Raw genomic sequence first — 65,481 nt, 5'->3', positions numbered from 1 at the left:
TCACTGTCTGGGAATTGGGGACTTGGCAGGCCCAGAAAAGTTGGTGTCTGGAGGAGGGGCCTATAACTACTATAGGCAGGAGGGGAGGGCATCTGAAGAAGGGGAGGGCAGCAGCATAAGCTTTGGCCCAGGCTGGCCTGGGGTTTGAATCCTTATGCCTTCCTTTACTGGCTGAGTTACCTTGGGCAAGCCTCCGTTTGCACATCTGTAAAATAGGCATTTATTTAACAAGTCTATTCAACAAATACTGAGTATCTAATATATGTTGGGCAGCATTCTGGTACTGAGAGTAGAATAGACCCTGTTCCCATGAAGCTTCCAGCCCAGTAGGTATAACTGTATTTACCTCAGGATTAAACCAGGTAATATGGACATAGGGCCCAGTAGCTGCTCAATAAATGGCATGATTGCTTGAGGCTCTCTCCCCAAAAACCGCTCTTCCCTCCCCAAGTTTGAAACCAATCGAGAAAGAGAAAGACATGAGTCAAATAAAGATTTGAAAATCAGTTCTCTTAGTGAAAACCAGCTTTGAGGATATAGCTGAGCTATTTCAGCCAAAATGGGCTTCTAAATACTCCCTCTGAATTAAATTGCCCCCCACCACCAGCTCTATACACATATATACACAACTACAGGCCTCTCTCCTCCCAGGACAGAGCTTCCCGTGTGAGCTTAAATCCTCAAATTGAGAATACTTGCTTTCTCTGGACAAATTATTCCAAACTAGAAGGAGGAAATTGCTATGCCGGGCACGCCCATTTTCTTCTCTAAACCCCCCACCACTCTGTTGCTTCCACTCCATCCTCTACTTACTGCAAAGTAATTATTGGAACAAAGGTGACAGGGACAGGTAATGGGTCTCTGGGAAGGCAGGAGTCACTCCATTTCCAGTGTAGCCCCAGGTGCAGGTATGTGTTTTATTAGCCTGTTTTCTCTGAGATCCATTCCTCCATCTTCCCTGCCCTGCTCTGTGTCTCAAAGGCTGCACTTTCTTTTTCCTTGGCCCCTTTGCCAACTAGCTTCTGTCTAGGTTCAGCCAATGGAAGACACTGATCGAAGATTGAGGGTGGGAGGAAGGGAGAAGCCAGGGTATTTCTCCCCCTCTCTCAAATCATGGGGCACCTCAGACAGTCGTTGTGTCTCCTCCATGGCTCTGACTCTTGCCAAATGTCCCTCCCTCCTTACTCCCTCCTGGTCGCTTCTAGGTAGCTCTGCTGTGGCTTCAGCTCCCACCTGGTGTCCCAGTTCCAAGCCTCTGGCATTATCACCTCATCCCTTGGCCTCCAGCCCTAGGGGTGATAGCAGCTTCCTGGTGTTACTCACTTTAGGGTTGGCTTCCCGGCATCCCATCCTGAGAGCAGGAGGCCGCAGGAAGGACTGCAGGGGGCAACACTGGGCACTGAATCTCTCCAGAGGGTTAGGGGTAGGATGGGGTTGCCCAAGTTTCAGCAGCTCCAATGGCTGAACCAACCCTCCAGCCCAGTGGGAGCTACAGAAAGTCCATATACAAAGATTTTAGGGGCAGCCATCTGGTTGGAAGTGAGGGCTGGAAGCTGTGCTGGTATAACACATGGCATTTGAAAAAAGGGTCAATTGTCTTCATCAAAAAATGGCGAGTGTTGATGGAGCTCGCAGGAGGGCAAGCCCAGCCCCTCCCCGGCCATTCTTCCGTGGTTACTGCCACAGTGCCACTGTTCTGCCTTAATGCCAGCTTCTGGTCTCTCTAAACCCAAACCGCCTGCCTGAAGAAGATAAACCCCCTCTATAGGGTGAACACCAGCTATGTCAGACCATGTCCGCTACATCAGACTACTCTAAGGCACCACTTCAGACCCTCCTGGCCTCACCAGCTCCAGTTGCAGTCTTGTGAGGCTCCGACCAACTTCACACACATGCTGTTTAAAAGCACCTTACCTCCTGTCCCAGGGTTTCTTTATTGACGCTGCAGCCCAAGTGTGTGCAATCCAGAAGTTCAGGGGGGTTCGTGCTTAATGGACTGAAGGTTTAACCAATGGAAGAGTGGAGTCGGTGCATAAATTCCCCCATCCTCACCACCACTCCCACCCAAGGAATGCTTCTGAGATGCCATTTATTCAGCTTCATCTGCTCTAAATTCTCCCTCCTTTCCTGCTTTACGCCCTCTTCCTAGAATTGCACCCATTAATGAAATCTGAAATCAGATCTGCTTTCTGGGGAGCCCAGGCTAAGATACCAGTCTTCCTGTCTCACATTGAAGCCCTCCCCCCATGGTTTTCCCCAAGAGAAAAAGACATTTGTGAGACAATAATGCCACAGCACTTTATTTAGGATAGATACAAAGGATTCCCCTAGTATTCATCCCCCTCCTCTTCTTCTCCCTCCCCCTCCACACTATCCATGCCTACCTCCTCGTAATCCTTCTCCAGGGCAGCCATATCCTCCCGGGCCTCAGAGAACTCACCCTCCTCCATGCCCTCGCCCACATACCAGTGCACAAACGCCCTCTTGGCATACATCAGGTCGAACTTGTGGTCCAGACGGGCCCAGGCCTCGGCAATGGCGGTCGTGTTACTCAGCATGCACACGGCACGCTGCACCTTGGCCAGGTCACCTCCGGGTACCACAGTGGGTGGCTGGTAGTTGATGCCAACCTTGAAGCCTGTGGGGCACCAGTCCACAAACTGAATACTGCGCTTGGTCTTGATGGCAGCGATGGCAGAGTTGACATCCTTGGGCACCACGTCTCCACGGTACAGCAGGCAGCAGGCCATGTACTTGCCATGACGGGGATCACACTTCACCATCTGGTTGGCAGGCTCAAAGCAGGAATTGGTGATCTCCGCCACCGACAGCTGCTCGTGGTATGCCTTCTCCGCGGAGATGACTGGCGCATAGGTGGCCAGGGGGAAGTGGATGCGTGGGTAGGGCACCAGGTTGGTCTGGAACTCTGTCAGGTCCACGTTGAGGGCCCCGTCAAAGCGCAGGGAAGCTGTGATGGAGGAGACGATCTGGCTGATGAGGCGGTTGAGGTTGGTGTAGGTGGGGCGTTCGATGTCCAGGTTGCGGCGGCAGATGTCATAGATGGCTTCGTTGTCCACCATGAAGGCGCAGTCTGAGTGCTCCAGGGTGGTGTGGGTGGTCAGGATGGAGTTGTAGGGCTCGACCACAGCTGTGGACACCTGGGGGGCTGGGTAGATGGAGAACTCCAGCTTGGATTTCTTGCCATAATCAACAGAGAGCCTCTCCATCAAGAGGGAGGTGAAGCCGGAGCCGGTGCCCCCTCCAAAGCTGTGGAAGATGAGGAACCCTTGTAGTCCTGTGCACTGGTCAGCCTAGAAAGTGAAAGTGAAGAGAAATGTGGGGTGTGAAGCACAGCTGACAAATGGGAAAGAACCAGCCTGCTCTGTTTCACATTCCCCCCATGTGTCATAAAATCCTTGGAAGACTTTTTCCAAGAGCACAAAACAGGGCCTGATAAGGTCGGCCCACTCTCTCCTCCTCATCCCTCTTCCTCTCTAAAGCCTCCTGAGGTCTAACAAACAGCTCTCTTGAATCTTGTAACATAATCATTTTTGTCATCACAATTTGCCAGCTCTACCCATACCCGTGTCTCCCTGATTTAACTTCAGATATTTCTGGAGAGTTTCTCCAACAATCCGGGAACTTATTCCCAAAGTCAGTCATGGAGCCCTGGGCCAGCATTATTTGGATCCCTGCTTTCATAAGGCCTTCTGCCCTCACCCCTACAAGACAAGGTGATATTCTAGGAATGCTTATGGACCTCCATCACTTGGCCAGGCAGCCCATGGACAGGTTTGCGCTGGTGGCCATGCTGCCCAGGATTGGGCCTGTTGCTGGAGAAGATAAAGAAGACATCCAGCTCCAGGCTGCAGCTACACTCTGCCTCCCCTGACCAGGATGCAGGGCTTAAGACTTTTCCAGGAGGCTCTCCCAAGGGCTGAAGCTGCCCTTCCCCTATCTGGCCTCCAAACCACAACAAGAATCCCCTTCTCTCACCAGCTTCCGAATTCGGTCCAGCACCAGGTCAATGAGCTCCTTTCCGATGGTGTAGTGGCCTCGGGCGTAGTTATTGGCAGCATCTTCCTTGCCTGTGATGAGCTGCTCTGGATGGAAAAGTTGGCGGTACGTGCCCGTCCGAACTTCATCTGCAATGAACAGAGTTTTAGGCCTCACTCCTCTTGTAGCCTGGCTCCCAGAGCCCCAGGGTACCCAGTAGAGGTGGGATCTCCAGGCTCCAAGTCCTACCCTGGAGGAGCCCCATTCAGGTTGCTGCTATTGCCCTTGACTTTAAGTGTTCATCAAGTAAAGGAAAGGGATGTGGGGTGACATTGAAACTCTAGAGCGGAGTGACAGTGGCTCTGCAGATCTGGAGTTCTAGTTGGCTGCAGTAACTGGGCACCACACACTCCGGTGCTCTCCAGTTATAGAGAAGGACTTGCTGTGGTACCTGGGACAAGGCCATGGAAGAGATGGATCATTACTCACCAATCACAGTGGGCTCCAGATCCACAAACACAGCCCGGGGCACATGTTTTCCAGCCCCAGTTTCACTGAAGAAGGTGTTGAAGGAGTCATCCCCTCCCCCGATGGTCTTGTCGCTGGGCATCTGCCCATCTGGTTGGATTCCATGTTCCAAGCAGTAGAGCTCCCAGCAGGCATTGCCAATCTGCACGCCGGCCTGGCCCACGTGGACTGAGATACACTCACGCTGAGCAGACAAATGGCAGAAAACACCCTTAGCAGAGAGAAACGTTCCTGCCTTCCTTCCTTGAGTGGTTCTCCGGCTGAGGGCAAAGTTTCTTGGACTCTGCTCTCCTTGCCCCACCCCCTGTGGCTAAGCATTTACAGGTGGCATTGAGGACCAACAGGCATTGGTTCTGGGGGCTGGGCCAAACCCCTCAGGGGAAGCAGAAGATGTGGGCAGTTCTCAGATTATAGAGTCTTGCTCAGGAACTAAGCATCTTGAGGAATGTTGAGGGGATCAAATGAGGGCAGAGAACCAAATTCAACCCATTGGTGTTCAGAAAGAAATTCGGGGCCACCGGTGAGGGAAACAAGATCCAAGTGAAGTTTCCAGAGTCAAGGATAAGGAAGAGGTTTATAGAAGCAGAAAGAACTCTGGATTCATGTGACAGCCAGAAATGCCAGTGAGGAAGGAAAAAAGGGGGCCTGGAATCGACATGCACATGCTACTCTTTTTTTTAAATATATTTTATTGATTTTTTTACAGAGAGGAAGAGAGAGGGATAGAGAGTTAGAAACATCGATTAGCTGCCCCTTGCACACCCCCTACTGGGGATGTGCCCGCAACCAAGGTACATGCCCTTGACCGGAATCGAACCTGGGACCCTTGAGTCCACAGGCCGACGCTCTAGCCACTGAGCCAAACCGGTTTCGGCACACATGCTACTCTTTCCTCTTGGGTGTGCATGGCTCTGGAGTAAGGTGGGACTGGAAAGAAAGGTCTTCCCTACATGATTCAAGGCTGGTGGTCAAAGAACCCTTGGCCCCTGAAACAGGACTGTTGGTCTAAGAAACGAGAAAGGTCAGTGTCCTTCCTGGGGAGTCCCATGAGAATCAAGAAGGCCTGACCCTCTTGCTTCATCAAAGATTTATTGAGCCTCTACTATGTACTGCACACTGTGCTGACACTGGGGACACATAACACCTAACACTCAGTCCCTGCCCTCAAGAAGCTCACTGTCTAAGGAAGGGAGAGTTTCACAAGTTAACCGATGTGTGGCAGTGTAGTCAGTGGGGTACCAGAGACGTCTCCCAGACCACTTTCCTGGGTACTACCAGAGTACTTCTCTGCTTGAGAAGTAATTTCCACAGACCTTTCAAATAAAATGAGCACATTCATCAAATTTCCCCAAATTAAGGCTTAACAATACAGAGGATGTGGAGAAATGTGAACTCTTACATTGCTAGTAGAAGCCTAAAGTGATGTATCTCAAATTAAGAAGAATCATATAATATGATACCATTTATATAACCAATACTATGCATCATTGACAGATAAATTTATATATTTACTATATAGTCTTGTAATGTGTATATATTGAAAAAAGAAAGCAAAGGAAAAAAAAAAAAGCAAAGAAAAATATTAACCAAATTTGGAATAATGGTTCTCTCTGGTAGAGATGAATGTAATTGGAAAAAGACCCTCTTTCTTCCTTCCTTCCTTCCTTCCTTCCTTCCTTCCTTCCTTCCTTCTTTTCTTTCTTTCTTTCTTTCTTTCTTTCTTTCTTTCTTTCTTTCTTTCTTCTTCTTTTTTTGAGATCCTATTTCTTGAAGTGGGTAACAGGTATTCATTAGATTATTCTTTATACCTTTATACATATCTAAAATAGTTCATAAATATTTTAATGAGGATACTTTCTTCATAAATTTGACATTTTTATCCTATATAATAAAACCCTAATATGCAAATTGACTGACCTGTGGAACAACCAGTCGCTATGACACGCACTGACCACCAGGGGGCAGGCGCTCAACACAGGAGCTGCCCCCTGGTGGTCAGTGCGCTACCACAAAGGGGGCACCGCTCAGCCAGAAGCCAGGCTACAGGCAGGCGGTAAGGAGCGAGGGGTCCCAGACTGTTGATTAGATCCCATATATTAAGCATTAATCAGTTCCAGAAACTATGCTAAGTGTTTCACATACATTATCTCATTTGATCTTCACAACAGCCCCCTTGAGTAGGTATTTTTATTAACCCATTTTACAGATGAGGAAACTGACTCTCAAGAGGTTAAGCAGCTGGTTCAAAGTCATGAGCAAAATGAGGAATATTCAAAGCAGGGACAGCCTGGCTCCAACTATGTTCTTATCTGTTCTTCTATCTTGCCTATGTGGGGAGACAGGTTAAAGATATCAAATGACCCCACACCCAGACAACTCTGAGTAACTGGAAGCACCCTCCCTCCTCTTCCCCCTCTCCCCCCTCCCCCCACTAATATGTAACTGCAATTGGGCAGGGCTATGAGGGTGTATCCCCACAGCTGGGAGATGAGACCACAGTGAATCTGCCATGGGGCCCAGGGTTTGTAGGGCAGTGCCTACATTTTGTGCTCCAGTCCTGCTTACCCCACACTCCCTACCCCTAAATTCAGAGTCCTTTAGCAGCCCTGCTCCTGAGTCTAGGTTCAGGAAAAACACACACACACACACACACTCACTCACACATCCTGGTTACCATCACCCTGTCCTTCTTCACCCCTGCACATACCCCCACATATCAGCACATTTGGGAAGGGGCACACACATCTGGAAGTCTCTTTCCCCCTTCCCCACCCCACCTGCCCACACACTGTAGCCCCATGAGTACCTGGTCTCCCAGAGATTCCTCACACCACCCACCTGGGCCCACTGGGACCCTCACTTGCATGCTTAGCACCCCACCTCTGCTCACCATGCTGCTTGGTTGAGTGCTGACTGGGATCGTCTGTCTGCTGCTAAATGGAAAACAGGGATGGGTTTGTGAGAGCCCCAGAGCCTCCGGCCTCCTTATGCTCTCTGGTCTGCTCTCAGTGTGGAAATGTTGTTAGAAACACCCCGGGGAGGGCAGGCCTGTTGACTTGGTTACCAGGCAGCAGGCAAGTCCTGGTCCTGGGCCCAAATAGGGGAGTGAGGCGGAGTGTAGGTGGGGCTATGAGGAGTCTGCGGTGAACTAGAACAAGGAGTCCTTGGGCAAGAGATCAACCTCAGGGCCTTTGGGTGGGAACTCTATCATAGAACACAGGGAATAAGAGCTTGGGTTTAACCTCATCTCTAGCATTTAACTTTCTTTGCCTCAATTTTCTCATCTGTAGAATGGGAAGAGGTGGTATTGTGAGGATTAAACAACATAAACTTTCTAAGTGCTCTGTCCAGAATTGCTGTTGTTCTCCATGGGGAAAACAAGCTGATGAGCAGGGCTCAGGGCTATTTGTCGGAGTCTCTCCCTATTTCAGTGCAAGTTGTTGCTGGTCTCGCCTGCCCTGATTTCTCCACAGAAGGACTCGCCCTATGGCCTTAGGCAAAGTTATGAAATAAAAATGTTAATCTCTCACATTTGTATTCTGTGTTATAGTTCTTAAGGCTGCTTCACCCCTTATCTCCTTTGAGACCCTCAACTTTGTGAGGTAGGCAAGGTGGGGCCTCCATTCCCATGATGTCTTGCCCAAGGTCACATGGGGGTTAATTAGTGGTAGAATTAAGAATCTGGGACTCAAGCCCAGTGCTTCTCCGCTTTCCACATGGCAGAGTTGTCACTGTGCCTCATCCCCGTCCTGTGTCTCTACTTTCTTCCTTCCCTTTTTCAGTTGCAGTGGTGATCATTCTCTTGCGTACCCCTCAACTCCCTGGCCTCCCTCCAGCTTCAGCAGCCTCATTTGACTAAAACACAACCCTCAATAATCCATTTCTTCACCAAGTCTGTGCCTGTACTGACCCAGCGAAATAGTGGGGAAAAACTAGAGCCAAGCTGATGAATCTGACTTTGAATTCATGACCTCAAATGGACCCTAATGCTGCCTGGAAACCACACAACATCTCGTCTGTCATTTTCCCAAATAGCAACCATGACCTGGAATAGGAATGCCAGATTTAGCAAATAAAGAAATTTTATTTACCAACCCCATCCAGGAAGTAGTTGCTACTGTGAAATTTCAGTCACGGTGGCAATTAGTGGGGGTTATTTTGAGGGAAGGGCTTTTTCAGAGTCCTTCTCATCACAGTTTACTAGGGAGTGACCCCGAATATCAATGTGGCTAACTCTGATTTGGGTTGTAGACTGAAGTCTTCTCTCTCCTACCTGGACCTAAGAGGCCAAGATGCCCAGAGAGAAGACACAGTCAACCAGCACTTCAAAGGTAAGGAAGCCCAGCCTCCTACAGGGCTGATTCATGAAGCCACAGACCTCAGGAATTGTCATCCTGGGAATTATTATTCAGATGGAGGAATTTGGGGCCTACCCACTGGGCCCCAAACTCTCTTATCTATCACTTTGTTGAACCTTATTTATTTATTTATTTATTTATTTATTTATTTATTTATTTATATTGATTTTTAGAAAGGAAGGGAGAGGGAGAGACAGAAACATCAATGATGAGAGAGAATCATTGATTGGCTGCCTCCTGCACACCCCCCACTGGGGATCGAAACTGCAACCCAGACATGTGCCCTTGGCCGGAATCGAACCTGGGACCCTTCAGGCCACGGGCTGACGCTCTATCCATTGAGCCAAACCAGCTAGAGCTGTTAAACTTTTTAAAAATATGTTTTAATTGATTTCAGAGAGTGGAAGGAAGAGAGAAACATCGATGCACTGCCTCCTGCACGCCCCCTACTGGCAATCGAGCCCAAAACCCGGGCATGTGCCCTGACTGGGAATTGAACTCTGACCTCCTGGTTCATGGATTGATGCTCAACCAATGAGCCACACCAGTCGGGTTCTTTAATTTCTCCCAACTGGACTCCCAGTTGAGCTCAGAGTCAACTGAGATATCACCAACTCTAGAGAGAGGCAGGTGAGGGAAGGAGCCTTATGTAAAACAGAATAATGAGACAGATTTTTAAAGCATATTAATGTAGCTAAGTTATAAAATAAGAGGCAGTCAATACTCTAATTCCTTCAACAAATATTTATTGAGTGTCCACTATGCGCCAAGCACTGTACCAGAGGCCAGGGTTACAGCGGTGGACAAAAGGAGTCTGTGCTCTTAAGGAGCTGACATTTTCATGGGCAAACACATAACAAATTAAGAAGACAATCTCAGCGAGCCACAAGCACGTGAGATAACAAAACCGGATAATGGCACCGAAAGAGATGGGAGGTGGGGGCTGCTGCTGAGAAGGAGCAGCTCTCTAAGAAGGTGACATTGGAGCTGAGAGGGAATGACAGGGTGTTAGCCATGGCGGGATCTGGATAGAGCGCTCCAGGCAGAGAAAATAGTGAGTGCAAAGGTCCATAGGTAGGAGTGAGCCCCATGTGTTCAAGGAAACCGAGTGAGGGAAGGGGAGATCTATGCAAGGTGAGATCACAGAGCTAAAGGGACTTGGAAGGAGAATAACTTTGATTACAAGTGCAATAGGAGGGGTTAAGCAAGTATCGTTGCCTACTTTGTGTTTTAGAGAGATTATTACAGTTGCTGGGTGGAGACTGCATTATAAGGGTTCAAGAGTAGGAGCAGAAAATTGGTTAGAAGGCTACAGTAGGCATCCAGAAATGGGGGATGGGGCTCGGACTAGAGTGGGGATGATGGGAAATGGCTGGGTTCAAAGTAATGGGGCATGTTAATGTGTGCAGCAAACCTACCCAACAGCCTTACCTGCCCCCTGCCTCCACTTCTTTGCGGGCAGGGTCCTGATTTGTTTAATTACTCCCCTTCCACTTACTCAAGGAAGATGGCTTTCCCCCAGACCTATGAGTGAGCAGAGAGCAGTTTAAACCATTCATGGTAATTCTAGTCCCTCCTTCCAGAGACTGGTCTAGGAATGGGACCAGTGAGCTAGAGGGGAAGTCTGCAAGGATGCTTTAAGGAAAGGTTTTTCTCCCCGATAAAAAGAGATGTGGGAGGAAACCCCCCTTTTCCTGCCTTAGGACAGTGTCAGTTGGAGACCTGATACTGGGAGCTGCTGCAGGCATCTTGTGATCATGAGGGAAGATGTCACCAGCTCACTGAGGATGCCAGAGCAGAAAGCTGGAAATACTGGGTTATTAGTGACATCACTGAAGCAACCCTGGAACCGCCCTACACTCAGAATTCTTGTGGGATAATAAATACCCTCATTGTTTAAGCTGCTGTTAGTTAGGCTTTTCATTATTTGCGGCCAAAAAAAAAAAAAAAAGAAATCTAACTAATAAAAGAGGAGAAGGAGAGAGGGAAAGAGGAATGCAGGATGATCCTAGGGTTTTGACTTAAGCATGTGGGCAGAAGGTGATATTGTTCACTCAGGCTCAGAAGCCTAGGACAGAGCAGGTTTGGCAGGTACTGGGGTGAGGGCATTGAGAATTCTAATTCGAATCTGTTATGTCTGAGATGTCTAATGGGCGTTCAAGTGGTGATGTCAACAATGCAAAAAGTCACATGAGTCTGAAGTTCAGAGAAGTCCAAAATGGAGATACAAATTTGAGAGTCAGCAGCATATAGATGTTATTACTTTTTATCCCATTCTTTCACTATGGTTGGGGAAGGTACAGACTGTAGTTCTGTTCCTTTTGGATAACCCTAGAAATGTTGTAACTTTTTATTAAGGACATTTAAAAATACACTTACAGGAGAGATAATATAATAAAACCCCATACACTCATACTCATCACCCCCCTTCAACAGTTGCTTTTTCAGGGGCAAAAACAAAGAAAAGAGAGAGCCCAGGACTGAGCTAGGGGAACTCCCTTTAGAAATAAACCACGAAAAACTACCAAGAAGTGGCCAGGACAAAAACCAGGAGGGGGGGGGGGGGTCATTGAAGCCAAGAAAGAGATGTTTCAAGGAGGAAGGGAGGATCAACTATGTCAAACACAGCTGAGAGGCTGAGAAAGATGAAGATAGAGACGTAAACATTGGCAAGATGGAAGTCACTAGAGAACTTGGCAGATCGTCTCAGTGGAGCATGGGAACCAAGCCTGCATAGAGAGTGGGGAGGAGAGCAGATACGGAGATATCCCTTTAGGAAGGTTGGCTGTGCGAAGGAAGACAGCTGGTAGGTGCTCCAGTCTGAAAAAAACACCAGAAGGATGTGCACTAAGGCTCAGCTCCACCTCTCCCAGAGGGAGTCAGTGGAGTCATTTGAAACTCTGAGGACCTTGTTGCTCTGCTCCAAGATGGAGGTGTAAGGCCCTAGCTGGTTTGGCTCGGTGGTTGGAGCGTACGCCTGCGGACTGAAGGGTCCTGGGTTCGGTTCCGGTCAGGGGCACGTGCCTGGGTTGGGGGCTCCATCCCCGGTGGAGGGCATGCAGGAGGCAGCCGATCAATGATTCTCTCTCATCATTGATGTTTCTGTCTCTCTCTCCCTCTCCCTTCCTCTCTGAAATCAATTTTTAAAAAATTATATTTTAAAAATAAAGATGGAGGTGTAAGATTCTGGGAAAAGGTTAAAAAAGACAGAGATAACAATGGGCAAAGGGAAAAAGTATAGCAATGCAGAGAGTGTGTTTTACTGGACACCCATGTATGGTAGATGGACTAAGCAGTGATTCAATGGGAAGAGTGAAGTGCCTGGAATCATCTTCTGGATTCTGTACATGTATGTGAATGTCTAAAAGTTTTCAGTCTGGTAATATGGACCATTACCTGCATATCCATGCAGAGCTATGGCCCTCATTCAAAAGCATCTGTATACATCCTGAGGATATACACACTCACAGTCATGCGTGTGTGCACACGTGTGCATGCACAAAATCAGAAGTAGAATCTTCATTCCACTAACATGCCTTGGATATTTCTCCCTGCACCTTTGTCTTCTCCATTTTCCCTGCCAGAGGGCCTGCTCAGGGGTTGTAAACTTCTTGCTACAGGGGCCAGGTAACATAAAAGTGTAATGTAGGCTGAGCATATGATGTTAAATGGCAACAGATACTTGTCTTCTGTGTCAGGAAGACACAGAATGGTGTGTACTGAGTGAATTGGAGCAACTTGTTGCCTATCATAAAGCTACATTTGTTGCCGTAATGGTTTCCTGTTGCTGCTGTAACAAATAGCTACAAACTTAGTAGCTTGAAACAACACAAAGTTACTATGTTACAGTTCTGGAGAGCAGCTATCCAAAATTGGTCTTATGGGGCCAAACTCAAGGTGTTGGAAGTGTTGCCTCCTTCAAAGGACTCTAGAGGAGAATCTGTTCCTTGCTTTTTCCATCTTCTAGAAGCTGCCCACATTCCTTTACTCATGACCCCCTTCCATCTTGAAAGCGAACAATCACACCTGACCTTTGCTTCTGACCTCTCCTTCCCTGACTCTGACTCTCCTGCCCCCCTCTTTCATTTGCATGAACTCTTGTAAGGGCTGATCCCACCCAGAAAACCCAGAATTATCTCCACATCTCAAGATGTTTACCTTAATCACATCTGCAAAGCCTTTGCCATGTAAGATAATGTAGTCACAGGTTTTGGGGATTAGGATGTGGATCTTTTTGCAGGGCTGTTATTCTGCCTACCACTGTTGCTAAATGGGAATGCAGGCCTGATATGGCCAGACCCACCAGTTCTTTTCAATTAAACCTAGAAATCTGAATTTTTATTTTTTTATTGACTCCCCCCCGCCAATTGATTTCAGAGAGAGGAAGGAAGAGGGAGAGAGAGAGAGAAAGAGAAACGTCAATGGCTGCCTCCTGCACACCCCCTACTGGGGATCAAGCCTGCAACCCAGGCATGTGCCCTGACTGGGAATCAAATCCCAAACCAACTTCCTGGTGCATGGGATGACTCTCAACCAACTGACCCACACTGGCTCAACTAGAAGTCTGCATTTTTATATGACTGTGTAGAAAAAAGTTAACATAAAAGGCCTGAGATTGCTATCCTTAGAAATGCCTGCTTACAAGATTGGCCCTTGGCTGGCATCTGGGAACTTGGCTTTTGAAGTGTTCCAAATCAGCAGTTAACTGACAATGATGGTTGTGCCTAGACTCTTTTTTTTTTTTTAATATATATATTTTATTGATTTTTTTTACAGAGAGGAAGGGAGAGGGATAGAGAGTCAGAAACATCGATGAGAGAGAAACATCGATTCAGCTGCCTCCTGCACACCCCGCACTGGGGATGTGCCCGCAACCAAGGTACATGCCCTTGACCGGAATCGAACCCAGGACCCTTGAGTCTGCAAGCCGACGCTCTATCCACTGAGCCAATCTGGCCAGGGCGTGCCTAGACTCTTAATCTAAATATAATTTATGCTGAACACCTGCTTTTCTTCTAGGAGTCTGGAATTGTTGTATGTGCTAGGCAAAGGTGCCTATGTGACTGACACCCAATAAAAACCTTGGGTGCTGAGTCTCTAATGGGCTTCTTTGGGCAGAAACACTGCAGAGAAATATTGCTCCATTTTTATTCTGGAGGAAGAACACACTTTGTGAGCCCTTATGGGTGGAAGAAGGCATAGATTACTCCATACACCCTTGTGTTTTTTCCCCTTACTATCAGGCTGTGTATTGTCCTATGTTGCTGTAATAAACCTTAGCTGTAAGTACAATTTTATGCTGAGTCCTTCAAGTTCTTCTAGCTAATCTCCTAACATAGGGGTGGTCTTGGAAATGCCCCAACACAAAGACAATTCCTGAATTTTTTCATATTCTAAATGTGAGGGCCAAACAAAACATTTCTGAAAGCAAATTTGGCCTCCGGGCTGCCAATTTGTAAATTCTGGCTTCTTAGATGTCTACCCTAATTTTAGTCCCATCTCTGAAGTGAAAAATTCATCCGACACACTCAGCACACGCCTGCCATGTGCTAAGCACCATGGTAGGAACGAGGAATACAAAGATGAATGAGATACAGTCCTTACCTTCAAGTTTGCTATGTAGTGAGATGGAAATGTACACAAATAAATGCAGCATGAGCCACTACACGCACTACTATAAATAAATAAGACGAATAAAATAATAATCCAGGTAGCTGCTTACAGTGCTTTGCCATGTCTATCACACATTCCTAAATTCATCTGGTCCTCACAATCTGAAGTTTTCCCACTTTTATAAATGAAGAATCCGAATCTGAAAGTCAAAGACATTTAGGGTCTTGCCTAAGCTAAACTCTCTCTTGGTATTCATTGTGCTGGGGTGGGGTTGCACCAGGGAAAAGAGCCAGGGATGGTCTGCACGAGGCCAGAGGTTCTGTTATCACCAAGGTTCTTGCTCTGTGGAGACCACACGACCCCCTTTCCCAAAGCAGCCTCGCTCTGTGCCCTTGTCGGCTCTCTTTTTTATGAATGAGTCTTGTTCTTCCAACCAGATGGCAAGTCCACTGGGAAGAGAGACCTTGTCATGTTTCACCGGATCCCTCTCCCTGCCTTGCCTAACAAGATGTCGTGTAGCCATTTTGTTGAGAGAAAGTTGCCATGCTAGTTATTTTGTCGTACCGTGTTGTGTTGTCAGAGAGTCCTGGCCCTAGGGAACACTATGGTAGGAGAGGCAGGCGAATCCTCTCCAAGGGACGAGCCGGTGGGACAGGTTCCTTAAGTGTGTGCCGAGGGGCACACGGGGCACTTCCTGATGAATTTCCCCAGTGAAGGGAGACAGCTAGGAAATGTCAGGCACGGCAAGGAAAACAGAAGTGGATTGAGACGTTCATTCTTGCAGGACGTGGAAATGAAACATAGAACGAGGGAACGGCTTCTGTGAGGCCTCCACCTGAGTGCTGCTGACGCTCTGACGATGCAGGTTGTAGATCCTGCCCACGGCTGAGGGTCAGAGGAGGATGTGAAAGTCAAAATCGGCCACGATATCAGAGTCTTCATTTCCTCTTTTCCTCTTCCGAGTCAACAAGCATTCTGATACCTCACAACAATGCTTTCAGGGTGGAGTCGTCTCCTTTTCTCCGATGAAGAAGCCAAGGGTTCAGTGACATTAAGTCACCTGCCCAAGGTCACATAGGGCATCAGGATGCGGGTCCAGGTGCTAAGGACTTCAGGCAGAGCTCCCGCGGTTCCGGCAGCAGGAAAGCGCGCAGGCGGCGGTGGCAAGGGCTCGCTAATAGCTAATAGTGACGGCACTGATGACGAGGCCACCATCCGGCGGGCACCGGCCGAGCCGGGGCAGGTTCCCCGGGTCTGCCCTCGCAGAAGGGCTGCGGGGCGTAGCTCGGCGGGGCCGTCGAAGGGATCGGCACCCTGGGGCTCAGGCGGTGCAGCTCGCGGTCCTCGGCCGCCCACAGGCGTTGACCAAAGCCAGCTGTCCCGGGCGTGCAGCCGCAAGGGGTTCCTCGAGGACCGGCCGGAGCCAGGCAGCCTGTTGGAGCCGCCAGGGAGCCAGGGCGGGAGGGCACCTGCGAAGGCCGGCTGCAGCCACCTGGAGCAGACAGCCTCTGCGGCCCCGGCCTAAGTGAGAACACCTGAGCGCCCGGCGCCCCCATGCCGCAGGTGCCGCCAAGACGCGCTCTGGCCCCGCGCCCTCCGTGCCTGCGTGTGGGCCCGAAACCCTGAGCGAGGAGTTCAGGTCCCGATTGCTACGCGTTCGACAGGTGAGGGACCAGGGCACGACTTGCGGGCGGCCGCCGCTCTGGCCCCACCCCTGGAGCCGCCTACCCCTCGCGGGGCGTGGCCTCTGCGCCCCAGCGCCTAGTGGGCGAGCGGAGCACGGCCCGCCTCCCTATATAAGGCGGGTGCCGCACTGCAGCTAGCGCACTTCTCACTGAGACCCGTCGCCCGGACTCTACGTGAGACCCACCGCCCGGACTCAACATGGTGAGTGCGGCCCCGCCAGGATCTTGCCCCCCCCCCCCTAATTGTCCCTCTCCCTCCGGGACGCTCCCTCTGGAGAGGCGCGCAGCCCTCCATCTGGCGTTCCGAGTCTCAAGGAGGCGCAAGGGTGTTTGCCTCACCCCCACCCCCACCACGTCCGACTACTGACTTGGGCCGGGCCGTGTTGTCCACTTTCAAAGGCTGGGGAAGGGGGTGGGTGGAGTGAGACTCTTCTCTAGGAGAGAGGAGCGGTCCTGGAGATCCCTTCCTGCTCCACCAAGCGTTTGCGCCCTAATCCTCCTGAGGGGAGTCACGCGGTGCGGCGCCCAGTTTCCGCGGGCGAGGGAGACCCGCTTGGCTGCCCTCCGCCGCCAGCCTCACCCCACCCAGTCCCTGGAACGGGCCGAACACGTGCTTGGCGCCCGAAGGTGGAAGGGGATCGGGTTACTGGATCCAGCATCCTCTTTTCCTTCGGCCGTGTGTGCATCCCTCCTGCCCACAGCCTCCCCCCACCGTGACTCAGCACCCCGCTTCTGAGCCCGGAATGGGGTTCGGTCTCGTGAGGCGGGCCGGCCCCTCTCCAGCGGGAGCCCGGTGGCGCGGACGGGCAGAGACAGCTGTAGCTGAGCGGGAGCTCGGGCCGAGGCCAGGTTGGGGGGAGGGGAAGAGGTGCGTGTAGGGGGGTGGTATTTATAGCCCTGGAACGGGGGCCGAAATCCAATCCTCGCTTTCCGCTGGGATGTAATTGGAAAGAGGGGGGGCGAATACAGGGCGGGGTGCAGGATGGCGTTCATTCTGCCCGGGGCAAGGCGGGGCGAGGCGGGTTACCTCTGGTGCCTCACCGCGAGTTCCGCTTCCTTTTCTGAGTATTTGGAAACCTTCACCCCGCCATTTCCGTGTCGGACTGGGAGGCCGCGCAGCCTGGTGCCGCGCCACTTTGGCGCGTCAGGGGTTACTTTCAGACCGGCCTGGGCTAGCTTAGGGCTGCGACTGCCCCGGTACTCACAACCCCCATTGCCCTCACCTGCCCTCTGCGCTCGCAGCATTATCGCTGCTGTTTTCCTGAGGCCTGTCGCCTCGGATGAAGGTGGTAAAGACTCCCAGAGTGCAGTGGGGAGAGGGAGATTAGGGAGGAGGTGGAGAAGGAGCCAGATGGGATTTAAAGGTGGGGGAGAGGGCATCCTGATGCCAGTGTGGTCAGTTGATGCCAGACTGGAAGGCTGAGATGCCTCTGCAGCCCACAGGAAAGAAAGGGGGAGAAGGTTATATGAAATTTTAGTTGTTCATCCTCAAAGCAAAGCGTTAAGCGAGTGGAGGCCTCTAGCTATAAACTGACAGATCTGGAAAACCTGTCTTTTCTCAGGCTCTTCAGAAGCTGTTTCTGTGAGGGTAGGAATCGGGAACAGCTAAAACGTTGCTTGCCCTTGTCTCAGTTACTGCAGTGGCTGCTGGGTTCATACGCACTTGCCCTCTCCATCCTCCCTGAGTATTCTCTGAGTGTGGCAGGGTCATGTGGAGCCATAGCTCTTGCTTTTTATTTAAAAAAAAAATGTTTTTATTGGTTTTTAAAGAGAGGGGAAGGGAGAAGGATACAGAAATAGAAACATTGAAGAGAAACATCATCAATTGGCTGCCTCCTGCACACCCCCCACTGGAGATCAAGCCCCCAACCTGGTCATGTGCCCTGACTAGGAATCAAATTGGTGACCTCCTGGTTCCTGGGTGGATGCTCAACCACTGAGCCACACCAGTGGGGTGAACCACAGCTCTTCATTGACAAGGTCCCCATGGAGTAGTAGGCTAAGGGGGCTGGCCTGCCCTACTGGGTGCCTCCAGTTGGGAGCCTGGGCAGGCTGCCAGCCTTTTCTGACCTCTGTCCAGCCCCAAATTTCCACTTTTGCCAACTGAGTCATCCTAGCTAAAGGTAATAGGATGGCAGAGAGGTTCATAAGTGAGGACTTATGGGTGTGGGGCTTATGCTCTGTCTCCTCTTTTTATTCCTCAGCGTGAATGTATCTCAGTCCATGTGGGGCAGGCAGGTGTCCAGATGGGCAATGCCTGCTGGGAGCTCTACTGTCTGGAACATGGGATTCAGCCTGATGGGCAGATGCCCAGTGACAAGACCATTGGTGGAGGAGACGACTCCTTCACCACCTTCTTCTGTGAAACTGGAGCTGGAAAGCACGTGCCCCGGGCAGTTTTTGTGGATTTGGAGCCCACCGTAATTGGTGAGAGAAAGAAGGGGGTGGAATTGAGGGGAGTGGAGAGTGATTCTAACGCTTCTTTCTGGAGAGAGAACACCTAGACTTGGCTTTCCTCACTCAGTTTGAATCTAATCGAAAGCTGGCCTTGCACAGCAGGTCTGGGTTTCTCTCTCACTGGTATCTTGGACTGGCAGAAGGATGAGCTATTGCACATATCTCACTGCAGCTACCACACTGAGGGAGGGAGGTCCGGGCTGAGCACAGCCTTGTGGTTTGGGCCCTGACATTGTGGTTTGTGCCCTTGCAGATGAGATCCGAAATGGCCCATACCGGCAGCTCTTCCATCCAGAGCAGCTCATCACCGGGAAAGAGGATGCTGCGAACAACTATGCCCGTGGTCACTATACCATTGGCAAGGAGATCATTGACCCAGTACTGGACCGGATCCGCAAGCTGGTGAGAGTCTGGCAGGGAAGGGAGGTAGCTTTTGATGATGGTAAGGGTCAGGAATATTTTTTTCCAGGCCTTTTTGAGGGAGTCATCTCTAATTGTACATGTTCCAGAGCATGTTGCTGCTATGGAATATCATTAGTCTTTGCTCTGACTCCTTAGATATTTCGGCTTCTGTGGAGCAAGAAGATAGAGTTCCTCAGGACACTCTCCCACCTACATTGCTCTTTTTCTTTCTTGTCTTTCAGTCTGACCAGTGCACAGGACTTCAGGGCTTCCTGGTCTTTCACAGCTTTGGAGGGGGCACCGGCTCCGGCTTCACCTCACTCTTGATGGAGAGGCTCTCTGTTGATTATGGCAAGAAATCCAAGCTGGAGTTCTCCATCTACCCAGCCCCCCAGGTGTCCACAGCTGTGGTCGAGCCCTACAACTCCATCCTGACCACCCACACCACCCTGGAGCACTCAGACTGCGCCTTCATGGTGGACAACGAAGCCATCTATGACATCTGCCGCCGCAACCTGGACATCGAACGCCCCACCTACACCAACCTCAACCGCCTCATCAGCCAGATCGTCTCCTCCATCACAGCTTCCCTGCGCTTTGACGGGGCCCTCAACGTGGACCTGACAGAGTTCCAGACCAACCTGGTGCCCTACCCACGCATCCACTTCCCCCTGGCCACCTATGCGCCAGTCATCTCCGCGGAGAAGGCATACCACGAGCAGCTGTCGGTGGCAGAGATCACCAATTCCTGCTTTGAGCCTGCCAACCAGATGGTGAAGTGTGACCCCCGTCATGGCAAGTACATGGCCTGCTGCCTGCTGTACCGTGGAGACGTGGTGCCCAAGGATGTCAACGCTGCCATCGCTGCCATCAAGACCAAGCGCAGTATTCAATTCGTGGACTGGTGCCCCACAGGCTTCAAGGTTGGCATCAACTACCAGCCACCCACTGTGGTACCCGGAGGTGACCTGGCCAAGGTGCAGCGTGCCGTGTGCATGCTGAGTAACACGACCGCCATTGCCGAGGCCTGGGCCCGTCTGGACCACAAGTTCGACCTGATGTATGCCAAGAGGGCGTTTGTGCACTGGTATGTGGGTGAGGGCATGGAGGAGGGTGAGTTCTCTGAGGCCCGGGAGGATATGGCTGCCCTGGAGAAGGATTACGAGGAAGTTGGCATCGACTCCTATGAGGACGAGGATGAGGGAGAAGAATAGACCAGCTGCCTGGAGCCCACTCACTATGTTCATTGCAAAATCCTTTCGAAATAAACAGTCTCCTTGCACGATTTCTTGTTCCCTCTGTGATGTGAATACTTGAGCTTCTGCTGCCTTCCTCTTTGTGCTGCTGCTGTTGCTGCTTCTGCCCTATTTGCTGCTCATGACCCTTTTCCCTTCCATGGCTGAAGGTGAGACCTGCCAAGGATCCCTTGCCAGACTCAGGAAACATGACCCCAGGGACCTTAATGTAAGATCCTAAGGGGTACCCAGGATAGGGAGGAACTAAGGACTGAATCCTGGACCAGTCTGTCCAGCCACAAGCTATTGAAGGATATGAGTCTTCACTTCTTTTCTAAGTAGGAGTTTTAAGTCCGAAAGTTTCTGTGTTTGAGTTGGACTAGACCTATTCTTCCTGCTGCTTCTGCATTCACCGACTCTGGAAGCAAGGCTTGGCCCAGGCACCTCTGTGTTGAGGGCTTGGGAGTGGGGCTGAGCTGGCCCAAAGTTCCTTGGCATGGAGCCCAGTCATAAGCTTGGGGGATGGGAGGGAACAGGGCGGTCTCATAGAGTTGTTTATGTCACTGCATAAACAGCTTCGCATAGCTTACTGTCTTGCTGCTTTGCTGGGGGCTAGGGCTGTGCCATTAAAAGTCAGGTCGTCTCCCGTTTGTGCTTTCTTTCTGGCCTCGGTCCCTCTGCTATCTGGTGGGAGCCTCTTGCCAGGGCCCTGGGGAAAATTTCAACTTCGCTAATAGGCACCCAGGACCCACACTGACGTCAGCATGTGGCGGGGGGGGGGGGCAGGGTTGGGGGAAAGAAGCTTCAATCTCAGGAGCAAGCGATGCCAACCCTGCCCTTGCCTCCCCTCCCTGTGATTCAGGGACGCAGTGCCCTTCCCTGGGGAACAGGTCTCAAGCCCAGCAAGGCAGGGCCCCTGTTTACTCAGCAGAGTAGGCAGGAAGTGGCAGTTGGATACTGCCACACCACACTGGCCTCATTAATCATTAACCATGTGTGAGCTAAAACCATCTGGGAGAGACTGGGCCAAATATGGCTGCCTCCTCCACTCCCTTGCCCCCAGGCTGAGGCTGAGACCTGTTATCTAGCTGTCTCAAGCTTCCTTGGATGTCTCCACCCAGAAGCCCTTGCGTGGCAAACCAGTTGGGCTGCTCTAAGCTATCCACCCCTGGGAATGAAGGAAGGTAAGAATGAGTTGAATGTGCGTTTAGGGGACCCTGGTTCCAGTTCTTGGCATAGAAGCCTACTCAAGCCAGAGCAACTTTAAGTTTTTAAGTAAATTAAGCTAGAAGAACTGTCCGTTGCCAATCATGCCTCCTGACTCTACACCAGTCCCTCTTTTCCCCAGGCTGTTCCTTGGAAATGGCCAGACTTTGGGCCCCTTATATCTCCTCTCACTCCAGGAACAATGAGACTAAGAGCCACACCAAGCTGCTTTCACTTTATTCTTCTATTTATACATTCTCCTGCTCCCTGATTTGGAAGCAGACCATGATGTAAGCTTGGCAGTCCTGCTCAGATCCTTTATCAGAATCTATCAGTTTGCCTTTCTCCATCCCCCACCCACCCCAACTCAGGCTCCCTGTCCAGTAGTCCTGAGAGTAAGCGAACAGAGCAGAGATAGAAGACTGAGCTGACTCTCCCCAGCCCCCTGCCCCAACTATGAGAGAGCAGGCCTGGATAGAAAGTATGGAGATTCCAGCGAAGGACAAGGCACGGGCCACCTCAGCGTGGCCATTGGTTTGTTCAGATTTGGGTAGTGTGCTGGCCTGGAGCTGGGGGTTGCAGAGCCTCCAACTGACTGAGGAGGAATGGAATATAAGGGCGCTGCAGGGGGTCCACAGTCATCATCGAGGCCAGCAGCTGCCGCAATGCTGAAGAATGCCTGTGGAGGGAGGAGGGCAGGGTGACTGAGGGGCACCCATCCGCCGTGTGAGGCTCCAATGTCAAGGAGAGTCTAAAGTGCTTGGTGCCCCTTCATCACTCACCTGGGGCTTTGTGGGATGCTGAGTTGGTTCTGTACAGCCAGGGCCACACTGTCACCCTTCTGAAACACCATGTCATAAGGGCCTTCCCCAAACATCATAGCATATAGCACACAGCCTAGGGACTGAGCAAAACTTGGTTATTCCATAAAAGGGGACCAATGGAGATAGTAACTCCTAATTCTGTAGTGAAAGGAGACTACATAAACTAAAAGGACTATGCTAATGTCAGCCACATGACAGAGAAACTGCCAGTTAGCTGGAGGCCTCTGCAACCTTTGCTTAGCCACTGTCTTCAGCTGTGACTCTTAGCTGTACCAACCCTGTTCAAAGGGCAGAGTTTTACCACTTCCTGAGCAATTGAGTACAGTGTCGGTGACAGTTCTCAGGAAGGAAGTTGAGGGGGATGGGGACATACATGGTTCCTGGGGCCCCATGCACTGGAAACCAAAAACCTGCTCCTCTACTCCACAGGAGGTACAGAGCAGCTCCTCTCCCCCCAGATCCCCACCCGCATGCTCCTCACCCAAACATCAGTCCGCTCATCGATGACGCAGTGGCTCTGCACAGAGAAAAGCTCCGGGGCCCGGTAGGAAATGGTGCACCGCTGGGCTGCCCAGTCCTGGAACAGTGGCCCCAGAGCTCAAAAGTGGGGCACAGGTCATGGTCATGTGACGAAATTGGGAAATGCACCAGAAGGAGGTCAGGAATTGGGAACAGGTGGGCAAAAGAACTTGCAGACTCTTACCTGCAGGGCCAGAGCTTGGCGGGAGCTCTCCACATGGATGCGTGCTTGCTTCATGGAACCCAAGTCCATTAAAACCGGCTGCCCCTCATCTCCAAGTAAGATATTGGTGGGCTTCAGATCCCTGTCGGGAAGTGGAAATGACCTATGAGCATCTCTGGACTGGAGGCTAGAATCCCAGGGAGGCATAAGAATCACGGGGACTGTTGCTTGGGAGGAGAGCTCAGACCCCTCATTTCTCTTAATGGGGGCTCTTTCTGTCCCAGAAAGTACACAGGGCGCTCCTACTGACCTGTGGGCATAACCCTGGGCATGAATGGCTTCAAGGCCTCTGCAGATACCCAGCAACAGCTGAAGGATTTCATCTTCAGTCAAGAAGTTGCCTTTGTCTTTCAGCCTTTCTATCTCATTCCACAGCGTACCTCCCTGCAACACAAATATCCCTACAGTTGGTTTTTCAGCTTCTGTTCCCAGTCTGATCCCTTCCCTACGTCAAAAGTTATCAACCTTTTCACCACACGACCACACCCTACAGTCCCATTTGGATTCCCCTAAACTCCAAATTTGAAGTGGTCAAATCCAAGACATAGCCTCTGATTCCTAACATACTTGACTGCTCACACAGCTCTTGGTTGGTGGCTCTGTTGCAACCCCTCCATAGCCAGGAGACTTTCTGACCTTTAAGTAAGGTAGTAGCAGCCAGGCCTCATGTTTTGTGCCCCGCTCCTTCAGACAATAAGCCTCGAGGCGAAGGATGTTGGGGTGATTGAAGAGGCGATGCATCTCTGCTTCTCGCTGGGCCTCCTCCACATCCTGCTGCTCGTGACACAGGATTCGCTTCAGTGCGTAGAAGTGTCCATCATGTAACCCCTCCACTAGGTCCACATAGCTGAACCCACTGTGGGCCAAAAGGGTCAGTGAAGGGCCACGGTCATCTCCCACACTGCTTGGACCCAGAGGAACTCCCTGGGGAGAATGGGGATGTCTTTCCCAGTTAGTAGAAACCCTCCCAAGATGTGACTCTAAGAGAAGTTTGGAGATTATTACAGTTTGAGCGCAAGAGCTGGGACACAGTAATATTGAGGTCCTGTGGTCTTAACCCAGTGTTCTGCACATGACAGATGCTCAATAAACATTAAGTGAATAGCCAACATATAGGTGCTGTGAACCAGGCACTGGCAAGACATTTTATATGCCTTATCTTATTTAATCCTCACAGCTCCATCAGTGACACAAGATAGTAATTATCTCCATTAAGCAGATGAAGAACCCATGGCTTATCAAGGTCGCACAGGTCGATTAGGAGGCCTGGCTCCAGAATCCACTTTCTTGACTAGCTGGTCACTAGGCTCTGTCAGGTGAGTTAAAGGATAGGCTACAGGATAAAACCTTTGTGCCCCTAGTCATGTGCAGACTGCTGTCCTTCAATCATCATAACCCTGGGGACTAATCATTTCCAAACACTCACCCCTCCCCCAGTTTCTGGATGAAGAGGTAGCGCTTGTTGTCAATGATGACAGTTCCCGGAGAGCAGATACACAGCGCGTGGCCCATAGTGTCTCAGTCATCCTCCTCGGGGACGGTCTGCGGTGCCAAAGCGTTCGTCCAGGTTGAGTGGGCTCTTCCGGGCGATGCGCTGGGGGCCCAGCGGATCATGCTGGAAGGAAAAGAACGGCAGGGTCGCGGGTCGGACACAATCCAGACGACCCTGAAGTACTGATGTGGAGAGCTCGGGCCCAAGTCTCGGAATCTAGAGAAAACAGGTCCTGGCGATAACCATCTCCAAGAAAGCTGGGATCAGGTGTCTTAGAGCCTCAGGCCACGCAGCGACTACCAGACCGCTTCCTCCACCACCAGCCCACCGCTGGGCGGCCCCGTCTCCCACGCCCGTCCGCCGCGAAGGCAGGGCAGGGGAGTGCGAGGCTCGGGCCCATCCTTTGCAGAGTCCACCCCCAGCCTCGGCGTGCAGACCCGGGTCGGCCAACAGGGATTCCCCACTGACCTGGCTTGGGCGGCAGGGAAGCGCCAAGGACCGGAAGCAGCGGGTGCGTCATCATTCAGCGCCGGCGTAACGGCCCGCGGTGTCCTAGCAACCGCCCGGCGTACGGAGGATGTAGGAGCGTGGAGTGGACAAGCCGGGGGCGGGCCAGGCCTGCGGGAGGACGGGTACCTGGGCCCCGGAGAGGGTTCCACACCTGGCCTTCTGTAGGGGTCAGGACGAAAGCACCTACGCCAGCGGGGAGCAAAGCCGGGCTCGGCCCGAGGCCCCCAGGACCTCCATTTCCCAATGCTGGAGGTAGGAGGCCTCTTACCTCCGGCGCGCTGGGTGGCCGAGTACAGCCCAGGCCGGAGGGAGGGAGGGGTAACGGGGGGCGGGGAGGGATGGGGGCGCGGTTGCTGGCGACCTGGACTTCTGGAACTCTAATCAGTACAACCCTGGGGGCTCTGCCGATATCCCACTACCCTGGTCTCACTGGTTAAGAGCTCAGGCTCTTGAACCAGACTAGGGTCTAAATATGGTCCTAATAATAGCCTCCTAGCAGTGCGACCTCGGACAAGTTATTTAACATCGCTTTCCCTATCTATAAAATAGGTATACCACTACCTAAGGCTAAGTGCCTGAACCGTGAGCCCAGATTGCCTACTTCAAATTCCAGCTCTACTAAACGAGTTGTGTGACCTTGGGCAAGCTACTTAATATTTCTGTTCCTCAATTTCCTCATCTGTAAAATGCAAATGATAATTATCTACCTCATGTAGTTGTTTGGAGATTAAGTGATATGTGAAGTGCCTAGCACAATATCTGACGCATAGCTCTCAGTAAGTGTTAAACAGAAGTATTATTATTATTATTATTATTAATTATTATTCTGATGCTCACATCTCAGGCTTGGGACTGTGAAGGCAGGAGTAATGGAAATCCCCAAATTCCCAAGCCTTGGCACCAAGCAACTGTCCTTGACATCTTTTGCACAGACAGGCAGAGGCAAATTAGAAAGGGGCAAACACCCAAAGGAGATGGAATAGACCTTGATGGTGTCTTTTGCTGAAATAGGGCTCTCCAGGAAAAATATCTGTTTTGTAACCTGCCTCCCCAACCTTGCCCTCCCCCTTACACATCACTGGGAAGATCTCCCTACAGTTTCCCTTGTTTCTAAACCTGTTTTACCCACCCTCTCCGGGTTCTGACGTTTATTTAGATTTCACCTGCTACATGTGGGCCCTGTGCCTGATACTGAAGATTCAAGATGAACAAGGTCCCAACCCTTAAAGAGCTCGTCTAGGTCTAGTAGAGCACGGGTTCTCAATCTTGAATGTGCTTACGATCGCCTGGGAATCTTGTTAAAATACAAATTCCGATTCTGAGGTCTGAGGCAGGACCTGGGACTCTGCATTTCTAACAAGCTCCCAAGTGACTCTCATAAAGCTGGTTCAAAATGTAGAGGATAGAGCGTCGGCTTGTGGACTCAAGGGTCTCAGGTTCGATTCCAGTCAAGGGCATGTACCTTGGTTGTGGGCACATCCCCAGTGGGGGGTGTACAAGAGGCAGCTGATTGATGTTTCTCTCTCATCGATGTTTCTGACTCTCTCCCTCTCCCTTCCTCTCTGTTAAAAAAAAAAAAACAACAAAAGAAAAAAAACAATAAGATATATATTTTTAAAAATATAGAGGACTTTATCTCTTCCTAAAATTAATTTGCTCTATGCATTTCTATAGCACAACAAATCAATAAATGAAAGATGAAATAAGGTTAATGGTTTTTTTTTGTGTGTGTGTGTTTGTTTGTTTTTGTCTAAATAAAGTAAATCACATTTTATGGGGGGAACAATGTAGAGGACTTTACAAACTAGTAGAGGAGCCGAAGACGAAAGTCCGGGCTAATTGCCTGGCAACTTGAGGTGGTCTCCGCCCCTCTTTGCTCACTGAAGTTCCCTCCCAGGAATCCGCCACGTGACAGTTGGACCGCAAGCTAAGCGCCATGGCTCCCAAGAAGCCGCTCTGCCTTCTCTCCCTGCTGCGGCTGCTCCTGACGCTGCTGCTACCCCAGGTGAGACAAGAGGATTGAACTAGCCTGCGGTGAGACCGGATTAGATCTGGCGTAGGAGACAAAGTGAAAATAACAAAACTCTCGGCAGACCGAGTTCCATCTCTTCTGCTCTTGGCAGACGCCCGTTACCCCTCCTCCAGACGCCTGCTGAGCACCGCCTCTCTCTCTGCAGGCAGACGCTCGGTCCTTCGTAGTAGATCGGGAACACGATAGATTCCTTCTGGATGGGGCTCCGTTCCGCTACGTGTCTGGCAGCCTGCACTACTTTCGGGTACCTCGCGTGCTTTGGGCTGACCGGCTTTTCAAGATGCAAATGAGTGGCCTCAACGCAGTACAGCTGTAAGAAGGGCTCAGGAGAGCCATGGAGGGGTGGGATTTACCTTTCCTACCACCCCCTTATGAAGGGGGTCGGGACAGGAAGACTGCTTGGGTGTGATGAGTTAGAGCTCCAGGGCTACCAGGCCAAGGGTGGGAAAGGGTGGGCCAGGATCTCCTTCCAACAGCTTCCTGGATATTCCTTGTAAGGCCAGGAGCCCTTATGTCTCCCAGGCATCTCCCATGCAAGCCTTGGGCCCTGTTAACCTCTTCCTTTCTCAGTTATGTACCCTGGAACTACCATGAGCCAGAGCCTGGGGTCTATAACTTTAATGGCAGCCGGGATCTCATTGCATTTCTGAAAGAGGCATCTGTAGCGAACCTGTTGGTCATACTGAGACCAGGACCTTACATCTGTGCAGAGTGGGAGATGGTGAGTTAGTTGAAGGGATAGAACCAAAGCTACCCACGTGGGGTTCCTAGGCTATTCCCTTCTGCCCATACTCTAGGGCCACTTCCAGCACTGTACTTAATTTCTTCTCGGACAACAAAACCCATATGCTGCTTTTGTTGTCTTTATGTTTGTCTCAGGGGGGTCTCCCAGCCTGGTTGCTTCGTAAACCTAATATTCATCTGAGAACTTCAGATCCAGGTGAGTTGAAAGAAAAAAATTTAACAAGGAAAAAAAGCAAACAACAATGACAAAATGGGTCATTTGGGTGCCCAAAACAGAAGAGACCATCCCCAAATTGGAGATCATTCATTCAAATATAAATTGAGTGTTTCCTTCGTGCCCAGCAGGATGCTAGAAACTGGGGAACCAGACAGACTCAGTCACTGTGCAATGGAGCTTACTATGTAGTGGAAGAAATAGATTTTTTTAAGAAACCAAAAATCTGTAATATTATTGCAAGTTGTAAAAATACCACACAAGGAAATAGACAAGGAGTTGAGATAGTGAATAATAGAGAAGACCTCTTTTAGGTAGGGCGGTCAGGAAATGCTTTTCTGAGATGACATTCAGTTGACTAGGGAAGGAAACGTTCTGGTCATATGAAGAGTGAAGTGAGAATGACCAGGTAAAGGGGACAGTGTATTGTAAGGCCCAGAGATGGGAAAGAACATGGCATGATTGAGGCCAGCATGGCTGGAGCATAGTGGATAAGGGAGAGAGTGGTATGATGTGAAATTGGAGATAGGGACTGCCGATGCAGGACTTTATAGGCCATTCTGAGGGGTTTGCATTTTATTCTAGCATAGAAGAAAGTCATTGAGTTTAATCAGAGATGTGACATGATAAGATTTGTTTTCAGACTACTTTAGCCTGGATGTAGAGAATGGGTTGAGGGGAGTAAGGATCATGGTGGAGAAACCAATTGGGAGACCAAGCCTGTAGTTGAGGAGATGATGGCTCCTGGACTAAGGTGATAGTGGTGGAAATGGAAAGAGGAGAGCAGAATTGAGATATAGGTTGTTGACAGATTAGATTGAAAGGGTAGGGGTGGCAGCAGTGTGAGTACCCAGTCAAGATGGTGGTGCCAGCACCACTGATGTGGCTCAGTGGTTGAGTGTCGACCTATGAACCAGCAGGTCATGGTTCGATTCCTGGTCAGAGCACATGCCCAGGTTGTTGGCTCTACAGTTGGAGTGTGCATGAGGCAGTTAATCAATGATTCTCATCGTTGATGTTTCTATCTCTCTCTCCCTCTCCTTTCCTCTCTGAAATCAATAAAAAAATTTTTAAATGATAAATTATTGATGGAGCACCAACATGCAGTGTAATTTTTAAAAATGGTTATGATGATGAATCTTGTGTGTAGTCTCTCACTTCCTTTTATTTATATAAAGGTTTAAAATTGATTTTTAGAGAGAAAAGAAGGGAAAAGGAGAGAGAGAAAAATCAGTGTGAGACCAAAACATCGATCAGCTGCCTCCTGCATCTACCAGGGATCAGGTCTGCAACCCGGGCATGTGCCCTGACTGGAAATCCAAACAGCAACCTTTCTGTGCACAGGATGACACTCAGCCAACTGAGCCACACTGACCAGGGCTGCAATCGCCTGTTTTCTCAAGAATACCAGTAACCTCTTTAATGTTAACTCCATGGTGATTTCTCAGACCTCATTTTCCTTGACCAATCAGCAACATTTAGCACAGTTGGTCACTCTCCTTTGAAATACATTTCTCTCTCAACTTCCATGATACTACACTTATCTGGTCTTTGCCCCTCTCCCCACAATCTTTCCAACCACTCCTCAATCTCTTACTGGTTCTTCTCTGTTTCTTTTTCTGCTAAATGCTTGAGTGTTTCAGATCTCAGTCCTTAGATGCTTCTCTTTTCTATGTTCATGCCCTAGACCAAGCATGTCAAACTCAAAGGCTAACACAGGCCAAATAAACAAGGTTTAAGTTTATGTGGACCGCAATAAAACAAAAGCTTCAATTTTCATAGAAACGTAGGTTTATTTCGAGAGAGACATGCTGAATACAAAGGGCTGAAATAAATGAGTAATTGTTAACATAAAATAATAGCACATTTTAATAAAAATTAATATTTTTTCTTGAACATTAACTTGCCAGACACTGAATACTAATAACTGCACAAATTAATAAGCATAGTGCAAATAAACCTATTTTTCTGTTCTCCAAAAGCAAAGTATTTCCTGTTGCGCACACCAAACAAGTCAGTACAAGACTAATGACGTGGCAATCGGCTGCTAAAATATTCCCTGCTAGTATTAGTGGAGAGAAATGGTGCACCTGCACTTAAGGAGCGAAAGGGAAATGAATGCAACACAATTATAGTAATCAGTCATAAGTGAATATTGTAGTTCGTTATTAATAATTATGTATAACAGGATATTGTAAAAATTAAGTTACAAAATTTTAATTAAAACGTTTCTTACATACCATTATATTGGCTGGGCTGCAAAAATATTTGTTGGACCCGTGGGCCGCGAGTTTAACATGCTTGCCCTAGACCCGTGATCGGCAAACTGCGGCTCGCGAGCCACATGCGGCTCTTTGGTCCCTTGCGTGTGGCTCTTCCACAAAATACCACGGCCTGGGTGAGTCTATTTTGAAGAAGTGGCATTAGAAGAAGTTTAAGTTTAAAAAATTTGGCTCTCAAAAGAAATTTCAATCGTACTGTTGGTATTTGGCTCTGTTGACTAATGAGTTTACCGGCCACTGCCCTAGACAATCTCATCCATTTGCATGGCATTATATTCCATTTATTAGGTAATGACTGAAATATGTTATCTCCAAGACCTTCTTTTGGCCTCCAAACACATTATCCAACTGCCTTCTTGACTTCTGCTTTTGGAGATCCAACAGTCATAATGATACAACTAAGCACTTGATATTGCCTCCCAAACTAGCTATTCCAACAATTTCCCCGTTTCAGTTAATGGCAACTCTTATTTTCCAACTTACCAAACTAAACACTATGGTGTAATTATTCATGTATTCTTTCTCTTGCACCCCATGTTTGGTCCATCAGAGAATTCTGTCAGCTTTACTCTAAAAATATATTGAATTCAACTACTACTCATCACCTCCACTGCCACCACTCTAGTCCAAACCACCTCTCTCCGCTGGATTATTTTAAGCTTCCTAACTGGTTTCCTGTCTTTGCCCTTCTTTCATGTAGCCTATTCTCAGTACAATAGCCAGTGTGATCCTGTTAAAATATGTTAATCAGATCAGATCATGTCACGTCTTTGCTTAAACCTCTCCAACAGGTTCTCATCTCACTCAGAATATGAACCATAGATTCCTTAAAATGGCCTACTAGTTCCTACCTCATCATCTCAGTCACCTTCCTGACCTCTACTCTTCTCATTGTTCACACTAGCCTCATTGCTGTTCTTTAAACCCACCAGGTCTTCTTGCAGAATTCCCTTCACAGTGAGGTCTTCCCTGAGCCAGCCTCTAAAATTTAAGCTCCCCCACCTCACCATTTTATATCTTCCTTTTCTGCTTTATTTTTCTCTCCTTGGCATTAACCCACTATATTTTTTACCTCTTTAATTTATCAACTGCTTCCCTCACTGGAAAGGAAATTCCCAGGGATTTTTGTCTATTTCTTTCTATTCTATATCCCTAACACTTACAATAGTGCTTGGTGCTAGTCACCACCCATAATTTTTTGTTGAGTGAGATTTAATGCATGCTTGGATTAAAGAAGGCAATAAAACCTGGGCCTCCTTTATGCAGAACACGAATATAAAGGAATTAAATATTTTATTCCTTTTTTAGAATTAAGTCTTTTAAGGATACAAAAATATCCTCCAAAATATCTCATCAAATCCACCTTCAGGAGTCTGCTATCTGCTAGGCATTGTCCTCAAATTATAGGGACCAAACAAATTCCTGCTCACTAGTGGGGAAGACCAACATGAAACAATTACAGAAATAAATGCTTAATTATAATTGGGTATGTGTTTGAAAGAGAAGTATCAGGTGATATGAGAGTGTGTAACAGGGGGATCTACCCTAATCTGGGATATCAAAGGCTTTCTTAAGGAAGTGAAATATAAGTTAAGACCTGAAGACTGAGTTGGAGTTGGCTAGGTAAAGGAGGTGGGGAGAAAGTGTCAGGCAAAGGTAATAACATACATGAAGACCATGAGTATGAATCAACAAAAATCACAAATAGGAGTTGAGAATTTTAAGCCATGAAACTTAATATAAGGCTCTTTCAGTTGATGACTTAAATCACCTGGACTGTCTGTCACATCAAGGTGTAGGTCAGGCATTCTACAGTTCTGTGAATTCCCATGTTAGTTCATAGCAGTCTTGTATACATTGATTATACAATATAGCTCCATGAGATGTGTTTAACCTTTTTCTTACATTTAAAAAATATATTTACAAGAAACACTGCTTTAAGGTTTCCTGTGCTCAAATTTCTTGCCATGCAAATACGGTTGAGAGCTTCTTTTCACAAGTTACTGCTTCCCACATTTAGTTATGGACAAGTAGGATGCAACCTGCTATTCCTACAATCTCTCCTACAGTTCAGGCAGCACTGAAGTTCCTAGCATTGATGCTAGGAGTGGGGATTGTGGAGGTGGTGGTGCCCTAATGAGCAGAGCACTGCTCCTTCCTTTAGACTTCCTTGCTGCAGTGGACTCCTGGTTCAAGGTCTTGCTGCCCAAGATACATCCATGGCTCTACCACAATGGGGGCAACATCATTAGCATTCAGGTACAAGTGGAAAGTTGACTAGGCAAGGGGAAGGAGGTTCCAGGGGTTCTTAACCTTCTCCACCTCATGGCTGTGCTCTACTTTTCCTTTCTCCTGGCAGGTGGAGAATGAATATGGTAGCTATCGGGCCTGCGACTTTGACTACATGAAGCACCTGGCTGGGCTCTTCCGTGCACTACTAGGAGAGGAGATTTTGCTCTTCACCACAGATGGGCCACAGGGACTCAAATGTGGCTCCCTCAAGGGACTTTATACCACTGTAGATTTTGGCCCAGGTCTCCTGAGCAAGGGTTAGGGTGGAGTCTGGGGAAGGAGCATTTCTTCTGTGATGTTTATCTTTCACCCATGCCTCCTTTCTGCAGCTGACAACATGACCAAAATCTTTGCCCTGCAAAGGGAGTATGAACCTCACGGGCCACTGGTGAGAAGCCAGAGGGGAGGGCAATCAAGGCAAGAATCACGGGTGGGAATGGGTTGAGCTCGGTTCCCCATCTTGCTCATGGCGGCTCCTTTCACTTCACACTAGGTGAACTCTGAGTACTACACAGGCTGGCTGGATTACTGGGGCCAGAATCACTCCACACGGTCCATTACAGATGTAACCAGAGGACTAGAGAAAATGCTGAAGTTGGGAGCCAGTGTGAACATGTAACTGGACACTGGGGCCAACATGAATGTAATTGGGTGTTGGGGATGAAAGTTCAGATTACACGGGTCAGCTCATGCTTTTCCCCCCCATCTTCCCTCATTTCAGGTACATGTTTCATGGAGGTACCAACTTTGGATACTGGAATGGTGAGTCCAGATGGTCCCTGGGGTGGAAGCAGGGAGGTAGCAAGGAATTAGAATTTGAGGGCTGCGTGGATTAGGATATCTATAAGATGGCTATGGCCATCACTGCCCCCATCTGATGGCAAAATTCTCTGTACGTGCATAGATGTATTGAATTAATTAAATTGGTTTGACCCCAGGTGCTGATGAGAAGGGACACTTCCTTCCAATTACTACCAGCTATGACTACGATGCACCGATATCTGAAGCAGGGGATGTCACATTCAAGCTTTTTGCTCTTCGAAATGTCATCAGCCAGGTGCCCTACCACTTCATTACGTGCCAAAGGCTTTTATTAATTTTGGGGAAGGGAGTGCCTAAATTGTTTGTAAAGAGTTCCCAGAAATCACTGGTGGTTGTCTAGGTCACTGAGCCCTGTGAGCATCCCATAAAAACATTTTCCACTCACCCAAATGGGACTACCTGGGGAGATACAAGTATGTGTAAAATTACAGGATATTCATGACCCTGAAGCCATTCCCTGGATGCTAGGTTAAGAACCCTGTGCTAGGGTCTTGGAATAGGGGTTGTGTGGTTTTTCTATGGCTCCTGAGAGAATTTGGGCTCAGTTCCAGGAAATTCCCTTGGGACCTTTACCTCCCCCCAGCCCCAAGATGATGCTCGGACCTTTGACCCTACACCTGGTAAGCTCCTCCCTATCTCTTCTGATTCTACCATATTATCCTCTAAATAGCCCTCTATTCTGAAACTCCCCTTTTATTCTGATACTGTTTCCTTATTCTAATAGGATGGATATTTGCTAGATTTCCTGCACTTATTGTGCCCCCAAGGGCCCATCCATTCAATCTTGCCAATGACCTTTGAAGCTGTCAAGCAGGTAAGGCATAATCCCACAGCCAGTAGGTAAGGCAACCTTCCTTACCAGCTATAGCCAAAGATTTCCTACGTTCCACATCTTCCCCATTTTCTCTATCAGTTTATCATAAGTACTCATTCTTCCACACCTAGGACCGTGGTTTTATGTTGTACCGGACCTATCTAACACAAACTGTTTTTGAGCCAACACAATTCTGGGTACCAAACAACGGAATACATGACCGTGCCTACGTGATGGTGGATGGGGTACGAACCTAATTCCAGGCTACCTTGTGAGCCCCCCTTTCCTCTCCTCTCAAGCACCCTTTAGCCTTAAGTTCCCCTATCTACCTTTTCCCACTGCCTGCCCACATTTGCAGAGGGTCCAGGGATAAGCTTGGATGAGAAAGAGTTTGACTAAGGGTAAGGTCCAGAATGGAGAGTAATTGACAGGTGGGCTACATTCTCTTTCCCCTCCAAATAAGTATCCTAATGTGGCTTCCTGTTTGGTGGCCAGGAGCTAGATGCTGAACCCTTCCCATCATAGATCTTCTTATCCACAGGTGTTTCAGGGTGTGTTGGAACGAAACACGAAACGCAAACTATTTTTGACGGGGAAAATGGGGGCCAAACTGGATGTCTTGCTGGAGAACATGGGGAGGCTCAGTTTCGGGTCTAACTACAGTGACTTCAAGGTGAGCTAGCTTTGTCCGTCCCCTCACCCCATGACTTTATTGACCAAACTCCCTAGAGGGATGTCCCATAGCTCCAGCGGCATCTGAACAGAGGAAGAAAAATGGAAAGATAGGGGCCTAATGGAAGATAAGCAAGAGCCATGTCCTTAGCAAAGTAGTGACTTGTAGGGATCTGGACATGGCTACTAATTGGATCTCAGGGTTTGATTAGGGACAATTTCACCTTAGAGATTAATGAATGTGATGATGAATTTTCATTTGCCTTCTTCACAGGGCCTATTGCAGGCACCAATTCTGGGGCAAACAATCCTTACCCAATGGCTGATGTTCCCTCTGAAAGTCGATAAACTTGTAAAGTGGTGGTTTCCCCTCCAATTGCTGAAAAACTCACGTCCTCAAACTCCCTCTGGCCCCATCTTCTACTCCACAACGTTTCCAATTTTAGACTCAGTCAGAGACACATTTCTCTTTCTACCTGGATGGACCAAGGTATTGCTGATAGTAGTGGTTGGGATGAGGATGGGAGGTGGTAAGACAGAAAAATCATGGAAGAAGGGGGAACAGAAATGATTCCTCTGATTAGAAACCCAAAAGAGGATAATTCTAGTCCCCTGAGAACTGACCACTTATTTTCCTCTCCTCCCACCATGACAGGGTCAAGTCTGGATCAATGGGTTTAACTTGGGCCGGTACTGGACAAAGAGAGGGCCACAACAGACCCTCTATGTGCCAAGACCTTTGCTGTTTCCTAGGGGAGTTCTCAACAAAATCACATTGCTTGAGCTAGAAAATGTGCCTCCCCAACCCCAAATCCAATTTCTGGATAGTCCTATCCTCAATAGCACCTTGCATAAGACATACATCTACTCCCTCTCAGCTGATACACAAAGTAACTCTGAACCAATGGAGTTAAGTGGGCACTGAAAGAAAGGTAACCCTTGGACCTGGGACATGGAGTGGGCAGGATCCCTTGGTAATGGCCAAGGTGACCACAAAGAATCAAAGACCACAACAACTGTACAAGTGCAGTTTCCTTGCCAAACTTTATTGTGATTAAAGTTCCAGAGACAGTACCAGCTCCACACATCTCTATGGCACTGTCTTTGTCCGGGTTCCTGAGTCTCTCATCCCAATCTTCCAAATACTCTGGTTTCTCGGGAAGGAGAAACCTAGGACCAATGTAAATGTACCCTCTCAGGGTCTAGAGCTGGCCCTGGGTGGAGCTGTGAGAGATCAGGAAGAGGGCTTCCTGGCCTGACAGCGATGATCCTGGAGGCAGCGTGTGGAGCAGAAAGAGAAGTCAAGGTAGTGAAAGGGAATGAGGCCTTGGAGGGATGTCCCACAGCTCAAGCAGCGTCTGAACAGAGGAAGAAAAATGGATGTACAGGTACCCAGAAACTTTTCGATCCAAAGTACCCCTGTCCCTCCTCCTGCCATTTTTGTTTTCACTCCATAGGTTCAAAGAACTTCTCACATCCCCTCAACAGCCTTTGTATGTGGGCACTCATTCTACTTGCCCAAACGTTATGGTCCGCCCATCATCACTCCTGCTCCCCTCCACATACCCAGCATTGACGATTGCAGAGTCGGGGATCTGAGGGGTAGAGGCTCCCAACTGAGCAGCCAGTCGGCGCTCTGCAGCCACAGCTCTCTGAGAGGAAGAGAGGTTATCTCAAGGACAAGGCCCCAGTGGTGGGTAGGGTACCCAAGAAGTAACAGTTGAACATTGTGAAGGGACTAGACCTCTTAGGAAGTCTCGGGGTGGAAGAGAAAACCTCCAGCCTCACCTTCTCTCTGTCGCTGAGAGCAGCAAATCGCTGCTGCTCTTCTTGCTCCTGCTTCTCCTGCTCCCTCTGTTTCCGCTGCTGTTCCTCCCGTTGCCTCCGGGCTGCCTTCTGCTCCTTTTTCCGCATAGCCTTCCGTGCTTCCATTTCTGATGTCAGTGGCCCTGGCACCTGGAGGATTTCGGGGAAGGTATGAGGTAAGACACATAAAAACTATCCTTGGTAAATCTAAGAAAGTAGAAGAGATTTAGCCAGGATATATGATGCCATCCCACTCTGCTGCTGCTTCCTTTCCCAGCTGACCTGAGCTTTGCTGTAATCATAAGCATCTGGATTCTTCTCCATGAACCTTCGGAACTCATTACGTGTTGCTTTGTCAGCTGCAACCATATATGGTGGCCGAGTCTGGAAGTCCCTAGGTGTGGAAACCCCAAAATGGGTTCAACTTGCCTATTGCATCTCCTAACATCACCTAACCAGACCAAGGGGAATACTGTCAAGTAGCTAATGCCAACGTTAGTCTTCAGATCATCCTCTCTATACCCTAAAGGGCTCGCCATGGGGACCCTTACCGGACAGTGGGGTCAGCACCTGCCTCTAGCAGCAAGCGAACCACTGAACCTCTCCCAGCTGCGGCTGCTGCATGCAGGAGGGTGAAGCCACTGGAGCCCAAGGGGGCATTGAGCAGAGACAGAACTTCAGGGTCTATGGGGCTGGCAGCTAGCTGGATTTTCAGCATCCCAATATCTCCAGCTCTGCAAGCAGCAAGAAGCATGTCCCAAAGCTCTGGCTGACCAGGGACCTTGGCCTCATCCATGAAAGGCTCCAAAGCCTTGGTTGACTGTGAGAAGGCCTTGTCTTCTTGAGGTTGTTGGGGAAGAGCCACAGGTGCCCCAACTTCCAGGTCTTGGCTTTTCTCTCTCTTATTCCTTTTTCTCCTCCTCCGCTTGGGCAATACCTCAAATTCACGAAGATCCAGGGTCCCCAGTGTCGACTCTACTAGATCCAACTCTACCTGGAAGCCATCCTCTCCCTCTGACTCCGAACCTAGGGAAAAACCCGACATATTAGATCCATCTAAAGAATAAGCAGAGGGTGTAAGGATGTGGGCTACCCCAGATGCATAAGAATGTACATAAAGAGATAATCCAGATCATCTTGAAATAAAATTATTTGTATTGTCACCCAAGATAAAGTAACACATTGAGAACTGAATCCATTAGTATGACATTAAGAAATGAGGCTCTCAGTCCCGACAAGTACAGTCCTTAGACTTTTCCATGAGCAGCCTTAAGATGGTGCACACAGAGGAAAGCATAGAAGCAGTGACAGCTATGCAGGCCAAGAGTCTGCAGCCCAGGAAGCATCTAATAAGACAGGTAAATTCTGTGAGATTCATGCAACACATATTTAAACATCTTCGTGCTAAGACTTTTCTGAGTATTGGGGATATATCAATGAACAGAAGCAGTAATAGGAGATCTGGAAAGGTCACTAAACATGTCTCCGTAATTGCTATCACATATCTCATATTATCAACAGACCTGTGGTGTGTGTTGCATGAGGCTCATCTATAAATAGGAAAGGCAAGAGTAGGGGATTTGCTACTGCGTTTCCAGGACAAACACCCAGATAAAGTTTGATAGTTGACAGGTGGTACTCAAACCCTGTTTGGGAGAGTCCTCATTCTGCTCTACTGCCCCATTCTCATCACTGGGGACCTTTCTTTCTTCCTCAATAGCCTTCTTCCTCTCTTTCATTGTCTTCCAGTATGACTGAGGTGAGTCCAACCTGACTGTCTTCCGGGGGTCTTCTCCTGCCATAAAACAAAAGATGTTGTTCAAGTTTAGCTGAGGAGAACCCAGCCCAGGTTTTCTCCATGAAGATGGGATTGGGCTGCAGTCCAAGGGCTAGAAAACCATCTGGATGCACAAATGAGAACCCGAGGTTTGGTTTAGAAGGTACAGGAAGGTCTATGGAGTTGGGATCAGGGTCAAAGGCTCACCGTGGATATGCAAAGTGGTCAGCTTATGGAACACACGCTGTAGCTCTTTGAAGGTGGGTCTGCGGGTTGCGAGGGGGATATCCCAAAGTCGGGGATCCCCCCGTTGCAGGGGTGCCCCTTGGCCTCCGAAGAACAAGGACCGGCCAGAGCGGGGGGCACGCAGCAGTATTGTCCCAGCCTCCCCCAACGCCTTAGCCCAGCCTGGCTCTGCCAGCAGGTCACGGACATCCTAGAGAAGAAAGTCATAGCCCTGTATATCTTCACTTGTTATTTTTAAATCTCCAACCAAAAAATGGCCCCATGTGTAGGGAGTGAAAGGTAGAAATTAACACAGAGGGAGGAAGGACATGACTGAGATTCCTGAGGATCCATCCTATTCTACCTTTACCCAGAAATAAGGAAGACTGGAAGATAAAGGAGTCAACTGCTTTACTGTACATTTAATAAGGTGAGGGGAAAAGGTACATTAGTGAGATGCCTAACTTACCTTATACAGTGCAGCTTCATTGTAGCGCCTCAGGTTGGCTCCAGCAGAGCGAGAAGCCCCACCCCGGGCATCATGAAGTCCCTGGGCTGTGCCACGCTTGGCCCGTACTGTGTAGCGGTGAAAGGTTTTGTGTGTCACCACTTCTCTTCTGTAGACAACACAGACTCAGTACTGGAAAACTGATACTCCCAGTTGAACAGGATCCATTCCACCCTTAACCCCACACAGCACCCTCTCACCCTTGGAAAATGGCACCAGCAAAGTGCCCAGCTGCAGCCATGAGTACCACACAGTGTCTAGGACCTCCACTTTGCAGGTTTTGTAGCAGCAGTTCTGGCTCTTCTGGGAGCACCTAGATGACAGGAGCAGCACAAACATATCTGTTACATTCATTGAGAGTAAGAAACCAAGTGCCAGTGCTAACTACTTCACATGCATTATCTCATTTAATACCACCCCTTGAGGCATGTCTCTACTTTATAGACAAGGAAATGTGAGGCTTGTAGAGGTAGTCAAGATCAAGTGGTAGAACGAGAATCCAAACCTAGATTGGTCTGTTTCTAAACTTAATTCCATCACACTTGACCAAAGATTCAGGCCAGTTCAATATAAGACTGCTGTTAAGCCTGATACCCACACCCAATAGTAAGGAAGAAGAGAAGTGAGAAATGGACTGAGTGAAGTGGAAATCTGTGCTGAATGTACAAAAGGTTGGAGTTAACCACACAACCTGTGCCGTCACTTGCCTGGTGAGGGCCTAGGACACAGCGATAAGCATAAAGAAACTGGCCCTGGGCATTTTGGAAAAGAACTCGATGGGAGCAGAAGCCTTGAGATCTGTTAGACTTCTCAAACTCAACCCTCTCCTCATCCAGTATCTGTAAGTCCTCCTCATGGGCTGAGTCTGAGTCTTCTGATCCTGAGATGCTGGAAAGATCTCCTGAAACATGAGATATATGTTTGATGCCTCATCTTTGAACTTTCCTCAAGCTCCTAAATGAGGGCCTTCCTCCACCCCCATGTCCTACTCCCACAAAGGTCTCCCACCAGACATCACCTGTGGAGCTCTGCTTTTCAAAGTCCAGGGCAGACAGGAGAGGCTTGTCCTTGAGACGTTGCTTTAGGTTAAACCGATGCCAGTCAAGCTTATAATGTTCCCTCTGGTAGGAGTCAATGAGGGAAGCAGAATGTGGAAATATGCCCCAGCCTGGCCTTTTATGGTACCCAAGACCAGTAACAGGACTCCAGGAAGTATGACTGGGTAACACCGTCTTATTCAAAATGTGAACCTTTATTCATCACCCATCAAATGTCTACCTCTCCTCTCCCACTGTTCTACTTTTTAATCCACCATTTGTTTCTGCACCTGGTGTTTTACCTGTTCCTGATGGTTCTGGAAGGTCTGGTCACAGGTTGAACAAAATAACTTCCCTGAAATATCCAGAGGACCCTGGAATGGTTTCCTTTCTGGGCTTGTTTTCACCCCTGAACCTAAATAAGGGAGGGTAATTAGAGGTGGAAAGGGAGTCCAAATGGATAGTACCTGGAATTTTATTCAGGGTTTGATATATATATATATATATATATATATATATATATATATATATATATATATATATATATATAGCAGAGGAAGATACAAAAGAAAGAGATGGCATGTCCTTGCCTTCAATGAATTTATAGTCTAGTAATGAATCAATAAATGGCACATGCCCGGCCAGCATGGCTCAGTGGTTGAGCATCAACCTATGAACCAGGAGGTCACGGTTCAATTCCCAGTCAGGGCACATGCCTGGGCTGTGGGCTCAATCCCCAGTGTGGGGCATACAGGAGGCAGCCAATCAGTGATTCTCATCATTGATGTTTCTCTCTCTCACTCTCCCTTCCCCTCTGAAATCAATAAAAATATATTAAAAGAAACAAATAGCATAGTAATCACTTTATACTATAAAGATGCTTCTGAAAAGATACATGTAAAATGATTATAAGTCAAACATTGTATTTAAATTAACCAAAGGGATTTAGAGGAATCTTGCAGAAAATATATGTTGGTATGGTTAAAATTATTTTTAACTGTTCAAAAACCACTTCCTGAATGCAATTTTTTAGTTTATGTTTCCAATTACAGTGTGCAGTTTGTTTTAAAAGGTTAAAGAAAAACATATCCCGAGACAAACTAAAGTTGTACATAACCAAATATGATATTGCTTTATATTCAGCATGAAGGAATGATTGATTGGAATTCAGTTAAATTTGTACTATAGGAATTTTTTTTAAAAAAAGGTCTAGGAGTTTTTGAAGTGTTTTTGTAGGTAGGGCATTACTGAGACAAGAACATAAGCAATGGCAAGAGACTTATTTGGAGACACTAGTAATTCAGGGGTCTGTGGTAGAAACAACCTCGAGACTGAGTGAATTTAAGATACATTTTATCCGTGGGAGCAGATGTCAACAAGGGCTCCTGAACTGGGAAATACCAATAGGAATGTGTTCTCTGGAGGAGCAATAAGCTGCAAAGAGCCCTGTCATGTTTCTCGTGGGTTCACCCCAAATCTTCCCGGATACCTGGAGAGGAAGTCCGCAGTGCCTGGGCCAGAGTCTCCCCGGGATGGTGTCTCACTAGGCCCAGGCCCCGAAGGACCGGAGCATCCACGCTGAGATCAAACAGGGAGACCGACGTAGGAGCCTGGGCTGCCGCTGGAGCCGGCGACATGGCTGAGCAGAAAAGAGGGGAGAAAAGCAGAGCCCTCCCCAAGCGAGATCCGACAGCCGCGTCTAGTGCCTGCCAGACTCGGTCTCCACCGCGCTGCAAGGCACCTCGTCCCTCACCCCGGTACCCGGAGTTAGCTCTGGGGTTAATACGTGACCCCGGCCCGCTTTCTCATACCTCCCGTCTCCGGCCACACAAGAGTGAAATGGGAGAGCATCCAGCTTTCAAATCGAATCCAACAGAGTTAAAATCACTCAAAGCGACCGCTCTTCGTTATTCGTGCGATGAGCTCCATCAATGACTAAACCGCGTGGACTCCCCTGGCCCTCAGAAGCTGTACCACAAATCCCAAACTGCTGCGAGTTACGCATGTCCACAGCTCCAAATCTGGATTTCTGCAACTCCACAGCAGTCTCGCCAACTACGGGGCCGCGAACGGGACAAACAGCAGCGCCCTCACCTGAGCCCCGCCCCACGTAAAGCGCCCCATTGGTCTTCTGGCCGCTCAAGATCCGCCTTTAGTCCCGCCCCCGAAGCGAGAGGAAAAAAATTGGCCGTGGTGTCTCCGCCCCGCCACGCTCATTGGCCAGGCCGGCTGCTGGTGACAGTAAGTGGCAGACGCCGGGCCTAGCGCTCTGGGTCGGGTCGAGTCCTACGGAGCTGTAGGATCCCCAGAATCCCCGGGGTCACGTTCCTGAGGTGAAACGCGAGACCGGTTACTGGTATCTCAGGGCCTGGGCCGGACCTGGCCGGGGGCGTCCGCGGAGACCTGCGTGAGCTCGCGGCGGGTAACGGGGGAAGGGGCGCCGCGGGCGGGGCGGAGGCGCGCGGCCGGAATGTTTTGATGGCAGGGCACGCGGGCGGGCGGGCGCGCGCCAGCGGCGGGGCCGCGCGCAAGGTTGTCCGCTGTAGGGAGCCGAGCCCTGGGCCTGACCATCCTGGGGCGCGCTGGGCTCCAGTCGTGGCAACTGGGTGTGTGTGGGGGGCAACCCAGCCCACCTGGGGTATCTGCTGTCGGACGGGCTCTCACCGCCAACATCCGCAAGAACCCTTGAGCCCAGGCCCGGCCGGCTGGGGTTCCATGGGCCCTGGGTCCACATTGCCCGGTGAGTGGAGAGTTCCCTGAGGGTTTGATCAGCTCCTTTGGACCCAGGGCTCTCACTAACCTAGGGAATCCCACCGGGGCAGGCTGGGCCGTGCTCCAGGGCCCCAGGACTGGGTGAGTGCCACCTAGACCATGCCTGGACCATACCGAACACACAGTTCGTCCAGGATCTGGATCTACACTGACCCGATCAGGACTCCCCATCCAGGAGTTATGCTTGCCTGCTGGCCCTTCAGTGCTAGGGAAGCAGGAGAAGAGGTTGACCAGAAAGGTCTCATTGGGTTTGCGGCTTTGTGGACCCTGTTGGCCTAATTTCTGAGGCTGAGGTGGAGCAATGGAGAGACCTCAGGCCGGTACTGACTCAGTCTTCACAGCTTCAATAAGCCACTTCTTGAGTTGAATGAGTGGTCCTTCATGGTGCTACCAGAGGAAATGCGCATAACCCTAGGCTGTCCCAAGCGTGGCCCCTCTTAGTGGGGTTGGGGGGCGGGGAGGATGTGAAGGTTGTTTTTTTCCTGTCCCCACTCCCTACTCTCTGGGGCCTAACACCTTCTCCTCCAGCAGCTGCAGAGCCAGGACATCAAAGCTGGAGTGAAACAGACACTGTCCATGGAGCTGGTAAGGCCATGTGCTTATTTCAAACCTTTGTTTACAAAATGCTTCCAAACTGCTAGTCTCTTAGGAGACCAGGTTTCTCCAGAGGGCAGGGAAAGGGCCCCTTCTCTCTACTAATAGAAAATGAAACAGATCCCCCAAAGGGGTGGAGTCTGGCTTCAGGCCAGCAGGCCTCAGCATATATACTCAGTAAAGGCTCTGGGAATGACTGACCTCATTAGCCAGTTAAGGTCTCCCAAGCCCTGAACTTACTCCTGTCCTTTCATTACTCCTCCTCCTCTGTCTTTGAGTCAAGAAGATGGTAGTGTAAACCAAGGATTCTTTCTCACTCTTGGTCTAGTAGGCAGGACAGCAGACAAGCAATATGGGGGGACTGACCCTGGGTTTCTTTTTCCTCATTTCTGGCAGGTGGATAAGGTGGACCGGGGGCGGTGGTGATGGCGCAGTTTGACACTGAATACCAGCGCCTAGAGGCCTCCTACAGCGATTCACCCCCAGGAGAGGAGGACCTGTTGGTGCACGTCCCTGAGGGGAGCAAGTGTAAGTTCTTGGCCATGACAGCCAGAGCTGGGGCATGGGGGAGAGTTGGCGGAGTGGGGAGCAAGGGGCCTTCATTCCTTCAGGGCGCTGACATCTCTGTTCCTGTGCCCACAGCACCTTGGCACCACATCGAAAACCTCGACCTCTTTTTCTCTCGAATATCCTTTGTGTCTCTGTGTTGGAGCTGTGGGACCTTTAGCCGCTCTCTCAGCCAGGCCTCTGATGGGAAGTTGGGGTGGTTTTGACTATAATCCCTGTAAGGGGAAGGGGACTATTGAGGTTAAAAGAGGATGGGGGAAATAATGATTGTTGTAATGATATCCCACATTTACCAAGAGCTATGTACCTTTCACTTTTTTAAAATGTTGTGGGTTTTTTGTTTGTTTGTTTGTTTTTAATATTTATATTGATTTCAGAGAGGAATGTAGGAGAGAGAGACAGAAACATCAATGATGGCAAGAATCACTGCCTCCTGCATACCCCACACTGGGGATCGAGCCCACAACCGGGCATGTGCCCTGACCAGGAATCGAACCGTGACCTCCTGGTTCATAGGTTGACACTCAACCACACCGGCCAGGCTGTGCCTTTCACTTTGTGGTGTTTATTTATAAGGAACCTCTCTAAGAGTGATCCTCCTTTTTGATGGGATGCTAATAACCATAATAATTAATGTCTTTTGACTCATTCTGTGTCATCTGTGTTAAATACTTTACATGCATTGTCTTAGACCTAATAATCCTATGAGACAGGTGCTGTTATCCCCAATATATCACTCAGACAAAAGCTTAAAGAGGTTAAGTACTTGGCCAAAATTACACAGCTAGAAAGTCATTGAGCAGGACTTAAGTCAGGTATGTGACATCAGTCTGTGCTCTTAATTGCTGTCTCTACGAACCACTTTTTCTTAAGAATTACACGTTTATAATCTACACCAGAAGAATGGCTTCACTTGTATGCTCATCGGGGAGATCTTTGAGCTTATGTAAGTATAAAAAGTGATGGATCATTTGGTGAAGGAATACATCTCAGTCTTTACTCTCCTTGAGCTCACCCCTGGCCTACCTGCCAATGCATCTCAGTCCTAGGCTCAAAACTCTGCAAACCTTTGTATTTCAGGGACTGGATACGGCACCAAAATTACAGCCTTCACCATTTTTATCTCCCATATAAGCTTTCCAAGTTCTGTCTCTTCCATGAAGAGAATTCAGGCTTGGTCATTTCATCAGCGCTCCAATGGAATGGGCATGGTTCAGTCAGAGATGCCAGCCCCTGGAGAAAAGTGTCTCTGTTCTGCCTTGGTGGCGCCGTAGACCTGCTGCGGGGCAGAGAGCCTTCTAAGAGGAAGGAGCCATATGACCTTGCCAAAGAGGAAGGGGTTGGGAAACCGTCCCTCAGGAAGAAAAGAGTTCAAATCCCCAAAGGGCTTCTAACTACTATATCAAAAGGAAGTCAGGGACCAGGAACCAGCAACAACAATCAAGACTTTTGAAAGAGTCCAGTAAGCAGTGGCAGAGATTACTGTGAGGCGAAAGACCGAAGCAAACTGATTCTGTAGGGCCTGAAGCTAAAAGCAAAAAAAAAAAGGAGCTTGTTTGTAGGGCTGAGCAGTAGAGAGCCCACTAGGAGTTCCCAGCCCCTCCATTTCCCAGAGGCTGCTCCCTAATCTTGTTCTGCTGCTTCCAGACTCCTCTCTTTTCTACGCTATTTCACTGGTGCCTCTCTGACCCTTGGGCTGCGCCCTCTCTTCCCAACTCCCCAGGCAGTTCCTCTTTGTGGTTGCCTTCACCACCTTTCTGGTCAGCTGTGTGGACTATGACATATTATTTGCCAACAAGATGGTGAACCACAGTCTTCACCCTACCGAGCCCGTCAAGGTCACTCTGCCAGATGCCTTTTTGCCTGCCCAAGTCTGTAGTGCCAGGTAAGGGCTGCAAGTCAGAGGGCATCAGAGTCTGTAGTTCTGCTCGAAGGTGGGGGATGGAGTGGAATCTGAGGCAATAACACATTCCCTAGAACAGAGACTCAGGCCCAGCCTTGCCGAATCATCCAGGAGAGCAGCATATCGGCCAAAACTCCTTTAAGGCACCCCTTCTCGCCGTTTTTTACCCCACCAGGATTCAGGAAAATGGCTCTCTCATCACCATTCTGGTCATCGCTGGTGTCTTCTGGGTCCACCGGCTTATCAAGTTCATCTATAACATTTGCTGCTACTGGGAGATCCACTCCTTCTACCTGCATGCTCTGCGCATCCCCATGGTGAGACTGGGAAGTTGGGCAGTTAGCGCCATAGCCCAAGATGCCTTCTTCACCTTGGTAAGGGTGGGGTGTATTCCTGGGCATCGGGCCTCCTCAGCTGTCATTGGCAGGTGAGGGAGCATCTGCTTAAGGGCTCCACTCAACTAAGCACAGGACCCCTGAGCCTCTCAGGTAATGCAGGGCAAGGGGTCAAGGCAACCATCCCACCTTCCACACCTTGTCTCTTCCCCACCCCACAGACTGCCCTTCCATACTGCACATGGCAGGAAGTGCAGGCTCGGATCGTGCAGACCCAGAAAGAGCACCAGATCTGTATCCACAAGCGTGAGCTGACAGAGCTGGACATATACCACCGCATCCTCCGTTTCCAGAACTACATGGTGGCGCTGGTTAACAAATCCCTCCTGCCCCTGCGTTTCCGCCTGCCTGGCCTTGGGGAGGTTGTCTTCTTCACCCGTGGCCTCAAGTACAACTTCGAGCTGATCCTCTTCTGGGGACCAGGCTCTCTGTTTCTCAATGAGTGGAGCCTCAAGGCTGAGTACAAACGCGGGGGGCAACGGCTAGAGTTGGCCCAGCGCCTCAGCAACCGCATCCTGTGGATTGGCATCGCCAACTTCCTGCTGTGCCCCCTCATCCTCATCTGGCAGATCCTCTATGCCTTCTTCAGCTATGCTGAGGTGCTGAAGCGGGAGCCTGGGGCCCTGGGAGCACGTTGCTGGTCACTCTATGGCCGCTGCTACCTCCGCCACTTCAACGAGCTGGAGCATGAGCTGCAGTCCCGTCTGAGCCGTGGCTACAAGCCAGCCTCCAAGTACATGAATTGCTTCCTGTCACCTCTGCTGACACTGCTGGCCAAGAATGGCGCCTTCTTTGCTGGCTCCATCCTGGCCGTGCTTATTGCCCTCACCATCTACGACGAAGATGTGTTAGCTGTGGAACATGTCCTCACCACCGTCACACTCCTGGGGGTCACTGTGACCGTGTGCAGGTGGGCAGGGTAGCAGGTGGGAGCGAGCTGACTAGTATTCCCTGGCAAGGCTGACATCTCACTGTGACCCTGATCCTGTAGGTCCTTTATCCCAGACCAGCACATGGTGTTCTGCCCTGAGCAGCTGCTCCGCGTGATCCTCGCCCACATCCACTACATGCCCGACCACTGGCAGGGTAATGCCCACCGCTCGCAGACCCGGGACGAGTTTGCCCAGCTCTTCCAGTACAAGGCAGTGAGTGGAGTTGGAGTTAGGGCCTGCTAGAAACTGGCTGATAGCTTGGTGGTGAGGCCTGGGATCCCTCCTGCTCTCATGGCCTTGATCCCTTCCCTTGTAGGTGTTCATCTTGGAGGAGTTACTGAGCCCCATTGTCACACCCCTCATCCTCATCTTCTGCCTGCGTCCACGGGCCCTGGAAATTATAGACTTCTTCCGCAATTTCACTGTGGAGGTCGTTGGTGTTGGAGATACCTGCTCCTTTGCCCAGATGGATGTTCGCCAGCATGGGCATCCTCAGGTACTGGGAGAGGAGGGGGCAGGCGGCTAGAGACAGTGCTGGCAAACTGCAGAAAGGTATCTTTCCTGAGCCAACACATCACAAAACAGCAGCCCTGTCTCCAGGCACACACTGCTTGATAAACAGGAGCCTGGGCTGGATTTTAGCCTTAAACTTGCACCTTTGGCCAAAAAGCTTCCTGAGAAAGGCACAAATCTAGCAATTAGCTCAGCATGTGGCCACTCCTGGGGTGGGCACCAGGGCTCTGGACAAGATACAGCAGTGTATTGCGGTCTCTGTCCTCCAGGGGCAAACATCTCCCTAGCAGGAAAGGTACAAAAAGGGTTCCTGTAAGAGGACTATCCTCTCACTGTGGCCTCTCTTGTGCAGTGGCTATCTGCTGGCCAGACCGAGGCCTCAGTGTACCAGCAAGCCGAGGACGGGAAAACAGAGTTGTCACTTATGCACTTTGCCATCACCAACCCTGGCTGGCAGCCACCGCGTGAGAGCACGGCCTTCCTGGGTTTCCTCAAGGAACAGGTTCAGCGGGATGGAGCAGCTGCTGGCCTTGCCCAAGGGGGTGTACTCCCTGAAAATGCCCTCTTTACGTCCATCCAGTCCCTACAATCTGAGTCTGAGGTGTGTTCCTGGGGGCTGGGAAATGATGGGCAGAGTGGACTCCAGGAGCTGGAGTTGAGGACTGGGCATGGGGTGGAAGGGCCTACCCTATAGTTTTCCTTCTCTCTGTTCAGTCTGTGCCATTGGTTCCTGATGTAAAAAATATTGGGGGCCCCAGAGGCTTCCCTCCTGCCCTGAGAATTCTCACCCCTTTCTTTCATAGCCACTGAGTCTTATTGCAAATGTAGTGGCCGGCTCATCTTGCCGCGGTCCTTCACTGCCCAGAGACCTGCAGGGTTCAAGGCACAGGACTGAAGTCGCCTCTGCCCTGTGCTCCTTCTCTCCTCTGCAACCTGGTCAGGTTTCCACGGGCCGGGCTCCCAGTACCATGACAGGCTCTGGGTGAGTAGAGGTGGGCCAAGATGGGAGGGCATGGCAGTAGCAACTAGTATTTTATATCAGTCTCAGAAATGTTAATAACTGCTGTCTGTCTGTGCTGGGAGGGACAGGATGGATGCCAGGACAGCCAGCTCTGGGAGCAGTGTGTGGGAAGGACAGCTGCAGAGCCTGGTGCTGTCAGAATATGCATCCACTGAGATGAGCCTGCATGCCCTCTATATGCACCAGGTGAGTGGGCAGCAAGGAGCAAGGCCACAGACCCAAGGTAGCAGTTGAAAAATAGAATAGAGGGTTTTAGACGTGGAGAAGCAAGACATAGGTTCAAATCTCTGCTCTGCCATTTACCTGCTCTGAAATTTCCATTCCAACATATATCCTCTTACTATCCATTTAGCCAAGCTTATTCTCATCCAGGACCTTTACACTCTGTGGTTTCCCCTGCCAAGAATCCCCTTCCCTGAGATATTTATATGGCTCCCTCCTCCTTATCAGATCTCTGCTCTTACCTTTTCCATGTGACCCGTCTCTGGCCACACTAAGGAAAAACTTCCCTTGCCCACCCTTCTGAATCTTCCCACTCCATTTTTCTCCATAGCATTTAGCACCATTTGACATATTTTATTATTTCCTTATTTATTTATTTATTGTCTATTCTCCCTCCTGAGTATACCAGTATAAGCCCGAAAAGGGCTTGGATTTTGGTCTGTTTTTCACTGCTATATCACCAGCACCTAAAAGAGTGCCTGGCACTTAGATCCATAATTTGTTCTTGAATCAAGTGACTAGATACAATGGGTGCTAGTATAACCTTTGCACAGTCTCATTCCAGGGGTCTGCTAAGAATTTAACCTGTAAAACATTGTATGTATGTTACACACTATTAACACAATAGATACTCTGGTCAGTGATTCTCGGTGAGGTGGTATAAATGGGAACTGGCTAATACCATGGAGGGGAGCAGCTGTTTCAGACAGATACCCTTCTGTTCCCAACTAATGAGCCTTCCACTTCCCAGCTCCACAAGCAGCAGGCCCAGGCTGAACCTGAGAGGCATGTGTGGCACCGCCGGGAGAGTGATGACAGTGGGGAGAGCGCTCCTGAAGAGGGGGGCGAAGGTGCCCGGCACCTCCAACCTATCCCCCGCTCTGCCAGCTATCCCTGTGCTGCTGTACCCCGGCCTGGAGCACCTGAGACCACTGCCCTGCAGGGGGGCTTCCAGAGGCGCTACGGTGGCATCACAGGTATCCAGTGGTCGTTCAGGAGGACACAGCCTTTCTTCACATCCCTCTTGGTGAAGAAAGAAGTCAGAGGGACCAGGCCAAGGAGAAAAACCCCTCTCTGTTCCTGCCCAGGGCAACCCCAGAACCCTTTCCCTCATTCCTGTTTGTATTCATTCTAAGAGTATGTTTACTTGTGTCTCTAGATCCTGGCACAGTGCCCCGGGCTCCCTCGCACTTCTCCCGGCTGCCCCTTGGCGGGTGGGCTGAAGATGGACAGTCAGCATCAAGGCACCCAGAGCCCGTGCCCGAGGAGGGCTCTGAGGATGAGCTTCCCCCTCAGGTGCACAAGGTAAGGGCTCCTGGACCTGTTAACAGCCAGAAATAGCAACTTCCAGGCTGAGGTCAAAGCTCACACGAAGAAAGTTGGGCCTCTCAAGCAGAGATTCTGCACCCTTTCATCCAAAATATACTCCCCTTTCTTTCCTCGCCTGCTCTGAAATACAGGCCTTGATTTTGCCTTTGCTTACCTCCCCAAGAATCAAGCTTTCCTTTTCTTTTATATCCAGGTTTCTGTTAGGCAAGCAGCAGATAGCTGAAGACTATCTCTACTACCAACCCTCTTCTCTCCACAGGTCTAGACAAGGCTGAGGAGGGTCCCTATGCCCCAGGATGGAGGCATCTGTTGCCCTGCCATCCCATCCACCTGCCATGGAGGGCTTCTCTGAGTGTTGCCTGGCTCCACACGTATGGTGTTTGTGTGTCTGTGCCTGGCCAAGAGAGGTGCCAATACTGGGCTCACCACAGCTCCAGGAGAGAAATTGGGGGCCTAGGAACCAGGGCACACAGGACTCTAGCCTCATCCGCAGGAACCCACTTGGCTCAGAGTGTGGTGCTAGAAACTGGTCCCCAGCCCAGCCCCAGTACTGCCACCTTTGCACCTACCCCTACGAGTTTCCAGAGGACTGCCCACCACAGAAGCTGCCAACCAGGGAGAACCTGTGCCAACTGTGGAGTGGGGAGGTTGGGCCTGGACCCTCAACCCCTGTGGCCTCCCTCTCTCTACCCTGAACAGATGAGCAGCTCAGGCTGTGGCCCTTACCTCACCCCCATTTCTCCCAGTGCTACAGCCTGCTCACCCCTCCCTTCCTGCACATCACTGGCATGTGAGCTGCTTGCTCTGGTTCTGTTCGCTTGTTTCCCTTCTCTTCAATTTTTGATTTGCGTTGGCGTAGAGGCCCTAGCTCCCAGCTCCTCTCACGCTATCTTTTGACACTAAGGATGGTTTCTAAATTACAGGAGCAGGATGGAAATTTTTTGCTGCCCTGTCCAATTTTTCAGATGGCCCCTGGGAGACTGAGGCCTTCCTGGCCCCCATTACTGCTTATTGTACCCCCATCCCTCCCACCTCCTGCACAAGGGACGGGTTGGAGTATGCCCTGGTCCGTCTACCTCCCAGCAAGAGAGCTCTGGCCTGCCTCCTGTTGTCCCCTAGAGGGGGACAAAGGGGCGGCAGGATGGCTTTGCCCTAGGCTTTGGGCTGCCGCATTGCATGCTGGGACCCAGCTCTTACCCTCAGCCCCACCCTCACTCGGCTCTGGTCCGCTGCGGTGAGTGGTGAGTTGCGTTGCCTGAAATCACAGCGGAACGGAACGTGGTGGGGATTGTGTACAGCTTGATTACCCTTAATAAAGAAGGGACTTTGACCAGGTCGCGGCCATGTTGTCTCCACGGTGAGGGTTTTGGGGACAAGCGGAGTGGGGTACATGTGATCCCTACAGGTGGCTGGGGACCGGGACAGGCCCTGTAGGAAAGTGGGCCTATGCGGTGTCTCGGACATAACGAGCAAGCGGATTAGCAAAAGGGCCGCTTCCGATCCCAGACTCCTTGGAGGTCAAGGTCTCCAGCCGGATGGGCGGTCAGATTTCCCGCTCTGAGCACGTGACCGAGCTGACGCCGCTGGTTTGTTTTGCCTTCCCCGAGCACCCCTTACCCCCGCCCCTTCGGTGACACATCGCCAATGACTGGGAAGGGACTGGGCGGTTACGGTGGGCGGAGCTGCTGCGAAAGAATGCGGCTCGAGTCCGACCCTGGACATCCGTGTGGACCGGACTCAGCCCAGGGGTCCCGTCAGCGAGCGAGGGGCGGCGGGGAGAGACGGCGGACGTGCCCTGCGTGAGTGCGCGCTGAGTGCGTGGCGGCGGCGCACGCGCGGAGCGAGTGGGCGGTGTGGCTGGGTCCACGTGCATCTCTGACAGCGACCCGCGCGGCTCCATGACCCGAGATTGCCCGGCATCCGTGCCCCTCCCCAAGCGGCTGGCCCCGTTCGCCTGTCCCGCAGTCCCCGCAGCCTCGGCCTGCGGCCACGCATTGCCATGGTGACTGTGGGCAACTACTGCGAGGCCGAAGGGCCCGCGGGTCCGGCCTGGGCGAAGGGTGGTCTGAGCCCCTGCTTCTTCTTCACCCTCACGCCCTCAGTGCTGATGGCCCTGGGGACTCTGGCCGTGGTTCTGGCCCTTCCCTGCAAGCGTCGGGAGCGGCCAGCAGTCTCAGACGCGCTGTCTTGGGGGGCCGGTCCTCGTGTCGCTCCCTACGTGCTGCAGCTGCTTCTGGCCACACTTCAGGTGGCCTTGCCCCTGGCCAGCCTGGTTGGTCGAGTGGGCACTGCGCGGGGGGCCCCGCTGCCAGGTTACCTACTGCTGGCTTCCGTACTGGGGACCCTGGCCGGCGCCTGTGGCTTGGGACTGCTGGTTGTGGAACGGAGCCAGGCGCGGCAGAAGCTAGCAATGGGCGCCTGGATCAAATTCAGTCACAGCCCGGGTCTCCTGCTCCTCTGGACTGTGGCTTTTGCAGCGGAGAACTTGGCCCTGGTGTCTTGGAACAGCCCACAGTGGTGGTGGGCAAGGGCGGACTTGGGCCAGCAGGTGAGGGACCTCATGGGAGAGTGGAAGCATGGGCGGCAGGGGCTGGGAAGAAGGATGTCTAGTCTGGTCATACTGGCTCCACGCTTTGTGGTGACTCTAAGGGAAGTAGGGAGGGGCTGACTCTGGCTGGGAGCTGATAGCCAGCTGGTAGGGCGTGTCTGTGCTGAGTCATTGTGGATTTTTTTCCCCAGCCCAATAGAGGCTGGGCCCCTGAGGAGGACCAGGGTGCATGCCCTACCTACACCAATCCCCAACCCTGTTATTAGTAGTAACAATGGGATTTGGCACTGTTTGATACGCTCCTCACATGCTTCATTCTAGGTACAGTTTAGCCTATGGGTGCTGCGCTATGTGGTCTCTGGAGGGCTTTTTGCCCTGGGGCTCTGGGCTCCCGGACTTCGTCCCCAGTCCTACACATTTCGGGTTAATGAAGATGATCAAGATGTAGAAAGGAGCCAGGTACACCTCAACTCCTGAACCTTAGGGTCTGTCTTCATTTCATTTCCTGTCATTTTTTCCTACCATAATAAACTGCTTCTTACCCAAATCTCACATTGTGCCTTGTTAGCCTTTCTGATCCCATCAGGGCTTACTTGTGGGTCTAAAATGCCTGGGATCTGCAATCCCATACATTTTCCCTAGAAGGTTTCTATCTAGTGCACTTCTTTATGATTTCTGAGCTTCCCTCTTCTATGTGTTTCATCATCCTAGGTTCAGTCAACAGAGGGGCCACCAGCGTCTACCTGGCGGGACCTTGGCAGGAAGCTCCGGCTACTGAGTGGCTACCTATGGCCTCGGGGAAATCCAGCTCTGCAACTTGTTGTCGTCATCTGCCTGGGGCTCATGGGGTTGGACCGGGGACTGAATGTGTTGGTCCCCATCTTCTATAGGGATATAGGTGAGGGGGAGGAGTGCCAGCTTAGGGCTCTGGTCCTTCATTGGACTGATTGGGGGAGGGGGAGGGTCAACCCAGGGCAGTGCGACAGAGTTGAGAGCTGGGTGGTCAGAAAAAAGCTATGGTTGGTGCCTGGGGCAGTCTCTTCTGAAGAGGGGACTAGGGGGCATTAAGTGGGCTGAGACTCATTTTCTCCATAGTAAACTTGCTGACTGAGAAGGCACCTTGGCACTCCCTGGCCTGGACTGTTACCACCTATGTCTTCCTCAAGTTCCTCCAGGGGGGTGGCACTGGCAGTACAGGTATGGGGGACTCTCACCCTGGTTGGTACTGGCCCCTCCCTCTCCTCCGGATAGTTCTCTCCCACAGGCATTCCTCCCCTGGGCTCTTTGGTGCTTTCTGACCTTTCACATCTGGGTGCTGGGCTGATGTCAATTGTCCCCTAAGCTCTACTGAAGCCTCCCCTGGCTCCCCCCAGGCTTTGTGAGCAACCTTCGCACATTCCTGTGGATCAAGGTACAGCAGTTCACATCTCGGGGCATGGAGCTGCGCCTCTTCTCCCACCTGCATGAGCTCTCACTGCGCTGGCACCTGGGGCGCCGAACAGGGGAGGTGCTGCGAGTGGTTGACCGGGGCACATCCAGTGTCACTGGGCTGCTCAGGTACCAAGCCCATGGGAAGGGAGTGTGAGGGGGTGAGGCCGGAAAAGCAGGGGGGCCTGAGAACAGACCCAGCTTGAGAAGCTGCCCCTTCGCCCTCTTTCTTTTTCTAATAAGATGAATGTACGTATGCTCTGTAATAACTTAAAGTAGATTGAGAGCAAATTTCTTTTGAATTCTGCTCACTTCTTCAGAGGTTCCCACTGCATTTAGTATGTTGAGTTCTGCTTCTCGGCATTTTTACATGTATATGCGCAGACTCCCATAACTAAAGTGGTATTGTGAAGGTTTTTCCTAAAACAAATGGTATCACAATATAGGCATCATCCTCAGAGTTGCATTATTTTATTTTATTTTTTTTTACTTTTTAAATATATTTTTATTGACTTCAGAGAGGAAGGGAAAGGGAGAGAGAGATGGAAACATCCATGAGAGAGAAACATTGATTGGCTGCCTCCTGCACACCCCCCACTGGGGATCGAACCTGCAACTTGGGCATGTGTCCTTGACTGGAATTGAACCCGGGACCCTTCAGTCCTCAGGCTGACACTATCCACTGAGCCAGACCACTAGGGCCTCACAGTTGCATTATTAACAAAATGTTATGGAGATGTATTCTCATTGGAGCATGAATACATCTCCCTTTTTCATTATGATAGACCCAGAGCATTCTGTAGTTTGAGCATGCTGTGTTTCCTTTAGCCATCCACCTCCTGAGAGGCATTTAGCTTGATTGCAGTCTGTTGCTGTTGAAAACAAAAACACCACACTGAAACTGCTAGAGGTAGAGTTGCTGGCTCTGAGCCCATATACCTTTCTTTGTCACTTGACTTCCCCCTCCCAGCTACCTGGTATTCAACGTTCTCCCCACGCTGGCTGACATCATCATTGGCATCATCTACTTCAGCATGTTCTTCAACGCCTGGTTTGGCCTCATCGTGTTCCTGTGCATGAGTCTTTACCTCAGTGAGTGCTGCTTGGTGAAACCAGCTCCCTGAACTCTCCAAGGATTCCCTTGAGCATGAGCTCTGACCCCACTTGGGTGACCCCGTTTGGAAGACTATAGATTAGTGGACTTGAATCGTTTCCTCAGCTCCCCAATGATGGTGGATGGGCATACTCCTCTGCCACGGAAACTTTAGCTTAACCTGTGTGGAGGACCAGGGCACTGTGGTCACGTTAGGTCCTCGTTGGGGATACGAGTCAAGGAGAAAGCTCACTATGTCACAGATGCAGCTTGCCTTGATTTGCTCATCAAAAGCATTTTCACAGATGAGGCTGTGTACAGGCTGCAAAGCTACCTTGGACACAGCCTCTTCCCTCAGGGAGCTTAGGACGTTCTCCCTTTAGAACCTGGGTCCCTGGGCTGTAACGTAGGGTTCGTGTGTAGTAGGCAGCAGACATACACATGTGGTGTCTGCTGTTGAAAATGTTGTCTTGATCTTTTTTCCTTTTCCCTCCTCCTTTCATGCTGTAGCCCTAACAATCGTAGTCACTGAGTGGAGAACAAAGTTTCGACGTGATATGAACACACAGGAAAATGCGACCCGGGCACGAGCCGTGGACTCTTTGCTAAACTTTGAAACGGTAACAGAGGCCTCAGTGGCAGTGGTGTGAAGCATGGGAATATGGAGGTTTGTGCCTGGGACCACCGAGGCTCCTGAGGAGCTGCGGGGTGCGAGATGTGCTATTTAAAATTAGGAAAGAGGGGTTGGGGATCTGGAAGCAATGATCCGGGTGCTGAATGCTGCAGCCATGTCAAATGGTGCTTTGAATTCATCAGGTGAAGTATTACAATGCGGAAGGTTATGAAGTGGAACGCTATCGAGAAGCCATCGTTAAATATCAGGTGAGCACGCTAGTTTGAGGCCTGCTGACAGCAATGGCCTGGCCTTGTGGAATTGCCAGAGCCACGAAGAATAAAATTTGGGCTATGAGGTTGAAGGTGCCTGGGCCCAGGTTTGGATTTGGTCAGCGCATATGTGACATTCTTCTCTCCCATGTTATTTCCACAGAGTTTGGAGTGGAAGTCAAGCGCGTCACTGGTTTTACTAAATCAGACTCAGAACCTGGTGATTGGACTTGGGCTGCTTGCTGGCTCGCTGCTTTGTGCATACTTTGTCAGTGAGCAGAAGCTACAGGTGAGAGAACTGTGCTGGGGACAGGGAAGAGGGGGCCTGGGTTCTATGTCTGGTCACCAGGTTCCTGGGTGGGAAGCAGAGAGATGACAGGAAGTGGGCAGGGTGATAACCTGAAGGCCTCTTGTGGATGATCCTTTTCCCTGGATCTCCACAGGTCGGGGACTTTGTGCTTTTTGGCACCTACATCATCCAGCTGTATATGCCCCTCAACTGGTTTGGCACCTACTACAGGTAACCTGATCCCTGGCCCTCATCTGTGCAGTGCATTATTTCCCCAGCTCCTCAGAGGAGCCCCAACCGTTACCTGCTTGCAGGATGATCCAGACCAACTTCATTGACATGGAGAACATGTTTGACCTGCTGAAGGAGGAGACAGAAGTGAGTGAAGAGAGAGGAGTGGGGCTTGGGGGAGTGAGAGCCGCGTGGTGTTTTTGGTGTCTGGAGGATACCAGACCTGTAACAGCACCACACATTGGTAACACTCTCCCAGGTGAAGGACCTTCCTGGAGCAGGGCCCCTTCGCTTCCAGAGGGGCCAGATTGAGTTTGAGAATGTGCACTTCAGCTATGCTGATGGGTGAGCCCTTCCCCCTTTACTGTCCCCTGGACCCTTTCCCACTATCTACTTACACACTGCCTTCCTGCCCCTCATCCCTGCTTCTTAGCCATCCCTGCTTCTTGGGAAGAGCCCACACGGGAGGGTCAGGGCCGAGTAGTAGCTCTGGTGATGGAAGTGGGCACTGGGAGTGCAGCAGGCCTGCTGACCATACCCGCTCTTCCTTGCAGGCGGGAGACCCTGCAGGATGTGTCCTTCACTGTGATGCCTGGGCAGACCCTGGCCCTGGTAAGAGGAAACCCAGCCATTTGGCCCAGCTGCCTCCATCTTCCCTTATTCCAGTGCCCATGGTAGCTTTTGGCCCAGGCTGATAGTTAGAGAGCCCTGTCATGTCTGGTCACATGTGAATGTGGCAGCCTCCATGGTCATTGGTGCTCTATTGGAGAAAAAGCCTTAAAAGCCAACAGCCCTAAGAATGGGTTTCCCTCTGTTTCCAATACAACAGGTGGGCCCATCTGGAGCAGGGAAGAGCACAATTTTGCGTCTGCTCTTTCGCTTCTATGACATCAGCTCTGGCTGCATCCGAATAGATGGTCAGGACATTTCCCAGGTGAGGTTGTTTGGGAGGAAAATGTCATTGTGTGTAAAAGAATGGTAAGTGCTAAGCATCCAGGGAGAGGAGGAGACCTCACCTCTGCAAAAAGCTGGGGCAGGAGACCTTAGCCTTTCTAGCACCATCTTACCTACACAGGAAAGAGTCATGTATGGTGCTGTACAGGATACAAAGGTCTGCAGCCGTCTAGGGAAGCCGGGAGAGAACGGGACTTTTCTCTTTGGCGATGGGGAAACAGACTCAGAGAGGCTGAGTGACTCGTCCACACAGCTAGGGTTTGGGGTGGTGGTGGCAGGAGTTTTACCCAGGGCCTTTCATGCCATGTGCTTTCTGCCAGCCCATCCTTCCGCCTAGGCTTAGGGGGATCTCACAGGCCAGGGAATGTGGTCTCTTGGCCCCAGGTGACCCAGATCTCCCTCCGGTCTCACATTGGAGTTGTGCCCCAGGACACCGTCCTCTTCAATGACACCATTGCCAACAATATTCGCTATGGCCGCATCACAGCTGGGAATGATGAGGTGGAGGCTGCCGCCAAGGCTGCAGGCATCCATGATGCCATTGTGGCTTTCCCAGAGGGTGAGCTTCCCTGGCCGTTTTGCCCTGGGCTGTTACTCCCTCTGTCCTCTGTTCCATCCCTTCCTTGCCTCATCTGGTCACAGAAACCAAGTTTATCATGTGTGACCTGAGGGATGTGGGCAATATCCACAGGGTATGAGACGCAGGTGGGCGAGCGGGGACTGAAGCTGAGTGGTGGGGAGAAGCAGCGTGTCGCCATCGCCCGCACCATTCTCAAGGCCCCCGACATCATTCTGCTGGATGAGGTGAGGGCCCTAGGCAGTTTTCACCCCTCCCTCCTGCCCTGCCTGTGCCCACGCCATTCCTGTTTTCCATCTGGGAGAGATATCCAGGAATCCATGTTTCACAAAACACCTTACAGTTCTCAAGTGCAAACAAGGTTCTTTTTGATACCCGAGACCTCTGCCAGCAGCTTGCATCCTCCTTCCACTGGGAATTTGGGTGGCAAGGGCAGTTTTACCCAGATCCTCTCTGTAGGCAACATCAGCGTTGGATACATCTAATGAGAGGGCCATCCAGTCTTCTCTGGCCAAAGTCTGCGCCAACCGCACCACCATTGTAGTGGCACACAGGTACAGGACCAGGGCAGCAGGCAACGGGGCCACTTTTGGGGTTGCAGTGGGTAACTGGTCTCTGACTTCTCAGGCTCTCAACTGTGGTCAATGCTGACCAGATCCTCGTCATCAAGGATGGCTGCATTGTGGAGAGAGGACGGTAAGGGGCACAGCAGGATGAACAGGGCCAGGCCTCTGAATTGTGGACCCAGGATATGGTTGTGAAGTCCCAGGGAATTCTGGAGGAGCTCTCTCTCGCCAAACCCCTGTTATCTCTGTGGGCTGGTGGCGAGGACTCTTGTGGTAAAACTGATAGTTGGGACTGACACTTTCCTCCTTGCTCCAGGCACGACGCTCTGTTGTCCCGAGGCGGGATGTATGCGGATATGTGGCGGCTACAGCAGCAGGGACAGGATGAAATCGCTGAAGATACCAAACCCCAGTCTAAGGCATGGTGACCAAAGTTGTGGCTACTTCCTTCCCAAAGGGTCACTGAAAGGGAATAAAATGTACCCTTCTTCCATGGCATAGTTTATCCTGGCCTTGGGGTGCTGTGCTAACCAAAGTGGGGGTAAGAGACCTTTCAGTAAAGTTATTTTTGGGGAAATAAAAGTGTGGACTGTGCTAGGAACACTGTGATTTCATGATGTGGCATATTGCAATAAGCCTCTACTCTTAGATTGGGTGAGCATTCTTGACAGGACTCTACTGGTTTTGGTTGGAAAAGAAAAAGAAACACACCACTTGGATGTGTTATTAACTACCACTATGCTTTATTCTTCCCAGGACCCTCCCTGTCCCTACACGTGCAGGCAGCCCCAGTGTGAGGGGGATGACGATGCAGGGAGTTGAGTGGGGCCTGGCCAGCATCCTCCAAGGGCTCAACCAGGGAACAGTTCACAGCTGCTCTCTCCCACGCAGCTGGAGGGCCAGCAGGGCCTTCTATAGGCCGAGTTCTACAGCTGTTTCTCTTGATGCTCCTTGGAAACAGCCTTTACGTCACTCCTCGTCTTCACTCCAGGCTGCTCTTGGCCTCCTCTCCCTGTGGACCTTAGAGATGTGAGGGCCACAGTCCTCCTCAGCTAAGCCTCCCTCCCCAAGCCCAAGGCCCTAGCACAGGCTGCAGTTGGACGGCTTCAGGCTGCGGCTTTGGGCCTGGAGCAAGGAGAGGGGGAGGGGAAGACAGGTGTGATGTCATGGAAATGAGTGGGCAGTCCTCACTTCCAAGCTCAGCATGGGCCGGCGTCATACTGAAAACAAAAAGATAACCACCATTCCAAAGCTTTCAACCACTTAGAAGAACCCCCCAAAACTCCTTACTCCCTCCCAGTGCAAGACCCCATCTCTACCCCATCCTCATACCTGCTGGCGTTGGTACTCTGCCTCACTGGCTGACAGTGCTTGTGCTAAAGCTAAGTCTTCTTCCTCCTGAGAACTGGGAGAGAGGAGCAGCTTAAGTTGTATGACAATAATATCTAAAATATAAGCACCTGATCTGTTAGGCATCATTGTGCTGAACACTTTTGAGTATTATCTCAATTTCTATACAACCCTACAATGTAGGTATTACTATGATCCCATTTTATAGAGGAAATTAAATTAAACCCTAATGGGTTTAAAAAAAACTTGTCAAACATCATATAGTTAGTAAGCTTAATTTTGGGCCCAAGTATCTAGCTATTATCTTTTTTTTCCCCTTTTTAATATATTTTTATTGCTTTCAGAGAGGAAGAGGGAGAAAGAGATAGAAAAATCAATTATGAGAGAGAATCATTGATTAGCTGCCTCCTGCACACCCCCCAACTGGGGATCAAGCCCGAAACCTGGGCATCTGCCCTGACTGGGAATCAAACGGTGACCTTCTGGTTCATAGGTCGATGCTCAACCACGGAGCCATGCTGGCTAGGCCTAACTATTATCTTGCAACAGATCGGAGTGTTCCCACCTATCTCCCACATCCCATCCTCTTTCACCAGAGAGTAGGTACCTTGGGACCTGGGGTTTGGTCTCTGCCAGGGACAATTCCAGGGCTCGCTGCAGAGCCTCATCCTCACTCTGCAAAAAAAGAGAAACAAGACCAGTTGCCTTGGACTTTACTCTGTGTGGTTTGCTTCTGTCCTTTCAACTTCTGCTCAACTCACCAAGCCATTCTGCAAAGCAATCACTGGAGGGGCAGTCCATGATGGAGACGGGGCTGTGGCTCTAAGGCAGACAATCAGGAGGCAGAGGTCAAAAAAAGAGAAAGAAAGGAAAATAAAAGAGGCAGAGGTGAGAGATATGAAGGAGGAAAAGGGAGAGAAGAAATGGGGAGGCCTACCTGCTGGGAGAGGTAGATGAAGGCAAGATCCGACTTGGGCTGGGGACGGTGCTTGTAGAAGAAGCGAGACCTTGGTTTCTAGAGATAGCAGCAAGTCTGTAGGGAAGAGACACTCTTGGCATGTGTCCTAGAGTAGTCAGCTGGCATGTTCCCCCCAGGCCTTACCAGGGAACTCAGGAGGGAGTTCCTCCAAACAGTCTGGAAAAATATGCACTTGAAAAGGAAGTTAAGACTCCCTAGTCAAAGAGGACAGGGTTCAAACTTCCCAGCTTGTAGTTATAAAGACTGAGTCAGTTCAGAAGGATGGGACGGTCCCATAGGTAAGTAGAAGACTTGGTTGTAATTACCCTGCCAGGCTGGTTGGGTGCCCCTTTCCAGAGCAATCATGGTCCAGTGGGTGACGGTGCTTGATGCAGAAATTTCGGCCACAGCGTTCACAGGTCAGTTTCATCATTTCCCGCTGCCGGCAGCCAGAGCGTTCACACTTATTGGTGAAGATCTAAGGTAAAGTTGGGAAGGTTTGTCTCTGCTGAAACTTTGACCCCCTTTCCAACCCAATAAGAATAGTTGTTCAGGCCCTGGCTGGTTATGCTCAGTGGATAGAGCATCGGCCTGCGGACTGGAGGGTCCTGGGTTCGATTCCGGTCGGGGGCACATGCCTGGGTTGCGGGCTCAATCCCCAGTGGGGGGCATTCAGGAGGCAGCCAATCAGTGATTCTCTCTCATCATTGATGTTTCTCTCTCCCTCTCCCTTCCTCTCTGAAATCAATATATATATATAAAGAATAGTTGTTCAGGTTTCCAGGCATCCATAAACCCAGCTGGGTCATGGCCAACCCCTCCAATGCTTACCTTTCGTTTTTGCTGTGCTGGATCCGAGCGACAGTCTCGGTCAATGTGCTCCCCCACAGCACGGTCAGGGGGCTCCCCTCTGGCCACAGGCACAGGCACATTACAGAGTGGGCAGACAGGTACTTGGATATCCTATAGTTAAGGAACAGAGCTCAGTCTGTGACCCACTCCCACTTCAACCAAATCTCTGGTCCTGAAAGAAACTCAGACAACAAAGGAGAGGAAGCAGGAAGCAGAGGAATTGCAGGGATTCTGCATGCATCCTCCATCACCTTCAGACTGCCCCCTCACCTTTTGGTAAGCAGATCCACAGTGATGCTGAGCATAGGCCACATGGTCTGCACAGAAGATGCCCGAGCAGGCGTCGCACTTGAGCGGCAGAAAATCTGCAGGGAATACGTCAGATTGCAGGTCCAGCGGGACCCTGATATCGTTGCGGGTCAGTCAAGCCTTCCACTCCGAGGAAGGAAAACGCCACCTTGCTTGCAACAAACCACCGGCTCTAGTCCACTCTCCTTAGCCACGCCCCCTTCGACACCGTCTCACCTTCGAGCCCGCCCCTCCCAGCATTTCCAGCCCCCGGAGCCCACCCTACGTTTCGTCTGCAGCTCCAAGCCCCTCTCCACCCGGTCCCACCCCCTCGCGCTCCGCCCTCACCCAAGCGCTGACAGCTCGGCTCGGAACAGTGCGCCCCGAGATCCGGAAACTCCATCGCTGGGCCGGGCGGGCCTGCTGGGGGAAGAAGAAGCGATGCTGAGCATCTCTAGGGTTCCCGCTCCGGGTCCGGACTGCGACCCCGAACTCTGGGGGGCTCCCTGCCCCTCCCCATCCTCTACCCCCCGAGCCGAGTTACCGGAGCCTCTGCGCCTCCTGGCCCGAGAGCCCCACTCCTCCCCCAGCGCGCACGGGCGCACTGACGTCATCGCGCAGGGCGGGCACGTCTCGCGCAGTCGCAGGGCGGCGCGGGGAGCGACCCAGCGGGCCGAGCCCCGCCCAGAAGTGCTTGGCCTGGCTGCGGACTGGGTTTGTCCTGCGCCGGGACTTAGCTCCGCGTAGGGCGAAAGGACCCGCGAAGCCGAGAACAGGTGGTTTGTGGGGGAAGGAGGATTGGAGTGGTTTGGGGCCTTTCACAAGACGGTCCTACGTCCGCTTCTCACTCTACACCTAGCCATTTCATTCACGGCCACGGCTGCACTTACTCTCCACCAGCTGACTTCCATATTTCTCTCAAGTACAGATTTCTCTCCAGAGCTGCAGCTCCTTCCTCCAGGCTTAGCTCTGACGCCCTTTCTGTAAGGCTCCCCTAACCATCCCCAGTCTGAGCTAAGCACGCCGGCTATGTGACCTCCCTGGTTCTGTTCTAGCATCCGTGTCATCTTACTGTAATCAGCTGTTTACACACACAGCTATCCTGGGAAGTCAGGAACCACGTCTACCTGGTTCTGTTAGGTTCCTAGCACCCAGCACAGTGCCTGGAACTGTATGACTTCAGTGTGAATGTGAATTACCTATAGTGCTGTTTTAAATGCAGATTCCTGGGTTCGGGAGCTTCTGATTCGGGAGGAAGCACCCAAGCACACAGATTATCCATGTACAGCACACTTTGAAAAACGTGCGACTTGTATATTCTGAGTGCATGGTAAATATTTCTGGAATGAGGCATGAGAGTCACCGGACTGATGTTCTGCTTTTCCTCTGGCAGCTTCCAGCTTCAGCACATTTTGCTTTTCATAGGCCTCTCTGGCCCCTCATGTCTGGAAATGGTCGCACCCTATCTTCCCATAAATTTGACCATCAGAACACATAAGCTTAGAGTTGAGCAATGTCCTCCAAAATGGAGGTATAACCCAGGCCACACTTGGAAATGAGAAGACACTCCCTTCTTATTCTTCCCCTAGCTCTCCCCTCCAACTTTTGGCTCTATTTCACAATGTGTCATTTGTGAATTCCAAGACTCCATATCTGTTAGCTCCAGCATTAATCCTGTTAGATTTAAAATTATGAAATTGCTAATGGGTGCCTTTTTTAACTAAAAAACACACAATAATTTTGTATGGTTTAATCTAACCTAATCAGCACATGCCACAGTCAAGAATTATGATTCTGCCTTAGCCGGTTTGGCTCAGTAGATAGAGCATCAGCCTGTGGACTGAAGGGTCCCAGGTTCAATTCCAGTCAAGGGCACGTGCCTTGGTTTCGGGCTCAATCCCCAGTGGGGGGCGTGCAGGAGGCAGCTGATCAATGATTCTCTGTCATCATTGATGTTTCTGTCTCTCTCTATCCCTCTCCCTTCCTCTCTACAATCAATAAAAATAATTTTTTTTAAAAAAGAATTATTTTTCTGACCTTCTGTCTAATCCTCAGTCTGTTGGGTTTTGAAACCCAGACATGGCAGCAAACAATCACCGTCTGAGAGTGTGGTTTAAAGTCCATACACCTTAAAATCAGGTGTGACAAATTTCTATGTACCTTAGTCCTTCAAACTTCCACCATTTCCTGCTAATCATGTCTAAGAAGAAGATATTAGGGTAGCTGTCGTGTCCTGATTTCAGTCAAGCAGCCATAGAAGTTAGTGTGGTGAGGAACTGAGGCCCCTTGGCAACAGCAAGTGAGGAATGGAGTCTTCTGTGAGTGTACCATTTTGGAGCAGATCCTCCAGCCCTAGTCAAGCCTTCAGATGACTAAAGCCAGCCCTGGCTGACATCTTTATTGCAGCCTTGTGGGAGACCTTGAACAAGAACCACCTAGTTAAGCTGCCCTCAGGTTCCTGAGCCTCAGAAATAGTGTGAGAACATGTTTGTTGTTTTAGGATGCTAAGTTTTAGAGTAATTTGTTATGCAGAAATAGACAACCAATACACTTTGATATTGACACTTTTTTCCTTGTATGACACATTCAGAAATGTGTAAAGGTCAATGAATTTTCATGAATTGAACACCCCCACATAACCAGCACTCAGATCAAGAAATAAAACATCACCTACCCTGGCTGATGTGGCTCAGTTGATTGGATACTGTCTGAACACCAAAAGGCCAGTTTGATTTCTGGTCAGGGCACATGCTCAGGTTGTGGGCTCGATATCCTGTAGGGGGTGTACAGGAGGACGTCAAGCAAGATGGCAAATACAGAAAAACTTATCTGTTTAGGGGCAGCGGTGGTGGTGGTGAAGTGCACAGTGGAAAAAGGATATATCCAGTTTTTGGTATGTTGAGTAGAAGGTACCCATGGAACTTTCAAGTGGAGATGTCTC

At 50.3% G+C, this 65,481-nt stretch overlaps 8 protein-coding genes across 19 annotated transcripts; 4 read left to right on the top strand and 4 right to left on the bottom strand.

Annotated features, from left to right (window-relative positions):
* Positions 1–2,327: 2,327 nt before the first annotated feature.
* Positions 2,328–7,527, bottom strand: LOC307105880 (tubulin alpha-1D chain; the record flags this gene model as incomplete). Its single annotated transcript, XM_079781803.1, has 4 exons — positions 7,415–7,527; positions 4,486–4,708; positions 3,997–4,145; positions 2,328–3,311 (listed from the first exon to the last, which is right to left on the bottom strand). Exons 1-4 carry the CDS (start codon positions 7,415–7,417, stop codon positions 2,328–2,330), a joined length of 1,359 nt encoding a protein of 452 aa, XP_079637929.1. The 5' UTR covers positions 7,418–7,527.
* Positions 7,528–16,293: 8,766 nt separating this feature from the next.
* Positions 16,294–20,324, top strand: TUBA4A (tubulin alpha 4a). Its single transcript, XM_079782019.1, has 4 exons — positions 16,294–16,382; positions 18,385–18,607; positions 18,891–19,039; positions 19,282–20,324. Exons 1-4 carry the CDS (start codon positions 16,380–16,382, stop codon positions 20,251–20,253), a joined length of 1,347 nt encoding a protein of 448 aa, XP_079638145.1. The 5' UTR covers positions 16,294–16,379; the 3' UTR covers positions 20,254–20,324.
* Positions 20,325–20,481: 157 nt separating this feature from the next.
* STK16 (serine/threonine kinase 16) lies at positions 20,482–25,142 on the bottom strand. Of its 3 annotated transcripts, none has more exons than XM_079782021.1 (8): positions 25,007–25,142; positions 24,473–24,754; positions 23,683–23,902; positions 23,297–23,430; positions 23,008–23,128; positions 22,786–22,881; positions 22,263–22,384; positions 20,482–22,159 (listed from the first exon to the last, which is right to left on the bottom strand). In XM_079782021.1, exons 2-8 carry the CDS (start codon positions 24,556–24,558, stop codon positions 22,021–22,023), a joined length of 918 nt encoding a protein of 305 aa, XP_079638147.1. In that variant the 5' UTR covers positions 24,559–24,754; positions 25,007–25,142; the 3' UTR covers positions 20,482–22,020. The 3 variants fall into 3 exon arrangements, with proteins under 3 accessions (XP_079638147.1, XP_079638148.1, XP_079638146.1); XM_079782022.1 differs by having other exon boundaries at positions 24,473–24,661; positions 25,007–25,090; XM_079782020.1 differs by lacking the exon at positions 25,007–25,142 and having other exon boundaries at positions 24,473–24,994.
* A 17-nt stretch (positions 25,143–25,159) lies between these two features.
* GLB1L (galactosidase beta 1 like) lies at positions 25,160–35,848 on the top strand. 2 transcript variants are annotated; one of them, XM_079782017.1, is made up of 17 exons: positions 25,160–25,300; positions 26,946–27,053; positions 27,226–27,392; positions 27,651–27,801; positions 27,960–28,020; positions 32,485–32,579; positions 32,680–32,854; positions 32,942–33,000; positions 33,106–33,227; positions 33,334–33,374; positions 33,551–33,669; positions 33,980–34,054; positions 34,159–34,248; positions 34,380–34,493; positions 34,790–34,921; positions 35,195–35,410; positions 35,576–35,848. In XM_079782017.1, the coding sequence occupies exons 2-17, from the start codon at positions 26,985–26,987 to the stop codon at positions 35,843–35,845; spliced, it is 1,956 nt and encodes a 651-aa protein (XP_079638143.1). In that variant the 5' UTR covers positions 25,160–25,300; positions 26,946–26,984; the 3' UTR covers positions 35,846–35,848. The 2 variants fall into 2 exon arrangements, with proteins under 2 accessions (XP_079638143.1, XP_079638144.1); XM_079782018.1 differs by lacking the exon at positions 25,160–25,300 and having other exon boundaries at positions 27,172–27,392.
* Positions 35,849–36,138: 290 nt separating this feature from the next.
* On the bottom strand, positions 36,139–42,338 carry ANKZF1 (ankyrin repeat and zinc finger peptidyl tRNA hydrolase 1). 2 transcript variants are annotated; one of them, XM_079782015.1, is made up of 14 exons: positions 42,085–42,338; positions 41,763–41,912; positions 40,576–40,688; positions 40,255–40,357; positions 39,944–40,137; positions 39,437–39,549; positions 39,198–39,345; positions 38,711–38,939; positions 38,372–38,521; positions 37,278–37,752; positions 37,009–37,120; positions 36,709–36,876; positions 36,487–36,572; positions 36,139–36,278 (listed from the first exon to the last, which is right to left on the bottom strand). In XM_079782015.1, exons 1-14 carry the CDS (start codon positions 42,122–42,124, stop codon positions 36,155–36,157), a joined length of 2,205 nt encoding a protein of 734 aa, XP_079638141.1. In that variant the 5' UTR covers positions 42,125–42,338; the 3' UTR covers positions 36,139–36,154. The 2 variants fall into 2 exon arrangements, with proteins under 2 accessions (XP_079638141.1, XP_079638142.1); XM_079782016.1 differs by lacking the exon at positions 42,085–42,338 and having other exon boundaries at positions 38,366–38,521; positions 41,763–42,078.
* Positions 42,339–42,512: 174 nt separating this feature from the next.
* ATG9A (autophagy related 9A) lies at positions 42,513–51,878 on the top strand. Of its 6 annotated transcripts, none has more exons than XM_079781738.1 (16): positions 42,513–42,680; positions 43,577–43,630; positions 44,036–44,167; positions 44,282–44,325; positions 45,088–45,152; positions 45,930–46,091; positions 46,285–46,426; positions 46,666–47,414; positions 47,496–47,649; positions 47,753–47,932; positions 48,302–48,550; positions 48,753–48,931; positions 49,039–49,156; positions 49,944–50,169; positions 50,352–50,497; positions 50,781–51,878. In XM_079781738.1, the coding sequence occupies exons 3-16, from the start codon at positions 44,065–44,067 to the stop codon at positions 50,784–50,786; spliced, it is 2,523 nt and encodes an 840-aa protein (XP_079637864.1). In that variant the 5' UTR covers positions 42,513–42,680; positions 43,577–43,630; positions 44,036–44,064; the 3' UTR covers positions 50,787–51,878. The 6 variants fall into 6 exon arrangements, with proteins under 6 accessions (XP_079637864.1, XP_079637862.1, XP_079637861.1 ...); XM_079781736.1 differs by having other exon boundaries at positions 43,574–43,630; XM_079781735.1 differs by having other exon boundaries at positions 42,513–42,695.
* Positions 51,879–52,183: 305 nt separating this feature from the next.
* ABCB6 (ATP binding cassette subfamily B member 6 (LAN blood group)) lies at positions 52,184–59,661 on the top strand. Its single transcript, XM_079781733.1, has 19 exons — positions 52,184–53,069; positions 53,391–53,528; positions 53,781–53,967; positions 54,165–54,266; positions 54,443–54,626; positions 55,468–55,589; positions 56,101–56,210; positions 56,407–56,472; positions 56,639–56,764; positions 56,919–56,995; positions 57,079–57,142; positions 57,255–57,340; positions 57,550–57,607; positions 57,825–57,929; positions 58,334–58,508; positions 58,641–58,753; positions 58,986–59,080; positions 59,154–59,222; positions 59,409–59,661. Exons 1-19 carry the CDS (start codon positions 52,521–52,523, stop codon positions 59,518–59,520), a joined length of 2,538 nt encoding a protein of 845 aa, XP_079637859.1. The 5' UTR covers positions 52,184–52,520; the 3' UTR covers positions 59,521–59,661.
* Positions 59,662–59,868: 207 nt separating this feature from the next.
* ZFAND2B (zinc finger AN1-type containing 2B) lies at positions 59,869–63,166 on the bottom strand. 3 transcript variants are annotated; one of them, XM_079781741.1, is made up of 10 exons: positions 63,085–63,166; positions 62,889–62,960; positions 62,523–62,617; positions 62,232–62,363; positions 61,727–61,878; positions 61,380–61,475; positions 61,204–61,264; positions 61,050–61,117; positions 60,425–60,497; positions 59,869–60,217 (listed from the first exon to the last, which is right to left on the bottom strand). In XM_079781741.1, exons 1-10 carry the CDS (start codon positions 63,152–63,154, stop codon positions 60,173–60,175), a joined length of 864 nt encoding a protein of 287 aa, XP_079637867.1. In that variant the 5' UTR covers positions 63,155–63,166; the 3' UTR covers positions 59,869–60,172. The 3 variants fall into 3 exon arrangements, with proteins under 3 accessions (XP_079637867.1, XP_079637868.1, XP_079637866.1); XM_079781742.1 differs by having other exon boundaries at positions 59,870–60,312; positions 62,889–62,963; positions 63,085–63,156; XM_079781740.1 differs by having other exon boundaries at positions 59,870–60,217; positions 62,889–62,963; positions 63,085–63,156.
* Between the last annotated feature and the right edge of the window lie 2,315 nt (positions 63,167–65,481).

The sequence above is a fragment of the Cnephaeus nilssonii genome (genome assembly GCF_951640355.1).
Source record: "Cnephaeus nilssonii genome assembly, chromosome: 10".
Taxonomy (NCBI): Eukaryota; Metazoa; Chordata; class Mammalia; order Chiroptera; family Vespertilionidae; genus Cnephaeus; species Cnephaeus nilssonii.
Note: the sequence above shows the minus strand (reverse complement) of the source record. Positions and strands in the feature narration are given on the sequence as shown.

Bases quoted from the DNA above. Each gene is read 5' to 3' on its own strand.
- ANKZF1 (XM_079782015.1), bottom strand. From the start codon at position 42,124: ATGCTCTCCCATTTCACTCTTGTGTGGCCGGAGACGGGAG. The intron at 39,346-39,436 runs GTGAGAGGGTGC...TGTTGTCTACAG, and splicing joins GCTGGTGCCATTTTCCAAGG to AAGAGAAGTGGTGACACACA. The intron at 36,573-36,708 runs GTGAGGCTGGAG...TCTTCCTCTCAG, and splicing joins CTCTCAGCGACAGAGAGAAG to AGAGCTGTGGCTGCAGAGCG.
- TUBA4A (XM_079782019.1), top strand. The intron at 18,608-18,890 runs GTGAGAGAAAGA...GTGCCCTTGCAG, and splicing joins TTTGGAGCCCACCGTAATTG to ATGAGATCCGAAATGGCCCA. The intron at 19,040-19,281 runs GTGAGAGTCTGG...CTTGTCTTTCAG, and splicing joins TGGACCGGATCCGCAAGCTG to TCTGACCAGTGCACAGGACT.
- ABCB6 (XM_079781733.1), top strand. From the start codon at position 52,521: ATGGTGACTGTGGGCAACTACTGCGAGGCCGAAGGGCCCGCGGGTCCG. The intron at 53,529-53,780 runs GTACACCTCAAC...TCATCATCCTAG, and splicing joins AAGATGTAGAAAGGAGCCAG to GTTCAGTCAACAGAGGGGCC. The intron at 56,996-57,078 runs GTAACCTGATCC...ACCTGCTTGCAG, and splicing joins TGGTTTGGCACCTACTACAG to GATGATCCAGACCAACTTCA.
- ZFAND2B (XM_079781740.1), bottom strand. From the start codon at position 63,154: ATGACGTCAGTGCGCCCGTGCGCGCTGGGGGAGGAGTGGGGCTCTCGG. The intron at 62,964-63,084 runs GTAACTCGGCTC...TTCTTCCCCCAG, and splicing joins CAGGAGGCGCAGAGGCTCCG to CAGGCCCGCCCGGCCCAGCG. The intron at 61,118-61,203 runs GTGAGTTGAGCA...CTTTTTTTGCAG, and splicing joins TTGCTTTGCAGAATGGCTTG to AGTGAGGATGAGGCTCTGCA.
- STK16 (XM_079782021.1), bottom strand. From the start codon at position 24,558: ATGGGCCACGCGCTGTGTATCTGCTCTCCGGGAACTGTCATCATTGAC. The intron at 23,431-23,682 runs GTCAGAAAGTCT...TTTGTGTTGCAG, and splicing joins TGCTACTACCTTACTTAAAG to GGAGGTACGCTGTGGAATGA. The intron at 22,160-22,262 runs GTGAGTGATGAA...CTCCCTCCACAG, and splicing joins AGCATCCCACAAAGCCCCAG to GCATTCTTCAGCATTGCGGC.
- GLB1L (XM_079782017.1), top strand. From the start codon at position 26,985: ATGGCTCCCAAGAAGCCGCTCTGCCTTCTCTCCCTGCTGCGGCTGCTC. The intron at 27,393-27,650 runs GTAAGAAGGGCT...TTCCTTTCTCAG, and splicing joins GGCCTCAACGCAGTACAGCT to TTATGTACCCTGGAACTACC. The intron at 34,249-34,379 runs GTAAGGCATAAT...TTCCACACCTAG, and splicing joins CCTTTGAAGCTGTCAAGCAG to GACCGTGGTTTTATGTTGTA.
- ATG9A (XM_079781738.1), top strand. From the start codon at position 44,065: ATGGCGCAGTTTGACACTGAATACCAGCGCCTAGAGGCCTCCTACAGC. The intron at 44,168-44,281 runs GTAAGTTCTTGG...CTGTGCCCACAG, and splicing joins CGTCCCTGAGGGGAGCAAGT to CACCTTGGCACCACATCGAA. The intron at 49,157-49,943 runs GTGAGTGGGCAG...TCCACTTCCCAG, and splicing joins ATGCCCTCTATATGCACCAG to CTCCACAAGCAGCAGGCCCA.